Below are 72,089 nucleotides of genomic sequence, written 5' to 3' on the forward strand. Positions count from 1 at the left end.
TCCATAGGAATGGCAGGCTCAGGAGTCTCCTCAGATTCCTGTCTAGAAGTGCTTTGCATATCTCTCATAGGAAAAATATCCTCAAAGAATGTAGCATTCTTTAGACTCCATAATTGTACCGACCTTCTGGTTAGGTACCTCAGATTTCACTACTAGAAATCTATAGCCAACGCTGTTCTTAGCGTAGCCCAAATTAACACATTCCACAGTCTTGGGTCCAAGCTTACGCTTTTTGGGGATCGACACATTGACTTTCGCCAAACAGCCCCATGTACGCAAGTACGAAAGTGTTGTCCTTCTCTTCGCCCATTTCTCATAGGGAGTGATCTCATTATCCTTTGTCGGAACTTTATTCAATACATGACATGCCGTCAATATAGCCTCCCCCACCAATGCCTTGGATAAACCCGATGTATCTAACATGGCATTAACCAAATTAGTTAGAGTACGGTTTTTCCGCTCGGCAACCCCATTTGACTGAGGTGAATAGGGAGGCGTCCTCTCATGAATAATGTCGTTTTTCGCACAAAAGAATCAAACTCACTCGAGAAGTACTCTCCACCACAATCTGATCGGAGTCGTTTAATTTTCTTTTCAAGTTGATTCTCAACTTCTGCCTTATAGATTTTAAAGTAGTTTAGAGCCTCATCTATAGTATTTAACAAATACACATAGCAATATCTAGTGGAATCATCTATCAATGTCATGAAGTATTTCTTTCCACCTTTATTCAACACACCATTCATCTCACAAATATCAGAATGTATGAGTTCTAATGGCGCTAAGTGTCTCTCCTCCGCGGCCTTGTGAGGCTTGCGAGGTTTCTTAGCTTGCACACATGAAAGGCACTTAGAACCTTTGGCTAAGGTGAAACTCGGGGTTAAATCCAACTTGGATAGCCGTGTCATAACACCGAAACTAATGTGACAAAGACGTGAATGCCAAACTTCATATTCATTAACATTCGAATGAATATGGTTCACGACTTTATTACAAAAATCTGCGAGGGAAAGGCGGAACATCCCTCCGCTCTCATAACCTTTTCCAACAAAGAGTCCATATTTCGTAACAACTAATTTATTAGACCCGAAAACCAATTTAAACCCTTCTCTACATAGAAGGGAGCCACTAACGAGGTTCTTCTTGATGGCGGGGACAAGCTGCACGATCCTTCCCGAAGTAAACCTGAGATCGACCGTGCCAACACCATGAACAGAAGCACTTGCGCCATTCTCCATCAATACGGACCCGTGGCCTATGACCTGGTAAGAAGGAAACAATAAAATGTCAGCACACACATGAACACCTGCACCTGTGTCCACCCACCAATCGGTGGACTGAAACACTGAAAAAACAGTAAATAAATTACCGTACCCAGGTGCACCATTCTCATTTTTGCCCACAATCATGTTGACAGACTTGGAGTCCTGTCCTGGCTTCTTGTACTTGTTAGGGCACTTGTAGGCCCAGTGTTCAATCGAACCACAAGTAAAGCAGCCCTCATCCTTCTTGTTCTTCTGGAAGGTCTTCTTACCCTTCTTCTTAAAGTAGGTATTGTGTTGGACACCGTTCTTTCCCTTGGGCTTGTGGGAGTTATGGTTCCTCTGGTTAACCATGTTGGCAACAGAAGTTCTTTCGACCCCTTTTCCGTGTAAGTCCTTTGCCCTTGAATTCTGCGCAACACTTAGATGGCCAATGACATCCTCCACGGAGAATTCACGCCTCTGATGTTTCAGAGTGGTGGCAAAGTTCCTCCGGGAATTAGGGAGCTTAGCGATTATGCAGCCCACGATAAACTTGCCCAGTAACTCGTACTTAAGAAGCTCAAGCTCCTTAACAATGCATATTATCTCATGAGCCTGCTCCAATACAGGACGGTTTTCAACCATCTTGTAATCGTGGAACTGCTCTATAATATACATCTCACTCCCGGCATCAGCGGCCCCGAACTTAGATTCGAGCGCCTCCCACAAGTCCTTGGCGACATGCACATGTAAATATGCATCGTTCAGTTTATCTCTGATCACGCTAAGAACTTCTCCGAGAAACACAACGATGGCCTCCTTAAACGGCTTCTCCTGTTTAGAAGCAATCGTTCCCGTGGAGACACCGGTGACCCAGAACACGTTCATAGCCGTGAGCCATAAAGTGGTCTTAGTCTGCCAGCGCTTAAAATACGTACCGGTAAACTTATCCGGTTTCAGTGCAGCGGCAAAGCCACTTGCCAAAAAATTCCTACACATATTAGGTTTTTGGATTGCTGAGTAAATAGGAATTTTTTTGACAAATTTAATCCATAAATAAATTCCTAGTATGGCATTGACAGAATTAAGAACATGCTGATATTGGATCACGCAAGCATATGCTACGCTAATGGCAGATACATCTACGTTTAACGCTAGCATAGCTATAACAGAAAAACAGTAGGAGCGGGATAGACGAGTTATACCCTCCAGTAGGCCATGCAGAAGCCGCCGCGGCAGTGGCGGCAGCAGCGGTGTCCTCGGCGACCTTCTTGATGGCCTCGAGCTTTTCGACGGCGACACGTTCGGCGTCGGTGGACATGGTGATGATGAGGGCGATGCAGACGTAGAGGAAGTAGCAGATCAGAAGCGAGCAGTCGCGTAGTCACTGCCCAAAAACCTATTCGCCCCTCACCCGTACAGGAACCAGAAGGGCGTGCTTTCGGAGACCTGCTCTCCCGTCGACCGTGTACGCAGCAGACGGGATGGAATCACCGGCGGCAGCAGCAGCAAGGGAACGGCGGTGGGTGTGCGCATGAGCAGATGAGATCTGTTCGTGGCGGCTAGGGTTGGGAGACACCGCACACTTATATAGGCGCAGCCGCGTGGAGAGACGTGGGCTCGACCCACGTCCGAGTCCGTGACAGCCCACGACCCGACGTCTCAGATCGCGTCCCAGCTGTCAGAAACTCTCCGTTAGTGACTGACAAAAATAAGCGCGTAGGTGTGATCTCGGCTCAATCCCACAATCCGCGTCGCGGCGGGTGCGGCACGGCGGGCGGCAGAGGAGGAGCGCACGAAGGCCTCTTCTATTCTCAAGCTCCAATAGCATGTGAAAGAACATCCCTTATAAAGAGGTCCAACTCCTCTTCCACTTCCGGAGTGAGACTAAACTTCCCACCTCCACCTACCTAGTGCCAATAAACCCACATGAGCCCTTAGAGATTTTCATAAATTGTATATGGGCCTAAAGCCCATCTCAAATTTCAGCAACCTAGCCACACCCAATGACAAAAAAGAATCAGGTACACAGATACCAAAAGTCTCAGCAATAATTGACCAAAATAAGCATGAAAGGGCGAAATCACTAATTAAGAAGTACTTGTTGCAAAGAACACTCCACTTTTCAGGTCGTGACAAGTGGCGCACATGCAGTGCGCCACTTGTGGCACCCTGGGAGTTTTTCCGTTTTTCGTAGATCCATTTATTGAAAACGTTTTATCTTTTAAACCGTGCGTCCAAATCTCGAACCATTTTCACCATTGCATTCCTCGCGTCAAGATCTTCCAAACTAGATCCCATGTTGATAGATTTTGACGAACTATATTTTTCACGAAAAAACCGGACGAAAAAACCGAACCGGGAGCATGGATTTTTTCCTTTACCGAAAGAGGCACGCCCGTGCCTCTCGCGAAATCACAACCGTACCTCTCGTGGAAGCAAAACCGTGACTCTTGTGGAAGGAAAAAAAACAGCAAACGCGTTTTTTTCTGTTTCCGAGAGGCACGGCCGTGACTCTCGTGAAAGCACAACCGTGCCTCTTGTGAAAGCAAAACCGTAACTCTCGCAAAAGAAAAAAAACAGAAAACACGTATTTCTTTCTTTTTCTGAGAGGCACGGCTGTGACTCTCGCGAAAGCACAGCCGTGTCTCTCGTGGAAGCAAAACCGTGACTCTCGTGAAAGAAAAAAAAACAGAAAACGTGTTTTGTTTTTCCCTTTCCGAGAGGTACGGCCGTGGCTCTCGCGAAAGCACGACCGTGCCTCTCGCGGAAGCAAAACTGTGACTCTCGTGAAAGAAAAAAGAAGAAAACACGTTTTGTTTTTCCCTTTCCGAGAGGCACGGCCATGACTCTCGCGAAAGCACAATTGTGCCTCTTGCGGAAGAAAACCGTGACTTTCACAAAATAAATAAAAAAAGAAAATATGTTTTCTCGCGCAAAAAAAAAATTTCCAAAATTTTTTTTGATCGAAAAGCTAAGAATGATCGGGGAAAACCCAAAACGTTGAAAAAACCCGAAAAAAACCATTTAAAAAGCTGAAAACGCGTGCGAAAAAATTAAAAAAAAACAAAATCCGGAGGGAGCGTCCACAGCGCGACACGTGGCGAATGGCTGAGAGCACGCCAAGTGGCGCTGATCGTTGCGACGCAAAATAGAAGTTTTTAGAAACCCCCGCAAAAGAAAGTTTTTTAGAAACAATGTTGTGTTGTGGACGATTGGCCGTTGGATCTAACTTAGAGCATCTCCAACAGGTGCGGCAAAAGACGCGCCCGCGCGGTAAAATTTGGGTTTAGCGCGCGCCGGCTGGTTCCGCGCGCTCCTGCGGTGGCGGGAAGTTACCGCGCGCGGGAGAAAGCGGCGCGCGGCGCGGTAGATTTGGCGCGCCGCTTCGCGCGCGCCTATAAAATGCCGCGCTCGCCACACGCACAGTCACAGCCACGCGCCCTCCCCTCGCAACCTCGCCGCTTCGCCGCTTTCCGCGCCACCATGCCGCCGCGCCGCCGGGGTTCGTTGGGCTACCGCGGCATCCACGAGCGCCCAACGGCTGGTACTCCGCCGAGATCTGGTCCGGCGACGTATGGCTCGGCCTCGGGTCGTTCCGGAGCGCATATGAGGCGGCCCGCGCGTACAACGCGGCGGCGTGGCGGTTGGATAGGGCCCGGACGCAAATGAACTTCCGGGACGTCTTCACGCGCGAGCAGGCGCAGCGCGTCGCCCCTCCGCCGCATCTCATCACCGACATGGACCGTGCCGACCACGCTCGGCGCTGCCGCCGCCTCCTCATCGCCGAGGAGGATGAGCGAGCCATGGCGGAGTGGCGCTGTCGCCACCCGGATGACGTCGCCAACGAGCATGCCTACTGGGCGGAGAGGACGGCAAGGAGCCGCGCGGAGCGGGCGGGCCGGCGTCGGCGGAAGGCATTGGCGAATGCGCAGTCCGATATCGTTGTAGCAGGTGGGAGATCAATCTTCACGTCAGACGATGAACGTTGGGACGACATGTGGCTCGATACCTCGGACAACACCGACGAGGATGATGATGGTGATGATGGTGGTAGAGACTTGGAGTAGTTTCTATCTAGTATGCCGTAGTAGTTTCTATCTAGTTCCACCGTAGTTCTATCTATCTATGCTTTTGAGCTATCTATCTAGTTGCACCGATGTAAAATATCTTTATATCGTTTTTTATCTATGCAATTTATCGTTTTTTATCTTTTTTATGCTTCCGAAAATGTTGTGCGCGCTTTATTTCTGCGCGCTGCTGGAGCGGCGCGCGCGGCTGCATTTTAGCGCGGCTGCTGGAGCCAGCGCTGCACGCCGCGCCAAACCAGACGATGCGCGCGCGGCATATCTGTTTTTTACGCGCGGCGCGACCGGCGCCTGCTGGAGATGCTTTTAGCGCTGGGCTACAGCCCGCAAGCCCAAAAAAGGCTGAGCACACGGCAACGGCATCAGCCACCTTGAAATACTCTCGCTTTGGCGCCCAACGCAACCAACAGCTTTCGCTTGTCCTCGCCGGAGCCCCAGTAGGCCAAGAAATCAAGAATTCATCCTCCCCGCCTCCACCGCACCCCGCTCCTGCCCCCCGCTGGTACGCCGCCGGCGAGCGATGGACCAGTTCCAGGATGGCCACCACGTGCGGCTGCGAAGCCGCGTCCACGACACGTACCTGCACGCCGACAAGGACCGACATGGCGTCTCCCTAAACGGGCGCGGCGAGTCGATGAATGCGACGTGGGTCGTGCGCATCTACCGCGGCGGCGGCGGTGCCGTTTACTTGTTCCTCCACAGCGCCGCCTGAGGCCGCTACCTCACCGCCACGTACGCGCCGGCGTCGCACGGGCACTCAGCGCGACTACGACCGACGGGAGGTGAAGGCCATCATGCGGCAGGCCTTCGGGGCGAACGCCGGGAACAACGTCCTGCTCCGCAATGTCGCCGGCCGCTACCTCCACGCCAACGGGTCGGGGGGCTACCTTTGCTGGAACAACGGCGTCAGCATCGACGACTTCGACAACGTCAGCACGATGATGCACTGGGTCGTGGAGCCTATCCGAGGATCGCCTCACCTTCCACGTCTGACGGAGGTGAGTTCGTCATGCCCACTTCTCGATTCTTCAGACATGTTGAAAGTTGAGGTCACCCTCTGGATGTTGGCCACAAGAGTGGAGCGGTGAAAGTTGAGATTAGGAATTTAGGATTAGGATCAGTTCGTACTAGCCCTAGGGTGGATGCTTCCGTAAGTGTGTTGTTTCTCTTGTACGTAATACATGCACAGAACCCGTGTTTTTTACTCTCAAGTCTCAATCCTAATACAGAAGACGCACAGCTTGTGTGTTCCTGAAAAAAAAAGAAAAAAAAGAGCGAATTGGATTCTTGGTTGTCGTTAATTTGCGTTCGAATTCAACCGCGGTGGTTACATTTGGGTTAATTTCATCATCTAGGCACAATCATTAGTTATGTTCTGTAGGATGTCATGTTGGTTTTGATCTGACGGCTTAACATGCCAGTTAGATCTATTAGTCTAACAGAAAAAAAAGGGAAAGATAACGTTAAAGAAAAAAGCCCCACGTACCAACGTACGTGGGCTTTTTCTCCCAACTAAGGCGCCCTGATCGGGGGCACCCAAACCAACTGATGGTTTAGCTCCCCTGTCGCCAACGCTACATAAAAGGGGGTACGGGAGAGGGTTGGCAGCCTGCGCAATCACAATTTTCGTACGGTTTCACTCCCCTCCCGATATTCTTTCACCCCATCCGATCGAGGGGAGCGCTGCAGCGACGGGAAGACCTACTCCAGCTGCCGCTGTTGTCCCCGGGCAGTGCCGGTGGCGTCCTGAGGGCACCAAGACGTTGAGGAGGACTGCTACCTCGACTACATCACCCCTGCGTCACGCCTGCATCGAGCAGGCAATCATGTCCACTGCCGTGACATGTTGCGCTCCATTCCGGTCCGACACGATCGAACCACTTACGGGGAGTAACTTCCCTCGTTGGAAGTCCCAAGTCGAATTATGGTTGGGTTGTAATGAATTTTACTATGCCTTGAGGGAAGAAAAACCTGTGGCACCTGTTGCAGATGCTACAGGGTATGCAGAACTCAAGAAGAATTATGATGTTAAGATGGAAAAGTGGAACAAGTCCAACCATATTGCGCTTCTCATCATGAAAGCGACAATATCGCCAGACATTTCTGAAGCACTCCCTAAGAAAGACACTGCTAAAGAATTCCTCACTGAAATGGAGGAGCAATTTAAAGGCTCCGACAAAGTGTATGCTCATGAGCTTTTTGCTAAACTTCTTCAGAAATACACTATTGACGGAAACGTTAGGCAACACATATTGAGGGTGGTAAATGCTTACACCAAACTTAAGGCTTTGGAGTGTTCTTTAAGTGAAGCCCTTCTTGTCATAATTATTCTTAAGTCTCTTCCAGAAGAGTTTGAACAATTTAAGGTCAATTATAACTCTCTAAAGGAAAAATGGCCACTCTCTGAGATGACCGCAAGGATCGTCCAGGAGGAAGAGAGGATCATGAGGCAGAAGAAAGACCATGTTTTTCATGTTGGCTCTAACATGAGAAAGCATGACGGGCAAGGTTTTCCCAAGCCTCAGAAAAAGCAAGTCAAGAAAGAAGGCACTAAGCCATTCAACCCTAAGGCATTCAAGGGTAAAGAAGCCGGCAGTTCTTCTTCTGCTCCTAGCAGCTCCACTGCTGGAGAAAATGCTTGTAACTTCTGCAAAGAGGAGGGACACTATCAAAGGGATTGCCCAGGCTTTCTAAAATGGATGAACAAAAGAGGGATTCGTTATGGTCCAAACTATAAGAGGAGGAACAAGAAAGCTTAAGGTTGCGAACGGAGTTGAGGCCGATGTTGAAGCTGTGGGATCTCTCACGTTGGAGCTACACACTGGCCACACTCTTAGGTTGAATAATATTATTTATGTGCCTACCTTAAGTAGGAATTTGATTTCAGTTTCTCGTTTAGATGATGATATGTATGAGTGCCATTTTGGTAAGAAACAATTTGCTTTGATCAAATGTAATAAGAATGTAGGCATCGGTGTTAGACGAGGCCAACTATACATGTTATCTCTTAATAATGATTCAGTTATGCATGTGAGTGATGAAATTAATGTTGAGAAGAAATGGAAAGGAGTTAGTAATTCTTCGAAATTGTGGCATTGTCGTTTGGGCCACATTTCGAGGGGGAGAATGGAATGCTTAGTTAAAAATGAAATACTCCTCCCATTAGACTTCTCAGATGCAGACAAATGTGTCGACTGCATTAAAGGAAAATTTGCAAAAACAATTAAGAAAGGAGCAGTAAGAGCCACGGGGGTTTTAGAATTAATTCACACCGACATATGTGGACCCCTTAATGTTAAGTCTGTAGATGGTTTTGATTCATTCATTACATTCACAGACGACTTTTCCCGCTATGGATATATTTATCCCATACGTGACCGATCGGAAGCTTTGGAGAAATTCAAAGTCTATAAAGCGGAGGTTGAAAATCAACTGAACGTGAAAATCAAAGTTGTACGGTCTGATCGCGGGGGAGAGTATTATGGTAGGCATGCTCCTTATGGGCAGATTCCTGGACCTTTTGCCAAGTTCTTATCTGAAAATGGAATCATTGCTCAATACTCAATGCCTGGTGAACCACAACAAAATGGTGTGGTCGAGCATCGCAACCGCACCCTTATGGATATGGTGCAAAGCATGCTTAGTCACTCGAGTTTACCAGTAAGCCTTTGGATAGAGGCATTAAAGACAGCTGCATACATACTAAATCTTGCTCCAACTAAGTCAGCACCGAACACACCTTACGAGATGTGGGCGGGAAAGAAACCGAGCTTGAATTACTTACGAGTGTGGGGTTGCCCTGCTGAAGCTAAAGTTTTCAATCCACAACTTAAGAAATTGGATCCAAAAACAGTTAGTTGTTTCTTCGTTGGATACCCTCATAGGGGAAAGGGATATCGTTTTTATTGTCCAAGTCATACCACCAAGTTTGTGGAGACTAGACAAGCGGTATTTTTTGAGGATAATAAGGTCACTAAGTTAAGGGAGATCGATCTTGAGGAGAAGCGGGTTTGTGCACCATCCCCGATTATCCAAGAGATTGTTTTTCAATACGAAGAAATGTGACAACTGATGATCCTGAATCTCATGGTTTAGTTTCTCAGTCAAATGGTGATCCGGAGACTAATAATGAAAATCCAGACACAAATGAGGACCACCAGGAAAATAATGATTCACAAAATGATGATGTACCACCACCACCTCCTCCTGTGGGTAGACCACGGCGTGAGAGGAAGAAAGCCATATCAGACGACTATATCACTTTCATGATTGAGGAAAGGTGGAGGATCCAACCTCTTATAAGGAGGCCATTGAAAGCGAAAATTCGTCCAAATGGTTGGTTGCCATGGAAGACGAGTTGAAATCTATGGGCTCAAACGACGTATGGGACCTAGTAGAAGTTCCCGATGGAGCTAAGAAAGTAGGCTGCAAGTGGGTCTACAAAACCAAGTATGATTCCAAAGGGAATGTCAAACGGTTCAAAGCAAGGCTAGTGGCAAAAGGGTATACACAGAGAGAAGGCATTGATTATAAGCAAACCTTCTCTCCTGTGTCAACCAAGGATTCTTTCAGAATCATAATGGCATTAGTATCTCATTACGACCTAGAACTACACCAAATGGATGTTAAAACGGCATTTCTAAATGGTGGCTTAAAAGAAAACGTTTACATGGCTCAGCCAGAAGGCTTTGTTGTGGAAGGGAAGGAACATTTGGCATGTCGTCTAAAGAAATCGATTTATGGCTTGAAGCAAGCTTCAAGAGAGTGGTACCTCAAGTTTGATACAATTATCAAAACTTTTGGTTTCACCGAAAATGTTGTGGACAACTGCATATACGTTAAGTTTAAAGGCAGTAGGTTCACATTTTTAGTCCTATACGTTGATGACATATTGTTGGCATGTAGCGATAAGGAAATGCTGCATGAGACCAAGAATTTTCTGTCATCCAGTTTTGATATGAAAGATCTTGGTGAAGCCTCGTATGTCCTCGGCATCGAGATTCATCGAGATAGGTTCAGAGGAACGTTAGGACTATCTCAAAAGGCATACTTTGAGAGAGTACTGAAAAAAATTCAATATGCATAAGTGCTCATCCTCACCTGCTCCTATAGTTAAGGGCGATAAGTTTGGGACATTTCAATGTCCGAGGAACCAATGTGAAACTGATCAGATGAAGTCGGTTCCTTATGCTTCAGCTGTCGGAAACATCATGTATACTCAAGTGTGTACACGCCCAGATTTATGTTTTGTAACCGGGATGCTTGGCAGATACCAATCAAATCCAGGACCGGACCACTGGAAGGCCGCAAAGAAAGTCTTGCGTTATATGCAAGGAACTAAGGATTTCATGCTTACATATAAAAGAACTGATAACCTAGAAATTGTTGGTTATTCAGACTCTGATTTTGCCGGGTATGTGGATAGTAAGAGATCCATGTCAGGTTATATATTCACACTCGCGGGAGGAGCTATATCGTGGAAAAGCTCCAAACAAACCTTAACTGCTGGATCTACGATGCAAGCAGAATTTGTAGCATGTTATGAGGCCACCGGGCAGGCTGTATGGTTAAAGAATTTTATTCCCGGACTTAAAGTGGTTGACAGCATATCTAAACCAATTTTATTATACTGCGATAATGAACCCGCAGTTTTCTACACGAGTAACAACAGGTCAAGTGATGCTGCGAGACACATTGACATAAAGTATCGTGTTGTGAAAGATAGAATCCAGGATCAAACAGTTGATGTTAAACACATAAGAATGAAGCATATGCTTGCGGATCCGCTAACAAAAGACTTACCACCCAGTATTTTTCGTGAGCATGTTGCCGGCATGGGACTACTGGAAGCCTTATGATTCTGGAATAAGAGGACCATTAAAATGAACCACTCCCCAATTAGCAAAATATTTTCCATTTCGAAATAGGCGGGTGTGCTATAAGTGTTGAGGTTCCATGGCGTTTCGAGTTGTTGTAACACCTCACTTTGGTACATCATTCCTATGTAGAATGGGCGAATGAAGTTAAGCCTAACGATCAAGGGGGAGAATGTTGGTTTTGATCTGACGGCTTAACATGCCAGTTAGATCTATTAGTCTAACAGAAAAAAAGGAAAGATAACTTTAAAGAAAAAGGCCCCACGCACCAACGTACGTGGGCTTTTTCTCCCAACTAAGGCACCCTGATCGGGGGCACCCAAACCAACTGATGGTTTAGATCCCCTGTCGCCAGCGCTACATAAAAGGGGGTACGGGAGAGGGTTGGCAGCCTGCGCAATCACAATTTTCGTACGGTTTCACTCCCCTTCATCACCCCTGAGGGCACGGGAGAGGGTTGGCGTCCTGAGGGCATCAGAACGTTGAGGAGGACTGCTACCTCGACTACATCACCCCTGCATCACGCCTGCATCGACAGGCGATCATGTCCACTGCCGTGACATGTAAAGATTCCCTAAACCTTCTCTGTTCATACTTTTTAGGTGATCTAGATGCAATCAGTTCCTGCTAATGGTATCCCAGAGATGCATAATTAATCCAACATGTCAATCTTCCCTGTTTCTTTTGCTTTTCGATTATTGTTCCGCGTTCGATTGAGGAGTCCTTGCCATTTGTTCGTTTCTCAGGTTCAGGTTAAATGCGAATGGCCGCAAGCAAAGGTACCAGGGAACAGTGCTGCCCAGTCGTCAAGGTACAAATAAATCTTACACAGTTCCTCATACAATCGTTAGTCCGATAATATGGTGATAATGCCTCAGAATCTCTGATGAAAGTGAAACTTTATGTAGATTTTGCCACGAGCTTGTTTTTGGAAATATTCCAGTTTTTCATCTCAATTTGCCCTTTTTTTTCAGCTACCTGACCACTGATGGCACAGACTATGAAGGTCCTACATCTAGTAATTTGGCCAAGAGCGGGAAGGGAAGCCAGCAGTCGCCGAAAGGGAGTCCACTCTGTAACTGCCATTGCAGTGAATGCGCACTACAGAAGGTATGATCAAGGTTTCACTGCACCGTAGCGTAATATCTGTTGTGCTTGTGATGTATCGTAAAGTTCTAGAGCTGTGTTCTTCAGCAGGTGAAGGGCAGTGAGGGCAGCTGGGGCACTAAGAGCAAAACCTGCTCAAGTTCAGCAAGACGGTATTACTACCCTGAAACTCATTTTTAATTTCTTGTCTCTAGTGCTATAGTCTGCCTGTACAGACTGGAATTCTGAATACCAGTTTCTATTACTACTGGAAAATATCCCGACAGTCTCGCATTTTTGCGACTTTGCGTGCAAATCTTAGGGAAGATTTTGACTAATAGAGGGCCAAGAGTAAAACTCCCTCCGTTCTGATTTACTCGTCACGGTCTTAGTTCAAATTTGAACTAAAACCACGACGAGTAGATCAGAACGGAGGGAGTAGTATTTCTTGGTAAACAAATAGATACTAGGATATTTCTCATCAAATATCTAATAATAGTATTTTCGCTTGACCAATCCTAACATTTATTTCTGTACTATAAAGTTCAAGGTTAAATGAGTATGACTGAACGTTTCCACCAGTGTCATGTATTTCCAAAAGGGGGTCGTCAGGCATAGGCTAGAGACTTTTTTAATTCAATACTATTATTCTACTTTGCAGAAATCTGAAGAACAAGATGAATAGTTTTTTTTACAGTTGGTAGAAACTAATTAAGGATACAGCCTAAGAATTGAAATTTTGTAGGGAGAAAGAGGGTGTGACAGTCTCTTCACAGGAGGAGCAGAGAAGCCAAACTGAACTTGAAACTTCAAGAGGTATGATACCTAAAGAAGAGGCTAGTCTTCTGTTTTTCACTGTGTTGTCTATACTGCAAAGTTCAGGTAGCTTTCATGCCTGTAGATGGCTAATATAGCTGATGTGAAGCTTGGTAGCTTAGGAGCACTGTGAGGTGGTGTTGGAAACCTGTGCAATACACGCCTTAGAAAATAGCTGTCGAATTAGACGAATTATCTGCTCCAATTAGTCTATCCAGTTATCCTATGCCTTTCCATGATGTAGGGCAATGTAATTAAGGGGTTCTACAGGAGAGCAACATCTTTTATTTCGTGTTTGAGTTTTCTCTGTCATTCTATAGGAGACCTTGGACTTCACTAAAAAAGAATTTGGTTACACATTGTATATGCGATTAATTTCTCTGTCTACTTCTCTTGCACTTATCCAGTACTCAACCCTTTCGTGTATGCAATTCTTCTAGGATACAACATTTATCAGGAAAGAGCCTGTGGCTCGAGGTTCTGGGAGTTCAATAAGCCTCCTGAAGATGTTCCTGGCATAAATCCTCCTGGATTTTTTAGCCCTCATCCCGTTTGGGAAGGGTTCGCTGTGCCAATGGAAAGAGAAGGCCGTGTAGATTCTTTTTACTGTATGCACTGCAGGAAGGTGCTCCCGAGGAGGGCAGATGTTGCTGTAAAACACATGGCTATCAGGAAAGGCAGTAAGATTACCGAGAATGATAAATGGGAGCTGATAACGAGCCCCCTCCCCGCGAGTCCCAGCCCCCCTTCCCCCTCGCCGCTGCCGCCGGCGGGTGCGGCCGGGCGTTGCCCGCGCGGCGCCCCGCAGTCCGGCGGTGACGGCCCTCCTTCTTCCCCCGTCGCTGGACCCCGGCTCGGGCGAGCGGTCCTGGCGGCGGAGCCCTTCGGCCGGCGGCGTTCCGGCACGGATCTGGACGGCGACGGTGCGGAGGCGTTGCCCCTTGGCGGCGGTGACGGCCCATGGCTTGCAGCGGCCGGCGGCGCCCGGCTGGCCCAGATCTAGGCCCTACGGGCCTCATCTGGGTCGGGGCGGGCCTGCTGGGTGGCCGCAGTGGGTTGTTCTCCGGTGGTTCCGGCGAGCTCCTCGCGACAGGGACGGCGACTGTTGTGCCGCGACTGCTGCAGCACGGCGGCGGAGCTTCACGGGCCCACGGTGGGCCTGGCCGGACAGGGGATATGGTATGCCTCTGCTGCTATGCCTGGTCTGCTACCGCCTAAGCCGGTGGAGGTTGTTCCCTCCCTCGTGGCTGCGGTGCTACCAGTCCTTGTCTTCGGATGTCTCGTTTGGATCCGGCCGGCCTCGCTTCGTTGGCCGTGGTGAGACGACGGCGGTGTCTTCGTGACTGTTGGCGCATGTTGGTGGGTGGCGGGTGTGGTGGAGCCGAAGGTTGGTCCTGGGTGGTGGGCGCGAGAGGTCGGGAGAAATCCATGTCGGGTCTGGCCGGCACCAACGCGGTGACGTCTGCGGGTGCCGCCATCCTTCTTGAAGGGTGTCGGGTGACCCTCTCCCCCCTCTACCCTCCGTGTACCGGGAGAAATCCTAGGATTCGTCCGGGCAGCAGCGTCGTCATCGTCGCATTCCTTCTTGAAGGTGGTGCTTGGTTCACGGCAACTCGGTGGGTTTGGAGCGTGGTGGTTATCTTCGGTGGGCGCAGCGGTCGCGGTGTGCCCTAGCTTTTGTTGATCCGGCGTTGTTGGCATTTCTTCTCTTATTTTCTCTTGTTATTTCTTTTGGGCGTGTTTGTGCTGTTTGCCCCAGCGTTGATCGGAATATTGCATCGGGTGGTTGCTATATCAATATAGTGGGGCAGAAGCCTATTTCGGTACAAGGGTGAAAGCTTACAGAGAAAAGAGAGACAATTTGAAAGGAAAGCTAAGGCCAAGATGCGATAGTGTTAGAGGTATCCCTCAACCTGTCCATATTCCTATTATGTGTGGAATATTACCTTGTAAGACTCGTTTGCTCTTTTGTTCCCTTTTTTCACTCTTCTGCTCTGTACCTTTTTCATTCTCTGTAATACATTTTCGTCAAAAGAAATTAGATTACATTGTACTGACTGGAATACTTTCGACAGCTGTGCCAAGCTATGGGAGGGCAGATACAGAAAATGGTGCTGATCCACCCTCAGTTAGTTCTGTTCATGGAGATCCAGCTGAATCTTATCTTGGGTAAGTACTTCTTGTTGTTTAGCCATCAAGTACAAACCATTGGATGCAATGCCCAAAATGATAAATCATGAACATTAAAATGCATCGCCAATCTAATGTTATTTATATTGACTGCATAAGAAATGGTTAACTGAGACCAGATGGCAAACTAAAGTAACTTTGATACACATGTATGCATTCGAATACTGAAATTCACAATTCAAAGTATCATTGCGGACCGTAATTAGGTTTGCTTAAGATGTCAATTGCAAGGTTTAGATTTTCTATCAGCTATGTCCATCTTTGTTTGTGTGTATTGAAGATGCCATTTAGGTACTAAAATGAAGATTTTTATGCTTCAGTGATCATATTAGCAGTGGTGGAATTAAGAGGGACGAGCAAGCACTTAACAGTGAAACATGTACGGTTGTTGTATAAGAGCATCTATAACCGGACTCCTCAAATCCCCTGTACATTTGGACGAACAGCCCGGTCAGTGACCGGTCTCAAAATCGTGACCCAACCGGGTGCCTTAAACTCGCCCTATACATCCGGGCTGGCATCCCCCATATCCAGCCTAAATCTAGGGCGGATATGGGACCATTCGCAATGTCGGGTCCGGCTCACCTACTGCAGTCTCACATATATTTGTTCTCATCCGCATCTCGGTCCAAACCCTAGCCACTCCACTCCACTCGACCCCCCTCCCCCCCCCCCCACCCCAAACTCCCTTCCGGCGATCTCTGGTCTTCTCCGGCATGACGGGCAGCGGACCCAACTCTGAGATTCCCTGATCTGTGGACTGGGACCTCGTCCCATGCGAGCCTGAGGAGGAGATGGCCATCCACATGGCTCTCCGCCACTCCCAGGAGGAGCCCGCCCGACCACGATCAGACTCGATCTGGCGGGAATCCATTGTGTCCGCACAAATAACGTTTGGATCTGGATGCGGTGCGGTCCATCTAGCGCCCCAATGCTGGGGCGGCGGCGCAACCCCTCCAGTGGTGTGTCTTCCCCGTGGCGACGAGTTCCGAGTCGGAGGTAAATAGCGGCATGCTTGGTCCTGGCCCGTCCGCTGTTATGGCACGACGTGTCCACCGTGTTGGGTAGATGGCTCGGGAGGCAGCTGCAGCCCTCGCGGCCGAGGCTGCGGAGGCGGAGTCGCACGCCGCTGCAGAGCCACTACGGGTGACCAGCACCCACCAACGCTATCGGCAAGTCATAGAGTTGTCACGCTCCAGACATGACGAGTCTATCATGGACCTCACCTCGACCGGCGACGTCAAGGCCATGGGCTCTGACAAGTAAGAGTAGGGCATAGGAGACGTCGGTGCCTCGTGTCCCATGTGGGGTAGTTCAAGTTCCATGCCCGACCGTATCTCGCCAGCAATCGGACCTTCACTTCCCTGGTCTCACGACTGCCAGACATACACGGACGGGAACATGTGCTTGGAGGCGAACGAGTGCTAGCGAAGATTTATACTAGGTTTATGTACGGGCTTGGTACTCTCGCCTCAGTGATCGACTCCATCAGCTTGGGTTTCACACGTCCAAGGCTGACACCTCCTTCTTCATTTTTCGGCAAGGAGCCGTGCTCATTTACATGTTTTGTCTATGTCTTGGGAAAGTTGCATGGAAAACAAAAAAAATTCTATGCACACGCAAGATCTATCCATGGATATGCATAGCAACGAGAGGGGGAGAGCGTGTCTACGTACCTTCTTAGACCGTAAGCGGAAGCGTTTGACAACGTGGTTGATGTAGTCAAACTTCTTCGCGTTCCAACCGACCGAGCACCGAACGTAGGGCACCTCCGCGTTCAGCACACGTTCAGCTCGATGGCGTACTCCGCCTTCTTGATCTAGCAAGACGACGAGGTAGTGGATGAGTTCCGGCAGCACGACGGTGTGGTGACGGTGACGGTGAAGTAATCTCCGCAGGGGTTCGCCTAAGCACTACGAAAATATGACCGAGGGAGTAAACGGTGGACGGGGGCGCCGCACACGGCTAAGACAATGTTGTCTCATTGTGTGGCGCCCCCTCCCCATGTATATATAGGTGGGAGAGGAGAGGGGTCTGCCAGGGCAGCCAGAGCGCGCCCCTAGGGGCTGGCCGCCGGCCCTAGGGTCCTGCCCTCCCGCGCCCCCCTTTCCTTGTATGGACAAGGGGGGAAGGAAAGAGGGGGGAGAGGGAAGGAAGTGGGAGTCCAACTCCACACTTTCCTTTCCTCCTCCCATTTCCTTTCCCTTCCTTTAGGCCGGCCCTATAGAGGGCGCACTAGCCCCTTGTGGGCTGGTGTGTTCCCTCACTTGGCCCATAAGGCCCATATCTTTGTCGGGGATGCCCGAAACTCCTTCTGGTGACCCGATAAGTACCCGATACCCTCTGAAACACTTCTGGTGTCCGAATACCATCGTCCTGTATATCAATCTTGACCTCTCGACCATTTCGAGGCTCCTCGTCATGTCCGTGATCTCATCCGGGACTCCGGACAACATTCAGTCACCAAATCATATAACTCATATAACATTATATCGTCAACGAACGTTAAGCGTGTGGACCCTACGGGTTCGAGAACTATGTAGACATGACCGAGACATCTCTCCGGTCAATAAACAATAGCGGAACCTGGATGCCCATATTGGCTCCTACATATTCTATGAAGATCTTTATCGGTCGAACCGTTATGACAACATACATAATTTAGTTTGTCCATCGGTATGTTACTTGTTCGAGAGTCAATCGTCGGTATCTTCATACCTAGTTCAATCCCGTTACTGGCAAGTCTCCTTACTCGTTCTGTAATACATAACCTCGTGACCAACTCCTTAGTCATTTGCTTGCAAGCTTATGATGTGTATTACCGAGAGGGCCCAGAGATACCTCTCCGATACTCGGAGTAACAAATCCTAATCTCGATGTATGCCAACTCAAGAAACACCTTCGGAGATACCTGTAGAGCATCTTTATGATCACCCAGTTACATTGTGATGTTTGATAGCTCACAAGGTATTACTCTCGTATTCGGGAGTTGCATAATCTCATAGTCGAAGGAATATGTATTTGACATGTAGAAAGCAATAGCAATAAAATGAATGATCATTATGCTAAGCTAACGGATGGATCTTGTCCATCACATCATTCTCCTAATGATGTGATCTGTTATAAAATGACAACACATGTCTATGGTTAGGAAACCTTAACCATCTTTGATCAACAAGCTAGTCTAGTAGAGGCTCACTAGGGACACGGTATTTGTTCATGTATTCACACATGTATTTAAGTTTCCTATCAATACAATTCTACCATGAATAATAAATCTTTATCAAGAATAAGGAAATATAAAATAAGAACTTTATTGTTGCCTCTAGGGCATATTTATTTCAGTCTCCCACTTGCACTAGAGTCAATAATCTAGATTACATTGTGATGAATCTAACACCCATGGAGTCTTGGTGCTGATCATGTTTTTCTCGCGGAAGAGACTTAGTCAATGGGTCTGCTACATTCAGATCCGTATGCACTTTTCAAATTTCTACGTCTCCATCCTTAACCTTTTCATGAATGGAGTTGAAGCGTCTCTTGATGTGTTTGGTTCTCTTGTGAAACCTGGATTCCTTCGCCAAGGCAATTTCTCCAGTGTTGTCACAAAATATTTTCATTGGACCCGATGCACTAGGTATTACACCTAGATCGGATATGAACTCCTTCATCCAGACTCCTTCATGTGCTGCTTCCAAAGTAGCTATGTACTCCGCTTGACACGTAGATCCCGCCACAACGCTCTGCTTGGAACTACACCAACTGACAAATCCACCATTCAATATAAAAATGTATCCAATTTGTGACTTAGAGTCATCCGGATCAGTGTCGAAGCTAGCATCGACGTAACCATTTACGACGAGCTCTTCGTCACCTCCATAAACAAGAAACATATCCTTTGACTTTTCAAGTAATTCAGGATGTTCTTAACCACTGTCCAGTGATCCACTTCTAGATTATTTTGGTACATCCCCGCCAATCTTATGGCAAGGCACACATCAGGTCTGGTACACAACATATCATACATGATAGAACCTATGGCTGAGGCATAGGGAATGACTTTCATTTTCTCTCGATCTTCTGCAGTGGTCGGGCCTTGAGTCTGACTCAACTTCACACCTTGTAACACAGGCATGAACCCTTTCTTTGACTGATCCATTTTGAACTTCCTCAAAACTTTATCAAGGTATGTGCTTTGTGAAAGTCCTATTAAGCGCCTCGATCTATCCCTATAGATCTTGATGCCTACTATATAAATAGCTTCACCGAGCTCTTTCATTGAAAAATTCTTATTCAAGTATCCTTTTATGCTATCCAGAAATACTATATCATTTCCGACCAATAATATGTCATCCACATATAATATCAGAAATGCTACAGATCTCCCTCTCACTTTCTTGTAAATACATGCTTCACCATAAGTCTGTATAAAACCATATGCTCTGATCACCTCATCAAAGCGTATATTCCAACTCCGAGATGCTTGCACCAGTCCATAGATGGATTGCTGGAGCTTGCACACTTTGTTAGCACCTTTAGGATCGACATAACCTTCTGGTTCCATCATATACAACTCTTATTTAATAAATCCATTTAGGAATGCAGGTTTGACGTCCATTTGCTAGATTTCATAATTATAAAAAGTGACAATTGCTAACATGATTCAGACTGACTTAAGCATCGCTACGGGTGAGAAAGTCTCATCGTAGTCAACCCCTTAAACTTGTCGAAAACCTTTCGTGACCAGTCGAGCTTTGTAGATGGTGACATTACCATCAGCGTTTGTCTTCTTGAAGATCCATTTATTCTCAAAGTCTTGCTGATCATCGGGCAAGTCCACCAAAGTCCACACTTTGTTCTCATACATGGATCCTATCTCAGATTTCATGGCCTCAAGCCATTTATCAGAATCTGGGCTCATCATAGCTTCTTCATAGTTCGTAGGTTCGCCTTGGTCTAGTAACATGACTTCCAAAATAGGATTATCGTACCACTCTGGTGCGGATCGTGCTCTGGTTGACCTACGAGGTTCAGTAGTAACTAGATCTGAAGTTTCATGACCATCATCATTAGCTTCCTCTCTAGTTGCTGTAGGCATCACGGGAACGCTTTTCTGTGATGAGCTATTTTCCAATTTAAAAGAAGGTACAATTACCTCATCAAGTTCTACTTTCCTCCCACTCACTTCTTTCGAGAAAAACTCCTTCTCTAGAAAGGTTCCATTCTTGGCAACAAAGGTCTTGCCTTCGGATCTCTGGTAGAAGGTGTACCCAATTGTTTCCTTAGGGTATCCTATGAAGATGCACTTCTCAGATTTGGGTTCGAGCTTATTAAGCTGAAGCCTTTTGACATAAGTGTCGCAACCCCAAACTTTAAGAAACAACAACTTGGGTTTCTTGCCAAACAACAGTTCATACGGTGTCGTCTCAACGGATTTAGATGGTGCCCTATTTAACGTGAATGTGACTGTCTCTAATGCATAACCCCAAAGCGATAGTGGTAAATCGGTAAGGGACATCATAGATCGCACCATATCTGATAAAGTACGGTTACGATGTTCGGACACACCATTATGCTGTGGTGTTCTAGGTGGCGTGAGTTGTGAAACAATTCCACATTGTTTTAAATGAAGGCCAAACTCGTGACTCAAATATTCGCCTCCGTGATCAGATCATAGAAACTTTATTTTCTTGTTAGGATGATTCTCCACTTCACTATGAAATTCTTTGAACTTTCAAATGTTTGAGACTTGTGTTTCATCAAGTAGATATACCCATACCTACTCAAATCATCCGTGAAGGTCAGAAAATAACGATACCCGCCGCGTGCCTCAACACTCATTGGACCGCATACATCGGTATGTATTATTTCCATTAAGTCATTAGCTCGCTCCATTGTTCCAAAGAACGGAGTTTTAGTCATCTTGCCCATGAGGCATGGCTTGCAAGTATCAAATGATTCATAATCAAGTGATTCCAAAAGTCCATCCTTATGGAGTTTTTCATGCGCTTTACACCAATATGACCTAAACGACAGTGCCACAAAGATGTTACACTATCATTATCAACTTTGCATCTTTTGGCATCAATATTAAGAATATGTGTATCACTACAATCGAGATTCAACAAGAATAGAATACTCTTCAATGGTGCATGACCACAAAAAATATTATTCATATAAATAGAACAACCATTATTCTTTGATTTAAATGAATAACTGTCTCGAAATAAACAAGATCTAGATAAAATGTTCATGCTCAACGCAGGCACCAAATAACAATTATGCAGGTCTAAAACTAATCCCAAAGATAGATGTAGAGGTAGCGTGCCGACGGCGATCACATCGACCTTGGAACCATTTCCGATGTGCATCGTCACCTCGTCCATAGCCAATCTTCATTTATTTCACAGCTCATGTTTCAAGTTACAAATATGAGCAACCGAACTGGTATCAAATACCCATGCGCTACTACGAGCATTAGTAAGATACACATCAATAACATGTATATCAAATATACCTTTGTTCACTTTGCCATCCTTCTTATCCGCCAAGTATTCGGGGTAGTTCCACTTCTAGTGACCAGTCCCTTTGTAGTAGAAGCACTCAGTCTCAGGCTTGGGTCCAGCTTTGGGCTTCTTCCCGGGAGTGGAAACTTGCTTGCCATTCTTCTTGAAGTTCCCCTTCTTTCCCTTGCCTTTTTTCTTGAAACTAGTGGTCTTGTTAACCATCAACACTTGATGCTCCTTCTTGATTTATACCTCCGCGACCTTAAGCATAGAGAAGAGCTCGGGAATTGTTTTGTTCATCCCTTGCATATTATAGTTCATCAGGAAGCCTTTATAACTTGGTGACAGTGATTGAAGAACTCTGTCAATAACATAATCAACTGGGAGATCAACTCCCAGCTGAGTCAAGTGATTGTAACATCCATACATTTTGAGTATGTGTTCACTGACATAACTATTCTCCTCCATCTTGCAGCTATAGAACTTGTTGGAGACTTCATATCTCTCAACCCGGGCATTTTCTTGAAATATTAACTTCAACTCTTGGAACATCTCATATGCTCCATGACGTTCAAAACGTCTTTGAAGTACCGGTTCTAAGCCGTAAAGCATGGCACACTAAACTATCAAGTAGTCATCAGATCGGGCTTGCCAGACGTTCATAACATCAACTTCAGCTCCTGCAGCAGGCCTTTCACCTAGCGGTGCATCAAGGACATAATTCTTATGTGCAGCAATGAGGATAATCCTCAAGTTACGGAACCAGTCTGTGTAGTTGCTACCATCATCTTTGAACTTAGCTTTCTCTAGGAACGCATTAAAATTCAGGGGAACAGTCGGGCCATTGATCTACAACATAGATATGCAAAACTATAAGACTAAGTTCATGATAAATTAAGTTCAATTAATCAAATTACTAATGAACTCCCACTTAAATAAACATCCCTCAAGTTATCTAAGTGATACGTGATCCAAATCAACTAACCCATGTCTGATCATCACGTGAGATGGGGTAGTCATCAATGGTGAACATCTCTATGTTGATCATATCTACTATATGATTCACGTTCGACCTTTCGGTCTCCAGTGTTCCGAGACCATGTCTATACATGCTAGGCTCGTCAAGTTTAACCCAAGTATTCTGCATGTGCAAAACTGTCTTACACCCGTTGTATGTGAATGTAGAGTCTATCACACCCGATCATCACGTGGTGCTTCGAAACGACGAACTTTGGCAACAGTGCATACTCAGGAGAACACTTTTATCTTGAAATTTAGTGAAGGGATCATCTTATAATGCTACTGCCATTCTAAGCAAAATAAGATGCATAAAGGATAAACATCACATGCAATAAAAAATGTGACATGATATGGCCATCATCTTGTGCTTATGATCTCCATCTCCATAGCATCGTCATGATCTCCATCATCACCGGCTAGACACCTTGATCTCCATCATAGCGTCATTGTGTCGAGGTCGCCACGCCAACTATTTCTTCTACAACTATCGCTAACACATAGTGATAAATTAAAGCAATTACATTACGCTTGCACTTCTTACAATAAAGAGACAACCCTAAGGCTCCTGCCGGTTGTCGATATTACAAAACATGATCATCTCATACATCAACATATATCACATCATATCTTGGCCATATCACATAACAACATGCCCTGCAAAAAACAAGTTAGACGTCCTCTACTTTGTTATTACAAGTTTTATGTGGCTGCTACGGGCTTCCAGCAAGAACCGTTCTTACCTACGCAAAAACCACAATGGTGTTTCATCAAGTTTGTTGTTTTAACCTTCTTCAAGGACCAGCCGTAGTCAAATTCGATTCAACTAAAGTAGGAGAAACATACACCCGCCAGCCACCTTTATGCAAAACTAGTTGCATGTCTGTCGGTGGAACCGGTCTCATGTGTGTGGACATGTAAGGTTGGTTCGGGCCCCTTCATCCCACAATACCGCCAAATCAAAATAAGACATTGGTGGTAAGTAGTATGACTATCACCGCCTGCTACCTCTTAGGCACTGCGTTGGTTTTCCCTTGAAGAGGAAAGGGTGATGCAGTAAAGCAGCGTAAGTATTTCCCTCAGTTTTTGAGAACCAAGGTATCAATCCAGTAGGAGACCATGCGCGAGTCACCTCGTACCTACACACACAAATAAGAACCTCGCAACCAACGCAATAAAGGTGTTGTCAATCCCTTCACGGCCACTTGCAAGAGTGGGACCTGATAGAGATGATAATAATAAGATAAGTATTTTTGGTATTTTTCTGATATAGATTGAAAGTAAGGATTGCAAAATAAAGTAGATGGGAAACTTATATGATGGAGAATAGACCCAAGGGCCATAGGTTTCACTAGTGGCTTCTCTCAAGATAGCACAAGTATTACTGTGGGTGAACAAATTACTGTCGAGCAATTGATAGAAAAGCGAATAATTATGAGAATATCTAGGCATGATCATGTATATAGGCATCACGTCCATGACAAGTAGACCGCCTCCTGCCTGCATCTACTACTATTACTCCACACATCGACCACTATCCAGCATGCATCTAGAGTATTAAGTTCATAAGAACAGAGTAATGCCTTAAGCAAGATGACATGATGTAGAGGGATAAACTCATGCAATATGATGTAAACCCCATCTTTTTATCCTTGATGACAACAATACAATACGTGTGATTTCCCTTTCTGTCACTGGGATCGAGCACCGAAGATTGAACCCAAAGCTAAGCACTTCTCGCATTGCAAGAAAGATCAATCTAGTAGGCCAAACCAAACTGATAATTCAAAGAAACTTGCAAAGATAAACCAATCATACATAAAAGAATTCAGAGAAGATTCAAATATTGTTCATAGATAGACTTGATCATAAACCCACAATTCATCGGATCTCCATAAACACACCGCAAAAGAAGATTACATCGAATAGATCTCCAAGAGAATCGAGGAGAACTTTGTATTGAGATACAAAGAGAGAGAAGAAGCCATCTAGCTACTATCTATGGACCCGAAGGTCTGAAGTAAACTACTCACACATCATCGGAGGGGCCATGGAGTTGATGTAGAGGCCCTCCGTGATCAATGCCCTCTCCGGCGGAGCTCCGGAAAAGGCCCCAAGATGGGATCTCTTGGGTAAAGAAGGTTGTGACGGTGGAAATAGGGTTTCGTGGTGCTCCTGGATGTTTGCGGGGTATATGGATATATATAGGAGGAAGAAGTACATCGGTGGAGCAACGAGGGGCCCACGAGGGTGGAGGCCGCGCCCCATGCCTCGTGGCCTCCTTGATTGTTTCTTGACGTCCACTCCAAGTCTCCTGGATCACGTTTGTTCCAAAAATAACGCTCCCGGAGGTTTCATTCCATTTGGACTCCATTTGATATTCCTTTTCGCCGAAACACTAAAATAGGCAAAAAACAGCAATTTGGGCTGGGCCTCCGGTTAATAGGTTAGTCCCAAAAATAATATAAAAGTGTAAAAATAAGCCCAATAACATCCAAAATAGATAATATACTAGCATGGAGCAATCAAAAATTATAGATACGTTGGAGACGTATCAAGCATCCCCAAGCTTAATTCCTGCTCGTCCTCGAGTAGGTAAATGATAAAAACAGAATTTTTGATGTGGAATGCTTCCTAACATATTTCTCAATGTAATTTTTCTTTATTGTGGCATGAACGCTCAGATCCGAAAGATTCAAGATAAAAGTTTAATATTGACATAGAAATAATAATACTTCAAGCATACTAACTAAGCAATCATGTCTTCTCAAAATAACATGGCTAAAGAAAGTTATCCCTACAAAATCATATAGTTTGGCTATGCTCTATCTTCATCACACAAAATATTAAATCATGGACAACCCCGATGGCAAGCCAAGCAATTGTTTCATACTTTTGATGTTCTCAAACCTTTTTAATCTTCACGCAATATATGAGCGTGAGCCATGGATATAGCACTATGGTGGAATAGAATGGTGGTTGTGGAGAAGAAAAAAAGGAGAAGATAGTCTCACATCAACTAGGCGTATCAATAGGCTATGGAGATGCCCATTAATAGATATCAATGTGAGTGAGTAGGGATTGCCATGCAACAAATGCACTAGAGCTATAAGTGTATGAAAGCTCAACAAAAGAAACTAAGTGGGTGTGCATCCAACTTGCTTGCTCATGAAGACCTAGGGCAATTTGAGGAAGCCCATCATTGGAATATACAAGCCAAGTTCTATAATGTAAAATTCCCACTAGTTTATGAAAGTGACAACATATGAGACTCCCTATCATGAAGATCATGGTGCTACTTTGAAGCACAAGTGTGGAAAAAGGATAGTAACATTGTCCCTTCTCTCTTTTTCTCTCATTTTTTTATTTGGGCCTTCTTTCCCTTTTTTTTCTTTTCTTTTGGCCTCTTTTTTTATTTTATTTTAATTTTATTTTTCGTCCGGGGTCTCATCCCGACTTGTGGGGGAACCATAGTCTCCATCATCCTTTCCTCACTGGGACAATGCTCTAATAATGATGATCATCACACTTCTTTTTACTTACAACTCAAGAATTACAACTCAATACTCAGAACAAAATATGACTCTATGTGAATGCCTCCGGCGGTGTACCGGGATATGCAATGAATAAAGAGTGACATGTATGAAAAATTTATGAACGGTGGCTTTGCCACAAATACGATGTCAACTAAATGATCATGCAAATCAATATGACAATGATGAAGCGCGTCATAGCAAACAGAACGGTGGAAAGTTGCATGGCAATATATCTCGGAATGGATATGGAAATGCCATAATAGGTAGGTATGGTGGCTGTTTTGAGGAAGGTATATGGTGGGTTTATGGTACCGGCGAAAGTTGCACGGTACTAGAGAGGCTAGCAATGGTGGAAGGGTGAGGGTGCGTATAATACATGGACTCAACATTAGTCATAAAGAACTCACATACTTATTGCAAAAATCTACTAGTTATCAAAACAAAGTATTACACGCATGCTCCTAGGGGGATAGATTGGTAGTAAAAGACCATCGCTCGTCCCCGACCGCCACTCATAAGGAAGACAATCAATAAATAAATCATGCTCCGACTTCATCACATAACGGTTCACCATACGTGCATGCTACGAGAATCACAAACTTCAACACAAGTATTTATCAAATTCACAACTACTCAACTTAGCATGACTCTAATATCACCATCTCCATATCTCAAAACAATCATCAAGTATCAAACTTCTCTTAGTATTCAATGCACTTATATGAAAGTTTTTATTATGCCTAAAAGAAAATTGCCATGTTGTTCTAAAGGACTCTCAAAATAATATAAGTGAAGCATGAGAGATCAATTATTTCGATAAAATAGAACCACCGCCATGCTCTAAAAGATATAAGTGAAGGACTAGAGCAAAAACTATATAGCTCAAAAGATATAAGTGAAGCACATAGAGTATTCTAATAAATTCTAATTCATGTGCGTCTCTCTCAAAAGGTGTGTACAACAAGGATGATTGTGGTGAACTAAAAATCAAAGACTCAAATCATACAAGATGCTCCAAGCAAAGCACATATCATGTGGCGAATAAAAATATAGCTCCAAGTAAAGTTAACGATGAACGAAGACAAAAGAGGGGATGCCTTCCGGGGCATCCCCAAGCTTAGGCTTTTTGGTGTCCTTGTATTTTACCTTGGGGTGCCATGGGCATCCCCAAGCTTAGGCTCTTGCCACTCCTTGTTCCATAATCCATCAAATCTTTACCCAAAACTTGAAAACTTCACAACACAAAACTTAACAAGAAAATCTTGTGAGCTCCGTTAGCGAAGGAAAACAAAACACCACTTCAAGGTACTGTAATGAACTCATTCTTTATTTATATTGGTGTTAAACCTACTGTATTACAACTTCTCTATGGTTTGTAAACTCTTTTACTAGCCATAGATTCATCAAAATAAGCAAACAACACACGAAAAAACAGAATCTGTCAAAACAGAACAGTCTGTAGTAATCTGTAACTAACGCAAACTTCTGTAACCCCAAAAATTCTAAAATAAATTGCTGGACGTGAGGAATTTATCTATTAATCATCTGCAAAAAATAATTAACTAAATAGCACTCTCCAATAAAAAATGGCAGCAATTCTCGTGAGCGCTAAAGTTTCTGTTTTTTACAGCAAGATCAAAAAGACTTTCCCCAAGTCTTCCCAATGGTTCTACTTGGCACAAACACTAATTAAACACAAAAAACACAACCGAAATAGAGGCTAGATAAATTATTTATTATTAAACAGGAGCAAAAAGCAAGGAATAAAAATAAAATTGGGTTGCCTCCCAACAAGCGCTATCGTCTAACGCCCCTAGCTAGGCACAAAAGCGAAGATAGATCTAGGTATTGCCACGATAATGATAAGGTAAATCGCGAAAACTCATGTCATACTCCCTACGTTCAGCAGCAAGCTTTCTTTGTGGCAAACAAAAGTAATCAAAAGGGCTAAATTTGATGGGACAAAAGTCCCCAAGATCAAGCTCGGGAGGTATTGGTTCCTCCTTTGGCCCCTCATATTGCACAATCAATTCATCATTATAAGCATTCTTTTGGCAAAAAGTCATGAGTCTTTATTCAAGGGAAAAACCTAGCCCATTGTTCTGGACGGCGAAATTATCATTAAGTTCAGAGATCCTATTAACAAGAGCAACGGTAGGAACCTTTTTTCTAAGGTTTTCATTAAAAGCAGCATGATCTAAAGATCATAAATGCATAATGTCTTCTTGATAGAAAATGATTGCTTCTATGGGAGGACGGCCAACATCCCCTATAATGCGCAAAAATTTCATTGGCTTCTTTTATTATAAAGCTGAACTCATGGACTAAAAAGATGGTAGCAGCTCGCTTAACAGAAGAATGCTCAATATTAGAAAATTCTAGGAAAATCCTTTGTATGGAAGGATGCATATGTAAAAATTGTCTTTCAAGTTCAACTATGAGCAAAGATATAGCATCTGCGAGACTACTAGTTTTATGAAGGATAGATCCATTCATGGTGGGCAAAGCACCAGCACAAGTAAAGAAATCTTGAATAACCCCCTTCCCAATAATATTACCGCTACCAATCCGAAACTTTTTAGTGTGTAAAATAGTAGGATTTTCAAGAGGATCATCAATAGCATCAAAGTCTTGCATATTATTATCCTTATCAACGATAACCTCCCCAGTTTCCGACATGATGGCAACAGATTGCAAAAATAATGAACACACAGAAGGCAGGAGGGAAAAAGAGGCGAACGGAAAAGAGGGCGAATAAAACGGCAAGGGTGAAGTGGGGGAGAGGAAAACGAGAGGCAAATGGCAAATAATGTAATGCGGGAGATAGGGATTGTGATGGGTACTTGGTATGTCTTGACTTGGCGTAGATCTCCCCGGCAACGGTGCGAGAAATCCTTCTTGCTACCTCTTGAGCACTACATTGGTTTTCCCTTGAAGAGGAAAGGGTGATGCAGTAAAGCAGCGTAAGTATTTCCCTCAGTTTTTGAGAACCAAGGTATCAATCCAGTAGGAGACCACGCGCGAGTCACCTCGTACCTAAACACACAGATAAGAATCTTGCAACCAACGCGATAAAGGGGTTGTCAATCCCTTCACGGCCACTTGCAAGAGTGAGATCTGATAGAGATGATAATAATAAGATAAATATTTTTGGTATTTTTATGATATAGATTGAACGTAAAGATTCCAAAATAAAGTAGATGGGAAACTTATATGATGGAGAATAGACCCGGGGGCCATAGGTTTCACTAGTGGCTTCTCTCAAGATAGCATAAGTATTACGGTGGGTGAACAAATTATTGTCGAGCAATTGATAGAAAAGCGAATAATTATGAGAATATCTAGGAATGATCATGTATATAGGCATCACGTCCGTGACAAGTAGACCGACTCCTGTCTGCATCTACTACTATTACTCCACACATCGACCGCTATCCAGCATCCATTTAGAGTATTAAGTTTATAAGAAGAGAGTAACGCCTTAAGCAAGATGACATGATGTAGAGGGATAAACTCATGCAATATGATGTAAACCCCATCTTTTTATCCTTGATGGCAACAATACAATATGTGTCATTTCCCTTTCTGTCACTAGGATTGAGCACCGCAAGATTGAACCCAAAGCTAAGCACTTCTCCCATTGCAAGAAAGATCAATCTGGTAGGCCAAACCAAACTGATAATTCGAAGAGACTTGCAAAGATAAACCAATCATACATAAAAGAATTCAGAGAAGATTCAAATATTGTTCATAGATAGACTTGATCATAAACCCACAATTCATCGGATCTCGACAAACACACCGCAAAAGAAGATTACATCGAATAGATCTCCAAGAGAATCGAGGAGAACTTTGTATTGAGATCCGAAGAGAGAAGAAGCCATCTAGATTCTAGCTATGGACCCGAAAGTCTGAAGTAAACTACTCACACATCATCGGAGGGGCCATGGAGTTGATGTAGAGGCCCTCCGTGATCAATGCCCCCTCCGGCGGAGCTCCGGAAAAGGGCCCCAAGATGGTATCTCTTGGGTACAGAAGGTTGCGGCGGTGGAAATAGGGTTTCGTGGTTCTCCTGGATGTTTGCGGGGTATATGGATATATATAGGAGGAAGAAGTACGTCGGTGGAGCAACGAGGGGCCCACGAGGGTGGAGGGCGCGCCCAGGAGGGTGGGCGCGCCCCCTGCCTCGTGGCCTCCTCGATTATTTCTTGACGTCCACTCCAAGTCTCTTGGATCACGTTTGCTCCAAAAATAACGCTCCTAAAGGTTTCATTCTGTTTTGATATTCCTTTTCGATGAAACACTAAAATAGGCAAAAACACAGCAATTTGGGTTGGGCCTCCGGTTAATAGGTTAGTCCCCAAAATAATATAGAAGTGTAAAAATAAGCCCAATAACATACAAAATAGATAATATACTAAAATGGAGCAATCAAAACTTGTAGATACGTTGGAGACGTTTCACCGCCCACAGCTCTTTGTGTTCTACTCATGCATATCATCTATGCATTGACCTGCCTCAGATGCCACTGTTGGGAAACGTTGCATGGAAAACAAGTTTTTTCTACGCACACACAAGATCTATCCATGGAGATGCATAGCAACGAGAGGGGGGAGAGTGTGTCTACATACCCTCGTAGACCGTAAGCGGAAGCGTTTGACAAGGCGGTTGATGTAGTCGAACTTTTTTGTGTTCCAACCGATCGAGCACCGAACTTACGACAGCTCCACGTTCAGCACACGTTCAGCTCGATGACGTCCTCCGCCTTCTTGATCCAGTAAGACGGCAAGGTAGTGGATGATTTCTGGCAGCACGACGGCGTGGTGATGGTGATGGTGAAGTGATCTCCGCAGGGCTTCGCCTAAGCACTACGAAAATATGACCGAGGGAGTAAACGGTGGACGGGGGCGCCGAACATGGCTAAGACAATGTTCTGTCATTGTGTGGCGCCCCCTCCCCATGTATATATAGGTGGGAGGGGAGAGGGGGGCTTCCAGGTCAGCCAGGGTGCGCCCCTAGGGGCTGCCACCGGCCGTAGGGCTCCTGCCCTCCTGCGCACCTCCTTTCCATGTATGGACAAGGGGGAAAGGAAAGAGAGGGGAGACGGAAGGAAGTGGGAGTCCAACTGCACACTTTCCTTTCCTCCTCCCCTTTCCTTTCCCTTCCTTAGGCCGGGCCTATAGAGGGCACACCAGCCCCTTGTGGGCTGGTGTGTTCCCTCACTTGGCCCATAAGGCCCATATCTTTGTCGGGGATGCCCGAAACTCCTTCTGGTGACCCGATAGGTACCCGGTACCCCCCGAAACACTTCCAGTGTCCGAATACCATCATCCTATATATATTAATATTTACCTCTTGACCATTTTGAGACTCCTCGTCATGTCCGTGATCTCATCCGGGACTCCGAACAACATTCGGTCACCAAATCATATAACTCATATAACACTATATTGTCAACGAACGTTAAGCGTGCGGACCCTACGGGTTCGAGAACTATGTAGACATGACAGAGACACCTCTCCGGTCAATAACCAATAGTGGAACCTGGATGCCCATATTGGCTCCTACATATCCTACGAAGATCTTTATCGGTCGAACCGTTATGACAACATACGTAATGCCCTTTGTCCATCGGTATGTTACTTTTCCGAGATTCGATCGTCGGTATCTTCATACCTAGTTCAATCTCATTACCGGGAAGTCTCTTTACTCGTTCTGTAATACATCACCTCCTAACCAACTCCTTAGTCATTTGCTTGCAAGATTATGATGTGTATTACCGAGAGGGCCCAGAGATACCTCTCCGATACTCGGAGTGACAAATCCTAATCTCGATCTATGCCAACTCAACAAACACCTTCGGAAAAGCATGTAGAGCATCTTTATGATCACCCAGTTACATTGTGACATTTGATATCACACAAGGTATTACTCCGGTATCCGGGAGTTGCATAATCTCATAGTTGAGGGAATATGTATTTGACCTGAAGAAAGCAATAGCAATAAACTGAACGATCATTATGCTAAGCTAACGGATGGGTCTTGTCCATCACATCATTCTCCTAATGATGTGATCCCATTATCAAATGACAACACATTTCTATGGTTAGTAAACCTTAACCATCTTTGATCAACGAGCTAGTCTAGTAGAGGCTCACTAGGGACATGGTATTTGTTTATGTATTCACACATGTATTTAAGTTTCCGATCAATACAATTCTAGCATGAGTAATAAACCTTTATCATGAATAAGGAAATATAAAATAACAACTTTATTATTAGCTCTAGGGCATATTTCCTTCACTGTGTTGATGATATTGTCATTGCTGGCTCTTGCTCTCATGTAGTTGATGGTCTGCTTCGCACTTTGGCTGGGTCCTTTCCCATCAAAGACCTAGGGCCTCTTTCTTACTTCCTTGGGATTGAAGCCCCTTACAATTCAGGCGGAATGGTGTTGTCTCAGCGGAAGTATGCTGATGATCTTCTTCATCGTGCTCATATGGAGAATTGCAAGGAGGTCTCTACTCCCATGTGAGTCACCGATAAGTTGGCAGCAGATCTTGGTACTCCACTCACTGATGGCGATGCCTTCAGCTATCATAGCATGGTTGGAGGATTACAGTACCTTACTCTTACTCGTCTTGATATTTCATTTGATGTCAACAAGGTGTGCTAATATTTGGCCTAACCCACTGATGTGCACTGCGAAGCAGTCAACCGTATACTCAAGTATATCAAGGGTACTCTGACCACTGGACTCTCCATTTTCCGGTCTAGCTCCACACTTATTAGTGTATTTACTATTGCTGACTAGGCAGGGTGCATCGATGACAACCGCTCTACAGGTGGTTTTGTGGTTTTCCTTGGCCCTAACCTGATTTCATGGAGTGCTCGAAAACAACCCATAGTTTCACGGTCTAGTACTAAAGCAGACTACAAGGTGCTTGCAAATGGCACAACTGAAGTTACTTGGGTGCAGTCCGTGCTTAAAGAACTAGGGGTATTTCTGCCACGGCCACTAGTTTTATGGTGTGACAATTTGGGTGCTACCTATCTGAGTGCAAATCCAGTTTTTCATGCGAGAACTGAACACATGCATTGAGGTGGATTTTCACTTTGTGAGAGAAAGGGTGGCACAAGGAGCGTTGGATGTCCGGTTTGTGTCCTTCGGTGATCAAGTGGCAGACGCTTTCACTAAACCGGCTACTATGTTCATGTTGGAGAAATTACGACACAATCTTAACCTTGTGGCCGGATGAGATTGAGAGGGAATGTTAATGTATATACAGTATGTAATCTTTGTAATTATATTTGAAAAATTACCTAGGATAGTTTCTTTGTAAATCTGATCTTGTAATCTCTTGTACTTGGCAACCAAGCTTGCCGTATTATTTAATACTATGCAAGTCTGTAGCCACAGGCAAGGCAAAACCATTCCATCTATTTTGACTCCATCATCGCTCAAGGGCCGGACGACTTCCCGATGCATTTTTCAGGAGGCACTAGAATTTTGTGTGGTGATGACGTGACTGGAATCATCATTAGATTGTTTAACGGGGAGGATTTACTAGAGGAGATTAATCGCACGTTCATCATTATGATTCCCAAGATTGCAAGTCCAAAAAGATTAGGAAAGTTTTGGCCTATAAGCTTTTGCAATATGATTTATAAAATCACTTCAAAGGTCTTGGTAAAATAGGTTAAAATTAATTCTACTAGAGATGTTCTTAGAAGAACAGTCGGCGTTTGTCCCTGCACGTCTCATTATGGATAGATTTATAATAGCATATGAATGTTTGCACTACATGAAAATGAAAAGAGTGAAAAGCAATCGGTTTTCTGCACTCAAGTTAGATATGATGAAGGCTTGTGATCATCTAGAATGGCCCTGTTTAAAAGCGGTTATGCTTAAGTTGGGTATTATCCCAAAGTTCACGAAGATCGTCATGAGGTGTGTGTCTTTAGTTTCTTTTTCAATGTTTTTTAATGGTGGAAGTTTGGATTCTTTTAGACCATCTAGAGGTGTGTGGCAAGGGGTTCCTATCTCCCCATAACTCTTTCTTCTTGCGGCAGCGGGCCTTTCATGCTGTCAGGACCGGTTTTCCAATAAAACATTTATTGAAAAGCCGACCAGTATAGAAGAATTCTCCTTACTGGTAGATAAATCTGTGATACAGAAATCCAGAAGTACTAAATATTATACAAGGTTGAGCTGAGGCTGCTCAACAATTTATTACAAGCACGCCGATATTATACATAAAGGCGGATATGACACAAAGGGTATGGTGGCATAACTACTGACTCGTAAAAAAAGTGGTGGTGGATATGTCACCGTGAAGTGGGTGACATGACTCCAAAATCTTACAGCTCATCAAGCGCCGGAGTGAGGCTTGATGATTTTATTAGGGTAGCGCAAGCGTATATAATACAAGTGACCAACTCCAGGATCGCACGGGACTGACTGGGACTCCTCTAGGCGTCGGACTCGCTATCGTACTCTTCATCCATAAGATCGCCTTCGTCAACATCTGGCCAAATCAACAAGCAAGGGAGTACTTTGAATGTACTCGCAAGACAGTTTGGACATAAGATATAACAAATGAAAACATGATGCACATGAGCATACTAGTAATGCGCACACAGATAATAAATTTGCACTACACGTTAAATGAAAAGGAAGTCAGGCGATAGTCCTCGCGAAATCCCAATAAAATAGTTGAAGACCGATCGGGTGTCTGAAGCGACGCCTCGAAAGGTAAAATAACTTAACATGCCGCAGTCGGGCATCAGGGTGACACCACATAAAGGGCTTATATTGAAACGTAAATGACAGAACGTGCCACAGTCGGACGTCTAAGCGACATCTCGAAAAGGGCTTATAATGAAAGTAAATAACTCGGATGCCACAGTCGGACGTCTGAGCGACATCACATAAAGGGCTTATATTAAAAGTAAATAACAAGAATGCCTCAGTCGGACGTCTGGGCGACATCACATAAAGGGCTTATATCCAAAGGTAAATAACAAGAATGCCACAGTCGGACATCTGAGCGACATCACATAAAGGGCTTATATCCAAAAGTAAATAACAAGAATGCCACAGTCGGACGTCTGAGCGACATCACATAAAGGGCTTATATTTCCTCATTTGAATTCCAGTAGTTCATGAAGGTAAATCATCCCAAGGAATACTCAGCACATAATAATAAACCGGTTAGTCCATCCACAGGAATAACATTCAGCCGGGTTTACCACTCTCAGTTTCATGTTTATCCTCCGAAGACTGTCACTGAGACTGACACTGAGACTGACACTGAGACTGACACTGATATGTTGATCAAAGTCCTTGATCATGGACATGGTTACTCGAATGGTTTTGACTCTGCAGAGTTTGTACTCCTTGCCCACAGCCATCGGATTTCAGTAGTCACAAAGGACTAGTTCCGTTTATGGTATTTTAGAAGAAATACATCTAACCAGTACACACCCATTCCACATTTCGCTGCCAAGAATCACCCTAGGCAACATTCAAGAAAAACTCTAAGACGGGGAGGCTACAACCTCGAATAGCATGGGATCAAATTTATATCGTGCGCTCTAAGGGGTGCCCCCCTCTCGGTCCCAACTGGAAACACCGATGCCCCCTGACCGGATGACGGGCTTTAATCCAGGGCCATGGAACCCTCATCACGACCCCTCTATTTGGTGTGTACAAGGAAAGAGGTTTGCAACTTACTAAACTGTGTTCTTTGCAGAAAACATGTGGTAGCACGGAAGGGGACGAACGGGAACAAGACATGATCCACGTTAATACTGGAGTTAAACAGTTGATATAAACTGGCATGCTTCAACAATACTAGCTTGCAACCTATCATGCCACCACATGATCGGGTTATATCACCATCATAAGAACGCATCATTATTGAAGCTCACTCGCAGCTTACTTTGCATGAAATATAACCTTCACAAATTCTCATATAAACATGCCATGCGAAAACCACTCAAGCAAACATGAAAAACACTCATCATATCAAAGGTTCAAACATGCTTGCCTGGTTCGGAGTAGTCGGAGTCTAGCTCGGCGAAATTTGCGGCTCCGTCCCCTCCTTCGGTATCTATGTTGTTGTAAAAGAAATCGGATACTAACGTAAATACCGTGCATGCATAAAAATAGTTCCAAATAATTTTTAAATAAATATGATAAAAAACTAGATAGAAAAATAAAGGTGCTAGAAAAAGAATCAACTCAAAATCATCTTTTTTAAAAAGTTATAAAGGCTTTAGTCCAGGGCCTAATCTGTGATGAGACATAAACTTTCCAGGGGCTAGTTTAGAAAAACAGAAAACGATTCAGTTAGAAATACGCCAACCCAAAGGGAACACGTACTTTGGCCGAAGGCGCTTTCGGAAAACGTTTCGAATAAGAAGGGAGAGGCTGACGAGGGGGTCCCGCATGTCAGGTTTAAAAATCTCACCATCGACCGAAGCAAACGATGATCGCCGGTGATCCAGAGGAGGGCAAGGGTATGGTTGCACTCACGGGACAATTCCACGTCGGTGGGTGGTGGACTTGGTCGTCAGCGAGCACCACGTCGACGGCGGCCTCCACTCCGGTGGGCGGTGGTTCGACCGGGGATGGATCCCTGCGAAGAGAGCTGCAAACGCCAAATTGAAGCGCGGGTTAGGGGAGTGGGTTCACTAGGAGGCTACTGGCACAGTTTGGGAGGCGGGGGTGCTCTCACCAGAGAGAATCTTGCCGGAGCCCGAAGCGGATCGGGGCGGCCGGAGTTGGGGAAGAAGGCCTCCTCGAGGTCCTTCTAGCGGCTGGGCGTGGTTCTGGTGAGGTGGAGGAGTGGTGCTGGGTCGAAGGCGAGCTCGGAGCCTCCATTTATAGCCGGCCCGAGGCGGTTGCCGAGAACGGGATTTCTCCGGCGAGTAATTATGGCGAGGTGGTGGTCGAGCTGACGGATTAGGTGACTGGGCAGCTGCGGATTGGTTCACTGGTTCCATTCAATGACTAATCTTGGTACAACTTGCGCGATACTCCAGGCCTTCGACGGAACGGCCTCGCGGGCTCGTCGGCGGCAGAGAGCGGCTCTACGCCTCTCAGGCCACGGCGACGGTTCTGCAGTGTGCACAGAGAAGAGGACGGCCACGCGATGGCTCCTGGTAGTGTGGGCGGTGCTGGACGGTGCCGTACTGCAGGGCTGGCCCCTGCTGGCCGCCACGGGCGGTTCTGCCACCGCGGGAGGCGCCGGAGTTGACGTGACATGTCGCCACCGACGCTCGCAACCGACCAAGCAACCATGCGGCACACTGGATAAGAAGGAGGAGCAGTGAGCAACGAGCGAACGAGAGCACTGGCGAGATTGACGCTGCCGACTCACGAAAATGACACTGTCTCTAAACTGAAACACTGAAGTCTGAATTTGAACAGAAACATGCACACCAGCTGTTCGACGAAATGTTTTAAGCACGTGGAAAAATTTTCTTGAGCTGAGACTTGGTGAGGTGGTCTCTTGATGCATGTGGAGACTGCCTGAATTATCTCAGAATTTTTGGAAAAGAAAAAGAATGAAATTCACCAAAAATGGCAAATCTGGTCCAAACTTGCAGCAACTAATTTTGAAAAAATTGAACTGTGGACTGGCAGATCTTGATGGATCCAGGTTGAGGGTACTAAGGACTAGACAGAGGAATTTATTTGGAACCAAAACTCAAAGGAAATCTAGTAGTTCCTTTATAAATCACTAAGGTCCAAATTAAATTACAGAAAAAGTTTTGAGGATAAAATAAATAGAAATAAAATCTAAAAGAGGTTGAAACTTGCTGGTATTGGATGCTTGGCTTGACCCAAAGTAGGGAGGTTGGTTTTGGAAGAAAGTTTTCTACATAGGCCATGGCAAGAGAGTACTTTTGAATAGGGAAGGATAAAATCCAAAATTATATGGATTCTTTTTTAAAAGGAAGAATTTGTAAAACCACCCAAAAGTATTTGTGTTGAGCCAACCCAAGATGAAAACCCTCAAGACCAAAATCAAGGTTGGGAAGAACACATAAAATTTTTGTCTTAAAAGAAATTTTTTGAGAAGGAGAGTCTTTTAGAAAAAAATTTAAATAACTTCCTTCCAGTTAATTAAAGAATTTGATAAAACCAAATCAAAAATTTTGGAGCATTACAACACCTACCCCCTTAGGAAAAATCTCGTCCCTGAGATTTCAGCTGATCCTCAAATAGGTGTGGGTACTCTGTCCAAAGAAAATCCTCTCTTTCCCATGTTGCTTCATCCTCGGTGTGATTACTCCACTGGACCTTGAAAAACTTAATTGTTTTCTGACGGGTCCTTCTTTCAGACTCCTCCAATATTTTTATTGGACGTTCCATGTAGGTGAGTCTGGTTGTACGTCAATTCTCTCATGAGAGACATGCTTCTCTGGGTTGCTTACACATTTCCTCAACTGTGAGACGTGGAACACGTCGTGGACGTCTGACAACTCTTCGGGTAGGTCTAGCTGGTAGGCCACTGTGCCTCTTCGTGCAATCACACAGAAGGGTCCAATAAACCGTGGTGCTAGCTTTCCTTTAACTTTGAATCGTTACAGGCCCGTCATAGGAGATACTCGTAGATAGACATATTCATCGGGTTCAAAGCTGAATTCACGATGTTTTTGATTGTAATAACTCTTTTGTCGGCTCTGGGCTGTCTTGAGTCGATCCCTGATTAGTCTAACTTTCTCCTCAGCTTCCTTGAGCATGTCTGGGACGAAGATACGACTGTCTCCTATTTCTGACCAATTTAATGGGGTACGGCATCTTCGCCCGTACAAGGCTTCAAAAGGTGCCATTTGTAGACTGGCTTGGTAACTGTTGTTGTATGCGAATTCGGCATACGGCAAGCTTTCTTCGGTGAGAACACATGCTCTTAGCATGTCCTCTAGAATTTGGTTCACACGTTCAGTTTGTCCTCCAGTCTGGGGGTGGTATGCTGTAATGAATACTAGTTGAGTTCTCAGAGCTTGTTGTAAATGATCCCAAAATCTAGAGACGAATTGAGTGCCTCTGTCGGATATTATAGTCTTTGGAATTCCATGCAGACAAACTATACGGGAGAGATAAATTTTGGCAAGCTTCTGAGTGGTGTGGGTTGTCTTTACTGGGATGAAATGTGCTACCTTAGTTAATCTATCTGTGACGACCCATGTGGCATCATTTCCGTGTCGTGACCGAGGTAGTCCGACAATAAAATCCATTCCAATTTCGTCCCATTTCCACTCAGGTATCCTGTTTGGCTATAATAGTCCGGCTGGTTTTTGGTGCTCGGCTTTAATGCGCTGACATGAATCACAACATGCAATGAATGTGGCTATATCCCCCTTCATACCGTGCCACCAAAAATTTTCCTGAATGTCCTTGTACATTTTGGTTCCTCCAGGGTGGATTGAATATGGAGCGGTGTGGCCTTTGGCTAGAATTTGCTGTTTGAGGTCCTCTATATTTGGTACGCAGAGTCTATCTCTGTACCATAATATTCCCTTATTGTCTATGACGAATTCTGAAGCCTTGCCCAGACTCACTTTTCTTTTTATGCCTTCGATGCTGGGGTGTCCATGCTGAGCCTTCTTAATCTGTTCCATTAGGGTGGGCTGTATTTCCAAATTTGACACATTGCCTTCAGTGACCATCACCAAGTTGAGTTTGGCGAACTCCTGTTGAAATTCAGGTCTCAAGTTCTGTAGACTGTCGTTGCCCGAGCTGGGGTTTCGACTAAGAGCATCTGCCACTACATCCGCCTTTCCTGGATGGTAGTGAATGCCAACATCATAATCTTTCACTAATTCTAACCAGCGCCGTTGTCGTAAATTGAGTTCTGGTTGTGTGAAAATATATTTGAGGCTTTTATGGTCCGTATATATTTCACAACGATTTCCAAGCAAAAAGTGCCTCCATTCCTTGAGTGCATGAATGACTGCTGCTAATTCCAAGTCATGAGTAGGATAATTTTCTTCATGCTTTCGTAGTTGCCGGGAAGCATATGCAACTACCTTGCCTTCTTGCATTAGTACGCATCTGAGGCCCTTCCGGGATGCGTCACAATATACTTCAAAACTTTTGTGTATGTCTGGTAGAACCAATACTGGTGCTGTTGTTAATTTCCTTTTGAGTTCTTGGAAACTTTTCTCGCAAGCTTCAGTCCATACAAATTTCTTATCCTTCTTGAGTAACTGCGTCATTGGTTTTGCTATGGTGGAGAACCCCTCAATAAACCTTCGGTAATATCCAGCCATCCCCAGGAAACTTCGTACATCTGTTACATTGGCTGGTGGTTTCCAGCCAAGTATGGCCTTGACTTTTTCTGGGTCCACGGCAACACCTTCTTGGGTCAATACGTGGCCTAGAAAACCAACCTGTCTTAACCAAAATTCACATTTGCTGAATTTGGCGTATAATTGATGCTTCCTTAATTCTCCCAGTACAATTCTGAGATGTTCAGCATGTTCTTCTGGTGTCTTAGAGTATACCAGAATATCATCAATGAACACCACAACAAATTTGTCCATAAATTTCATAAACACTTTGTTCATGAGGTGGACAAAAATATGCAGGGGCGTTTGTCAGTCCAAACGGCATTACTATAAATTCATATAATCCGTATCTGGAGGTGAATGCTGTCTTAGGGATATCTTCTGTCCGTACTTTTAATTGATGATACCCTGACCTTAAATCAATTTTTGAGAAAACCTTGGCTTGTGCGAGTTGGTCAAATAAATCATTTATCTGTGGCATCGGATATTTGTTTTTGATGGTGACCATGTTGAGTGCACGATAGTCTATACATAAGCTCAGTGTCCCGTCTTTTTTCTTGGCAAATAATACTGGTGAGCCCCAAGGAGAGGAGCTGGCTCGTATAAATCCTTTATCCAATAATTCTTTTATTTGCTTCTTTAATTCAACCAACTCGGAGGGTGCCATTCTATAGGGTTTCTTGTAAATGGGGGTGGTTCCAGGTGCTAGTTCAATGATGAACTCTATTTCCCGGTCTGGTGGCATGCCTTGTAGCTCTTCGGGAAATACGTCAGGGAACTCACACACCACTGGAACTTTTCTTAACTCTGAAATGTCCACCTTGTTCAACCTTGGTTGCCGTGATATTGGTTTTTCTTGAGCTGCAACTTTTATCGTCTTCCCGTGATGATGAGTAAGAATTACAGTCCGATTGAAGCAGTCGATAAATCCCTTGTTGGTGGTTAACCAGTCCATTCCTAGGATAACATCCAGTCCCTTATTTTCCAATACAATGAGGTTTGCCTGAAACTTTAGTCCCTCAATCTCAATAACCACACCTTGGCAGTAACTCTGAGTGATTTGCTTAATCCCGGGGGACTTGATGGTCATGGATTTTTCCAAGGGAAGCATCGAAAAATCATGTTGCAAAGCAAATTTCTTTGAAATGAACGAGTGAGAAGCTCCAGAATCAAACAAAACCGTGGCAGGTATTGTGTTGACAGGAAACGTACCGAGTACGATATCCGGAGCATTCTGTGCTTCCTCCTTGGTCACATGGTTCAAGTGGCCCTTCTTGTGATTGTTATTGGGGTTGAAGTTGTTACGCTTGGGTGTTGAATTATTTCCACTGTTATTTGGCTTTGGGGCCGAGTTTCTTGGCTTTGGGCACTGTTTGGCATAGTGTCCTTCGTCTCCACAAGCGTAGCAAGTAACACCTGGGCGATATGTAAAATCCTTGTCTCTTGCATGAAATTTTTTGTTTGGGCATGGAACAATAGTTGTGGATTTGTTCGCTCCAATTTTCTGAAAATCAGTCTTGTTCTAATTGTTGCGAGCATGAGTAGTCTTGTCCCTTTTGCGCTTGCGAAAATCCTCCAAGCTGCGGCGCTCATTTTCCAATGTAATAGCTTTGTCCACAAGTGTTTTGAAATCTGGAAAGGTATGTACGACCAGATGGCATTTAAGTGCTGGTGCCAGACCGTCCAGAAATTTTTCCATCTTTTTATTTTCAGTCATATGCTCTTCGTTGGCATAATGAGATAATTGAGTAAACTGACTATTGTACTCAGTCACTGTCATTCTTCTCTGCTTGAGGTCATCAAACTCCCTTTTCTTGATCCTCATAGTGCTTCTGGGAATGTGCGCCCCACGAAAACCTTCTTTAAATTCTTCCCAGGTGATGTTATTTTCATTGGGGTGCATGTGTAGGAAATTTTCCCACCATGATGCAGCTGCTCCCGTGAGGTAGTGAGGTGCATAAAGTACCTTCTCACGGTCCAAACATTGTGCAATAATTAACTTCCTTTCAATGTCTCAAAGCCAATCATCGGCCTCAAGAGGTCTATCAGTGTGAGAGAACGTTGGGGGACGTGTCTTTTGTAGTTCAGGCAATTTGGAATGCTACTGATATGGTTCACGATGATTTCCCATATTGATAACATGGTTCATCATTTCTTGATGTTGCTGCTGGCTTTGCTCATAAAGGCGGCATACTTGAAAAAATGTTGTTTCACTGCCTTGCTGACTTGACTGCCCCTGTGTGAAATTGTCACTTGTCTGGGTACCATAATTTTCTTCTGGCAGAATTGGCATGGAACGAGTCTAGGGACGAGGCATTTTCCACTCTGGGGTATTTTTGCAGAATTCATGAGAAAAACTGAGTGGCAAAAATAAATAATTTTGCAAAGGTGGAAATTTTAAGAACTCCAATTTTTTTTCAAGAAAATACTTGATTGCGCATGGAGAAGGACCGCTCAGTACATATCTTACACGCAAGCCGTAATTATACAATACATCACTCAGGATGTGCGTACACATTCCTGACATGTTATTTAGGCTAGTGCACTTCTCCGAGTTCCTACATGATGCGCACACAAACTACTTCTCACCAAACCTATATACATATAAACATATCATACAAGCTGGTACATCGCACGGCTGCTAGGCGCACTCAGTCGGAGATGGTAAAAACTTCCCTCGGCCTGCCGAGTGTAAGACCTAGGGATGCTGGAGACTCAACCTCCTCCTCACTAATAGGCTCCAGACGTGAAGTACTGGGTTGAGGAGCTGGTGCGGGCGCGGCAGGTGGTGCAGCACTGACTGGAGTAGGAGCAATGACTTGGTCAAACTCCTCAGTGGTAGGCAGGCGGCGAGCGGTGGCTAAGATGGCAGGTGTATAGGATGCTGAGGATGAGACGTAACTCAGTGGTGGTGCTGTATGGAGGAGCTCCCTCCTGTTGGAGGAACAGCCCTGAACGAAGTCCATACGAGCCTCCACAAAGTCGCCCACGAGGTTATCAAAATCTGCCTCAAGAGCTTTGAGATACTCAACCAACATTTCAATAGCCTCATCTCTCTCCCCCCTAGCGCAAGTGAACGCACAGTGACATGTGTATGGCACGTGGCATGGGAGGTAGCGGTAGCGACGAGCCTTCATCGAAGGAAGAGCATCCCGGAGACGAGCTATCGCCTCACGGGTAGCCATCTGCATGGCATGCCTCTCCGTAGGCATGGCCCGTCCCACAAATCGGAAGCGGCGTGACTCAGAACGTCCTCCCTTGAATTGCATTGCGGCCTGGTGCATAGACACGCTGTCGCTGATCTTGTGCTGGTAGAGTGTGAACTCCGGACGAGCCGATGGCCCGATCGCGACCTTGGTGATGGAGACGAGAAGCTTGATAAACCCCTCAGGTACATTGGCGAACACCTGTGACTCACAGTCGCTCCAGCCATCTACAAAAGTAGACAAAAATTCCAGATAGTCAATTCATAAATTTATGATGACTAACAGAAAATTGCTACAATTGCAAAATGTTAAAATAGCACTTATTACGCTAATAACCGATTAGCGATCGTACCTAGTGGCTTCCTACAGTCAGCCTGGCTCTGATACCAAGGTTGTCAGGACTGGTTTTCCAATAAAACATTTATTGAAAAAGCGACCATTATATCAGACCAGTATAGAAGAATCCTCCTTACTGGTAGACAAATCCTTGATACAGAAATCTAGAAGTACTAAATATTATACAAGGTTGAGCTGAGGCTGCTCAACAATTTATTACAAGCACGCCGATATTATACATAAAGGCGGATATGACACAAAGGGTATGGTGGCATAACTACTGACTCGTAAAAAAAGTGGTGGTGGATATGTCACCGTGAAGTGGGTGACATGACTCCAAAATCTTACAGCTCATCAAGCGCCGGAGTGAGGCTTGATGATTTTATTAGGGTAGCGGAAGTGTATATAATACAAGTGACCAACTCCAGGATCGCACGGGACTGACTGGGACTCCTCTAGGCGTCAGTCTCGCTATCGTACTCTTCATCCATAAGATCGCCTTCGTCAATATCTGGCCAAATCAACAAGCCAGGTGAGTACTTTGAATGTACTCGCAAGACAGTTTGGACATAAGATATAAAAAATGCAAACATGATGCACATGAGCAGACTAGTAATGCGCACAGATAATGAATTTGCACTACACGTTAAATGAAAAGGAAGTCAGGCGATAGTCCTCCCGAAATCCCAATAAAATAGTTGAAGACCGATCGAGTGTCTGAAGCGACGCCTCAAAAGGTAAAATAACTTAACATGCCGCAGTCGGGCGTCAGGGAGACACCACATAAAGGGCTTATATTGAAACGTAAATGACAGAACGTGCCACAGTTGGACATCTAAGCGACATCTCGAAAAGGGCTTATAATGAAAGTAAATAACTCGGCTGCCATAGTCGGAAGTCTGAGCGACATCACATAAAGGGCTTATATTAAAAGTAAATAACAAGAATGCCTTAGTCGGATGTTTGAGCGACATCACATAAAGGGCTTATATCCAAAGGTATAACAAGAATGCCACGGTCGGACATCTGAGCGACATCACATAAAGGGCTTATATCCAAAAGTAAATAACAGGAATACCACAGTCGGACGTCTGAGCGACATCACATAAAGGGCTTATATTTCGTCATTCGAATTCAAGTAGTTCGTGAAGGTAAATCATCCCAAGGAATACTCAGCACATAATAATAAACCGGTTAGTCCATCCACAAGAATAACATTCAGCCGGGTTTACCACTCTCAGTTTCATGTTTATCCTCCGGAGACTGTCATTGAAACTGACACTGAGACTGACACTGAGACTGACACTGATATGTTGATCAAAGTCCTTGATCATGGACATGGTTACTCGAATGGTTTTGACTCTGCAGAGTTTGTACTCCTTACCCACAGCCATCGTATTTCAGTAGTCACAAAGGACTAGTTCCGTTTACGGTATTTTAGAAGAAACACATCTAACCAATACACACCCATTCCACATTCCGCTGCCTGGAATCGCCCTAGGCAACGTTCAAGAAAAACTCTAAGATGGGGAGGCTACAACCTCGAATATCATGGGATCAAATTTATATCACGCGCTCTAAGGGGTGCCCCCCTCTCGGTCCCAACCAGAAACACCCATGCCCCTTGACTGGATGACGGGCTTTAATCCAAGGCCATGGAACCCTCATCACGGCCCCTCTATTTGGTGTGTACAAGGAAAGAGGTTTGCAACTTACTAAGCCGTATTCTTTGCAGAAAACATGTGGTAGCACGAAAGGGGGAGAACGGGAACAAGACTTGATCCACGTTAATACTGGAGTTAAATAGTTGATATAAACTAGCATGCTTCAACAATACCAGCTTGCAACCTATCATGCCACCACATGATCAGGTTATATCACCATCATAAGAACGCATCATTATTGAAGCTCAGTCGCAGCTTACTTTGCATGAAATATAACTTTCACAAATGATTATATAAACATGCCATGCGAAAACCACTCAAGAAAACATGAAAAACACTCATCATATCAAAGGTTCAAACATGCTTTCCTGGTTCGGAGTAGTTGGAGTCTAGCTCGGCGAAGTTTGCGGCTCCATCACCTCCTTCGGTATCTATGTTCTAAAAGAAATCGGATACTCACGTAAATACCGTGCGTGCATAAAAATTGTTCCAAATAATTTTCAAATAAATATGATAAAAAACTAGATAGAAAAATAAAGGTGCGAAAAAAGAATCAACTCAAAATCATGTTTTGTTTAAAAGTTATAAAGGTTTTAGTCCAGGGGCTAATCTGTGATGAGACATAAACTTTCCAGGGGCTAGTTTAGAAAAACAGAAAACGCTTCAGTTAGAAATACGCCAACCCAAAGGGAACATGTACTTTGGCCGAAGGCGCTTTCGGAAAACGTTTTGAATAAGAAGGGAGAGGCTGACGAGGGGGTCCCGCATGTCAGGTTTAAAAATCTCACCGTCGACCGAAGCAAACGATGATCGCCGGCGATGATCGACGGCGATCCAGAGGAGGGCAAGGGTATGGTTGCACTCACGGGACAATTCCGTGTCGGTGCATGGTGGACTTGGTCGTCGGCGAGCACCATGTCGACGGCGGCCTCCACTCCGGCGGGCGGTGGTTCGGTCGGGGATGGATCCCTCCGAAGAGAGCCGCAAACGCCAAATTGAAGCGCGGGTTAGGGGAGTGGGTGCACTAGGAGGCTACTGGCATAGTTTGGGAGGCGGGGGTGCTCTCACCAGAGAGAATCTTGCCGGAGCCCGAAGCGGATCGGGGCGGCCGGAGTTGGGGAAGAAGGCCTCCTCGAGGTCCTTCTAGCGTCTGGGCGTGGTTCTTGTGAGGTGGAGGAGTGGTGCTGGGTCGAAGGCGAACTCGGGGCCTTCATTTATAGCCGGCCCGAGGCGGTTGCCTAGAACGGGATTTCTCCGGCGAGTAATTATGGCGAGGTGGTGGTCGAGCTGACGGCTTAGGTGACTGGGTAGCTGCGGATTGGTTCACTGGTTCCATTCAACGGCTAATCTTGGTACAACTTGGGCAATACTCTAGGCCTTCGACGGAACGGCCTCACGGGCTCGTCGGCGGCAGAGAGCGCGCTCTGCACCTCTCAGGCCACGGCCACGGTTCTGCAGTGCGCACAGAGAAGAGGACGGCCACGCGGTGGCTCCTGGTGGTGTGGGCGGTGCTGGACGGTGCCGTACTGCAAGGCTGACCCCTACTGGCCGCCACGGGCGGTTCTCCCACCGCGGGAGGCGCCGGAGTTGACGCGACACATCGCCACCGACGCACGCAACCGGCCAACCAACTGTGCGGCGCACTGGATAAGGAGGAGCAGTGAGCAACGAGCCAATGAAAGCACTGGCGAGATTGACGCTGCCGACTGACGAAAACGACACTGTCTCTGAACTGAAACACTGAATTCTAAATTTGAGCAGAAACAATGCACACCAGCTATTTGACGAAATGTTTTAAGCATGTGGAAAATTTTTCTTGAGCTGAGACTTGGTGAGGTGGTCTCTTGATGCATCTGGAGACTGCCTGAATTATCTCAGAATTTTTGGAAAAGAAAAAGAATGAAATTCACCAAAAATGGCAAATCTGGTCCAAACTTGCAACAAGCAAATTTTGAAAAATTTGAACTGTGGACTGGCAGATCTTGATGGATCTAGGTTGAGGGTACTAAGGACTAGCCAGAGGAATTTATTTGGAACCAAAACTCAAAGTAAATCTAGTGGTTCCTTTATAAATCACTAAGGTCCTAATTAAATTACAGAAAAAGGTTTGAGGATAAAATAAATAGAAATAAAATCTAAAAGAGGTTGAAACTTGCTCGTATTGGATGCTTGGCTTGACCCAAAGTAGGGAGGTGGGTTTTGGAAGAAAGCTTTCTACATAGGCCATGGCAAGAGAGTACTTTTGAATAGGGAAGGATAAAATCCAAAATTATAGGGATTCTTTTAAAAAGGAAGAATTTGTAAAACCACCCAAAAGTATTTGTGTTGAGCCAACCCAAGATGAAAACCCTCAAGACCAAAATCAAGGTTGGGAAGAACACATAAAATTTTTGTCTTAAAAGAATTTTTTTGAGAAGGAGAGTCTTTTAGAAAAAAAATTTAAATAACCTCCTTCCAATTAATTAAAGAATTTGATAAAACCAAATCAAAATTTTTGGAGTGTTACACATGCCTTTTAAAAAATCATGATGGTGGAGCCCGAGGTATTAAGGTGGCACCTAATGCACCAGAAATGAACCACATTTTGTTTGTTGATGACAACTTTTTGTTCTTTGAATCCAATACTAATAGTGCGGTTCACGTCAGTGGTCTCTTGAAAATATATTGTGATGCCTCTGGCCAAAGAATAAATGTGGAAAAATCATCTATATATGTCAGCAAAGGAGTTTCAGGAAACTTGAGGGGTGATGTCAAAAATATATTGGAGGTGTAGAATGAATCATTGTCAGAAAAAAATACCTAGGTAGTCCCACAGATGTGGGGAAATCCAAAAAGGGCTGCTTTAGATATATGAAAGATAGGGTTTGGAATCATGTGCAGGGGTGGATGGAAAAGATCTTATCATCAGGAGGGAATGAAGTGATAATTAAATCAGGTGCTCAGGCGATACCAACATATTCAATGTCATGTTTTTAGCTCGCCCATGGTCTATGCAAGCATATCAATGGACTGCTTCAGAAATTTTGGTGGGGAAGCCGAAGGGGAGAAAGGAAGCCCGCATGGGTTTCCTAGAAAACTATGTCCAAGCCAAAATTCATGGGCGACATGGGATTCCGAGACATTGAAATTTTTAACCTAGCGCTCTTGGCACGACAAAGCTTGGAGGCTTACACAGGACCCCAGCTCGCTGAGTGCTCGAGTTCTTAACGCACATTACAATCCATATTGGCAATCTGTTAGAAGCACCGATGGGCTCAAACCCCTTGCAGGTATGGAGATCCATAAGGGAAGGAAGGGAGGTCCTATCTTTGGGACTGATTAAGCAGATTGGAACTAGAACAGAAACACACATTTGGCATGGCAATTGGTTCCCTAGATACTACAAACTTTAGTTAATATGTGCTCCTTCGTATCCCCCCAACTTAGTTTCAAAGATTATAGATGAAGCGACCAGAACATGGAACCGACAAATTCTCTTGGAACATTTTATTTCTCCTGACATTAATGTTATCATGAACAATCTACTTAATTCAAGAGTACGAGGAGTTATTTTGGCATGTCACTATGATAAAAGAGGTGTTTTTCAGTCTGTCCCGCGTATAGGATGATCACTAGCTAGAATCAAAACTCAGAGAGAGTATTGGCTTGAGAATAGGCCAAGTCATTTGAATCAAGCTGAAGAGAAGAAAGGCTAGACTAGTTTGTGGAAAGAAAAATGTGCCATCAATGGTTGGTGTATTCGTTTGGAGGATAGCCCATATTTCCCTTATGATAGGCATAACCAATTTAGAAAGAAACATGGCTACCTCCTCGGTGTGCTCTATTTGTAATGCTACAGAAGATACATGGTGATACTCTTTGTTTGAATGTCGCATGGCCAGATGTGTATGGGCCTAGGGACATGAAGAGATCTTGGAGAATGTGGTATCAAATCAATCTTAGGATGCCTGGGTATGGCTCTTTTGGCTATTTGGTTCCATGAACAAGCAAGACCTATCCCAGGTTCTAGTCACCCTTTGGCCGATCTGTTGGGCCAGGGGACGTGAATTCATGACAACGAGCTACAAAGACCCCTAACGACGACGTGTTTTAGCGCAAGATGCCCGTAGGACCTCGACATCATTGTTGTTCGTGCTATTGGGGAACGTAGCATGCAATTTCAAAAAAAATTCTATGATCATGCAAGATCTATCTAGGAGATGCATAGCAAGGAGAGGGGGGAGAGTTTGTCCACGTGCTTAACGCAGTTGATATAGTCGAACGTCTTCTCGATTCAACCGATCAAGCACCAAACATACGACACCTCCGAGTTCTGCACATGTTCAGCACCGAACATATGACAACTCTTGATCCAGCAAATTGTCGAGGGAGTGTTTCGTTAGCACGACGGCGTGATGACGGTGATGATGTGATCTGCGCAGGGCTTCGCCTAAGCACTACGGCAATATGACCGGAGGAGTAAATAGCAGAGGGGGCACCGCACACGGCTAAGAACAATTGATGTGTCTTAGAGGTGCCCCCGCCCCCGTATATAAAGGAGGGAAAGGGGAGGAGGCCGGCCTAGGGGCGCGCCAAGTGGGAGGAGTCCCACTTGGACTCCTAGTCCAGTTCGGCCCCCTTCCTTTTATCGGAGGGGGAAAGGGGGAAGGAGAGGGAGAAGGAGAAGGAAAGGGGGCCGCGCCCCCTCTCCTAGTCCAATTCGGACTCCCCATTGGGGGGCGCCACCCCTTGTGGGCTGCCTGGCATCCCTCCTATGGCCCATATCTTCCCCCGGGGGGTTCCGGTAACCCCCTCGGTACTCCGATATGTACCTGATACATTCCGAAACACTTCCGGTGTCCGAATACTATCACCCAATATATCAATCTTTACCTCTCGACCATTTCGAGACTCCTCGTCATGTCTGTGATCTCATCCGGAACTCCGAACAGTCTTGCGTAACCAAAACACATAACTCATAATTCAAATCGTCATCGAACATTAAGCGTGCGGACCCTACAGGTTCGAGAACTATGTAGACATGACCGAGACACATATCTGACCAATAACCAACAGCGGAACCTGGATGCTCATATTGGTTCCTACATATTCTACAAAGATCTTTATCGGTCAAATTGCAATGAAAATATATGTCATTCCCTTTGTCATCGGTATGTTACTTGCCCGAGATTCGATCGTCGGTATCTTAATACCTAGTTCAATCTCATTACCGGCAAGTCTCTTTACTCGTTTTGTAATACATCCTCCCACAACTAACTCATTAGTCACATTGCTTGCAAGGATTATCATGATGTGTATTACCAAGAGGGCCCAGAGATACCTCTCCAATACTCGGAGTGACAAATCCTAATCTTGACCCACTACTGCAGGATGCTGCTAACGCGACACTACGATCAGAGACCCTTTGATGAAACTGTGTGCGATGCATTAATCACAAACGGGGATGTAAAAAACCCGTGAAAAGGTGCAAAATGTTTGTGATGGCGGAGCCATCAAATACGGTTCAGATTTTAGTTGCGTGTACGATTTAGGGCACACGGTTAACCCGTTCGAACTATTTGCGATGAGGCAGAACAACGAAAATGGGCAGCCATATCAATGTGTGTGCGATATATGGCATACAGTTTGCTCCGATGAACTGTTTGCTATTAGGGAGTGCAACAGAAACGGTTAGCCAGATCAAGTTGTGTGTGATATAGGGCATACGGTTCACTCGGATGAACTGTTTTCGATTAGCAAACACAACAGAAATGGTTCAACTTAACAAGATGTGTGTGATACATGGCAAACAACCAACTCGGAGGAACTGTTTGCGACGAGAAATTACAACACAGACGGTTAATACAGTTAGTTCGTGTGTGATTCTATGTGTACAAAAAACTTTGCAAAATGCAAAACTAGTTGCTTGCGATGGCTAGGAGTGTCGGCGTCCTGGGAACGAGGGTACCTAGACTTGCCTGCCTGCAGCCCAAGGTGTGGCTCCACCAGCGGCCTGGTACGGCCCAGTTTCAGCAGCATGACTCAAGACTCCCACGAGGGGCCAAGCCTCGCGAGTCGGACGACACCAAGACCTCCCCAGGGGGCGGCCTCACTAGGCTGGCTCCCGATGAGCGGAGATATCAAGGCAAGATGCACCTCGCGAGGTTCACATGACGTGAGCCATGACGACCAAGGCCAGGCGGGCGCCAGCGGGCGCAGTGCACCTGTTTCCCCTTTGGTGCTAAGGGGGCAGGCGCAGGTGTAGAGTCCTGAGGAATCAAGCAAAGGTTTCCATATTGGTGCAACAAGACCAAGACCACCAGGACGACGGGACGGAGGTCATCGCGGAGCCCACTACAGCGTCACCACACCAGTCTTTGCGGGCGAGGACTACTTTTGTCAGGATAACTTGTACTACTTGTCCCCCTTTGAATTTGGCTGTTGTGGGATCCCTTCCCGCCTACATTTGGGAAGAGGACCAAGGCCACTATAACTAGGACTTAGCCACTACCGTAGCAGGCATCGTGAGATCAAGACAGAGAGAGAGATCGGATCCATCCCACCCTGACCAACTCACCAGATCATCGAGCTCAAGAACACCTCACCTCCTGAGGCTGTTCAACCACTGTACTAGTTCATCCTCAGCCCCTTGAGGCAATTCACCAGAAAGCTGGAGTAGGGTATTACACCGCAAGGTGGCCCAAACCAGGATAAACCATTGTGTCTCTTGTCCCTTGGGTTCGTCGAGCTAGGTTGTGGGATCGTCGGGTCGGCAGGTCAGGGAGAAGGAGTTCTTCGCACGCACCCCAGTGCTCGAACCTCTCAAGGGTCTGTAGAGCCCTGAATCCGACAAAGAGTATCGCACACGATGCGTCTGCAAGTACTCGTGTGCGATGATTTGTAAGTTACACATACGTTTCCTTGTGTTAACACTTGTGTGATAAATAACACGTGGCACCGGATATGGTATTCGGGTTGTGTGTGTGCTCCACTTAGTCTTCCCACGCTCCAGCGTATGCTTCCCGCGCTCCACATGGGTGAATTGTAAATTCCATGCCTCTTCCCTCACCAGTTTCCCACCACCAGCTAACGGCTAGCTGCATATAACCTAGGCGGCCACACACCACCGCGACACTCTACGCAGATCTAGTCCTCACCCATCGACCATTAGTTATTCCAAGCATGCCAGGCAACAACCAAAGCTTCGACGTCGACGCCTACCTGCGCTACATCTTCGGTGAGGAGAATGAGACGGAGTAGGTCGGGGAGCAAGAGCTTCATCGGCCGGTGCAGGCACCATGGCCTATCAGCAGCGATATCGGCGTGACAGTCCTTGGGAGCACAATTGACATATTGCAGAGGAGGTGTGATGAGCAGTTTGCCATCCACCATGCAAAAGATCCAGAGCTGCTCGGCGGCATGATCGACGACCCACCCGACGAGCCGCCGTCACCAGTGCTCATCGAGAGCCTAATACCCCGCAAGGAATGGGCAGAGGACCTCTCCGATTCAGTCAAGACACAGGCAGCCTGCGGCTTCATCATTGCTCGCGGCGGCCGTGTCAATCTCGATCCCGATGATGTGGTGGCCAGGCTCGAGCGCATCCTTGGTGGAGTTGACATCCCCGACGAAGTAGAACATCGCCAACGTGATATCTTGAGGATGTAGGTGATGGACGGAATTTGCTACCAGGCCAGAGACATGGAAATGGAGAGGTTCTGCGGAGTTGTCACGTGCGCAATTGCTTGCTGTCAAGCTCTTCTGAAAGAGGCCCAGTAGCCCCAAGAGCCTCCCAGCGCTAGCAGCTCCGTAGGCGGAGGCGGGTCGGGACACTTGGAGTGAACGACCGCAAGGGTGCTATGCTGATCATGGAGTGCGAGAAGACCATCATCGGAAGGCCGCTAGCTCAGCCTTTTAGCTTATATTTTATTATAATTGTATGCATATGTAGGTCGTGAGTGTTCTAGGCCTTGCCGCATGTGGCATTTTAAATTATCCTGAATTTGCAAGACAATTATTAAGGATTATTAACTGTTGCCATTGTAAATTTGCCTCAACAGTGAGCAGAGCGTGCGCAGGGACGCCAGAGCGGAGCGCGCCACGGCCACCTCAATGGCGAGCAACCACGTGGTCAACCTTCTACCATAAATAAATTTTGACCTTGTTTCTTGTCACATTGCATATTACAACGCAATAAGTAATTGCAAATCTGTTCACACCTATCAAACTAATATGTGTTCACACTTAGCACCGGGCTATAAAAACTACCCACTCGAAAATTACTTCACGGTTGCTCTCCTCATTACCCACAAAACTGGTCTTTCCTGCCAAGTCATTTCGCCATGACCGGTAGGAGGAGTTTAGGGTGGACATATAACCAGGCAGCAAAGACCAAGGCCGCAGAAGCACTAGAGAGGTCCTGCCGTGAAACCACAGCCGCAGCGGAGATGTCCCGGCGCGCCGCAGAGCCCTCGAACAAGCTCTCACGGGCATGCAAGTGCTCTCACAAGCGCATTCACGACGTCGGGCATCGCGACGAGCCGGCGTTCCTAAAGTCCTCTGCCGGCGAAGATGACATTCTCGCCGGCGTCACTATGCAGCAGGAGCTGGTCGACCGCTTGATGAAGCTGCTCAAGATCAGCGATGCCTCGGTTGACAAGGCGACCGGCCTCATCGAGCAACTCATGGGTGACAATGCGAAGCTCCTCAAGTTGCTCGCCGAGAAGGAGGAGGAGCCCGCCGTCTAGAAGATGCTGCATGAGCAGAGCAGTGCCTCGGAGATGACGCTGAAAGCGGTCGTGGAGGAACTGATGGGTGGCTTGAGGAAGCTCCGGATCAGCGCGAGCAGGAGGTGGAGGAATCTGTGGCTGCTTTCAAGCAAAGTCGTGAGGAATTGAAGAGGGAACTAGAGGATTTCGTCGCCCGGTGATCCATCGACGAGTAGAGACAGTAGCGACCCAGATCGTTGTCTGCAATTTCCTTCTTCTCTTGCCCCGTGTCTTCCGGGCTTTGCCTTATGTGGCATTTTAAATTATCCAGAATATGTAAGACAATTATTATCTGCGCCATTGTAAATTTGTCGTCGTATTATCCGTTGCCATTTTATTTGTCGTCGTATTATCCGTTTCTATGTGGAAATTTAAATTAGGGTGGAATGCGAGTTGAAAACACGAACAAAGCAAATGTTGCCATGGGATCACAAGCAAACACCCTCCGTCCATGTGCTTTAATTAACCCATTAATGGAGAAGTTGTGAGCAAGGTGGGCGGCGGCTGGTGCATGGAGGTCAAAGAGCCCGCTTCCAGGTGAGCATTGATAACCCACAAGCATAGGGGATCAATTGTAGCCTCGTTAGATAAGTAAGAGTGTCGAACCCAATGAGGAGCTAAGGGTAGAACAAATATTCCCTCAAGTTCTATCGACCACCGATACAACTCTGCGCACGCTTAACGTTCGCTTTACCTAGAACAAGTATGAAACTAGAAGTACTTTGTAGGTGTAATGGGATAGGTTTGCAAGAATATAAAGAGCATGTAAATAAAAACTAGGGGCTGTTTTAGGTGAAGAAGCAATAAAGTTAGTATAGCGAGTGTGGAAAAGTGGTGGTAGGAGTTGCGAAATTGTCCCTAAGCAATTGACTACTTTACTAGACCGATAGAAAGTTTTATGTGGGAGAGGCCACTGCTAGCATGTCATCCCTGACTTGGAATTCTATGCACTTATGATTGGAACTATTAGCAAGCATCCGCAACTACTAACGTTCATTAAGGTAAAACCCAACCATAGCATTAAGATATATTGGTCCCCTTCAATCTCGTATGCATCAATTTCTATGCTAGGCTGAAGCTTCTATCACTCTTGCTCTCCAATACATAGTACTATCAACATACAACTAACCCTATGGTGTGATCCACGCGCGCGCTCATATGATGGGCACCAAAGGACAACAACATAACCACAAGCAAATTAAACCAATCATAGCAATTCACCAATTACCGATAGGACAACGAAAATCTACTCAGTCATCATAGGATGGCAACAGATCATTGGATAATAATATGAAGCATAAAGCACCATGTTCAAGTAGAGGGTACAACGGGTTGCGGGAGAGTGGACCGTTGTAGGTAGATGGGGGAAGGTGATGAAGATGTTGGTGAAGATGACGGAGGTGTTGGTGTAGATTGCGGTGATGATGATGGCCCCGACGGCGTTCCAGTGCCACCAGAAGAAAGGGGGATAGGCCCCCCTTCTTCTTCTTCTTCCTTGACCTTCTCCCTAGATGGGAGAAGGGTTTCCCCTCCGGTCCTTGGCTTCCGTGGCATGGGAGGGGCGAGAGCCCCTTCGAGATTGGACCTGTCTCTCTCCCTCTCTCTGTTTCTGCGTTTCAGATTCTGGCTTTTCACCGTTTCTTATATTCCCAGAGACCCGTAACTCTGATTGGGCTGAAATTTTAAAATGATTTCTATCCGGATATTGGCTTTCTTGCGGCGAAAGAAGGGCACCAACTGCCTTATGGGGTGGCCACGAGGGCCCAGGGAGCGCCTGACCCCCTGGGGCGCGTCCCCCTGCCTCGTGACCCCCCTTGGGCATCGTCTCGCGTTGATTCTTCTTCCCAAAAATCACATATATTCCAAAAAAAAATCTCCGTCAGTTTTTATCCCGTTTGGACTCCGTTTGATATGGATTTTCTGCGAAACAAAAAACATGCAACAAACAGGAATTGGCACTGGGCACTGGATCAATATGTTAGTCCCAAGAATCATATAAAAATTTGCCAAAAGTATATGAAAGTTGTATAATATTGTCATGGAACAATCAAAAATTATAGATACGACGAAGACGTATCAGCATCCCCAAGCTTAATTCCTGCTCATCCTCGAGTAGGTAAATGATAAAAAAAGATATTTTTTTATGTGGAGTGCTACCTAGCATAATCTTGATCATGTAATCTAATCATGGCATGAATATTAAGACACAAGTGATTCAAAGCAATAGTCTATCATTTGACATTAATACAATAATACTTCAAGCATACTGTTGGGGATATTACTACTGGAGGTAAACCGGCCATATGTAGCCGGGTTGACTCTTTGAAGATTAGAAGCCCATGAAGATGCAAGGATGATGGCGCTTTATGGAAGGCCCAAGGACCGAAGGCGGGTTACAGCCTGTAAATGTAAACCGACCTAGTCATGTAACTTGTATTGTAAGATAGAAAGAGTAGAGACCGAACCGGACACGTTTATGATCCGGCTTCGGGACTTTGTAGCCCGGCGGGCATCAACCTATGAGTATAAAGGGATGACCCGGCCACGGTTTAGGGACAGACAACAACTCGAGAGCCAGACAAAGCGGATTCGCTCCCTGTCCTTCGAAACCCTAGCAATACCAATCACAACTAGACGTAGGCTTTTACCTTCTTCGAAGGGGCCGAACTAGTATAAAACTCCCCGTGTCCCCTTGCCCGGTTTAACCCCTTTAAGCTAACCCGTAGCGATGGCTCCACAACTAAGTCCTTTCACAAGGACATCTGCCGTGACAAACCCACGACAGTTGGCGCCCACCGTGGGGCTATCACATGATGGTTTTGAGTTCTTGAAGGGCGGCTTTGATGGACTTAAGGGATACGCTGTGGGCCGGATGACGAAGAGTCGTCGCGGCAAGCTCTACATCGACAACGCAGGATGGGGTCCCGAGGCCGATTCAATCGAATACGGGTACCGGGTCCCCTTTGGTGGGATTCACGTCTTCATCGGCAAGATCGGCGAACCGGCCGCTGAGCCGGACATCTGCACCGACATCATCGAAATGGCTCGGCGTGCAAGTTCTTCACCGGTTTAGCCCGAGGCAAGGCATGTTTTCATAGGTGTCATCCATGGATCGAGGTACGAGGACGGGCCGGTGTCCGATGGAGAGACCATGGTCTGTTCTAATGACGAGTCTTCTGGAGAGACCGAATCACTTTACCAGTTGCAGGACGGCCGGATTGATGGAGGATCCGAGGGCAACAGTATTCCGGATTCCCCTGATCTGCCAAACCGGGCCGCCATCTTCATGGCCGGCACACAATCGGCGCCTCATTCATCTACCGCCGCAGCAATGCTCTCCGGTTCAACAACGGCCGCACCAGCAGGGGCAGGAAGCTCAGCGCCGCCTCCAGCCCAAGTCCTGTCTGATTTGTTCGACACTTTGGCAACGTTGATGGCCGCAGAGGTGGATGCAGCAGCCAGGGATCAGCACATTGCGGAGATTGCAAAGGTAAAAGATCAGATAGCCCAGGCTAAAGCGGACCTGGCAACAGATAATGCTAGGATGGCTACAGAGCGGGCTGAATTGGAAGCACAGGCCTACCGGATTAGGGTGGATAAGAATGCTTCAGAGGAAGTCATGAGAAGAAGGTACCGATCGCATCTTTCGTCGGTTTATGAGCCGCAGAATCTCTTCAACACACCAGGAGCAGGAGCTGGTAAGCAACCCATACTAAACCGAGCGGAGGCACCGGGAACAGGAGCGCCGGTTCAACCACGCATGATGGACCCGCCTCGCCAGAACAACACTGTGCCATAGTATGTACCAACACCTCCTAGGAATTATTTCAACCCGTTGGACAACATTGTGGCCGCCGCTTCACGCCTAGCGGCCCTCCCGACCGACGGCGAGTCACTAGTTGCGGTGGAAGCACGTCGGGCCAGGGATCTCCTTCAAACAGCGCTAAATCAACAGTAGGCGTATTCACACAGTCGTGAGAGGATTCATTCCACTCCCCGTCCAAGCCGGAGCTATAGCATACACGTGGAGGACGAACCGGCCGTGTCCAGTAGTGCACGTCGCCGAAATTCACCACGAGGAAACAACCCGGCAGGGGGAGGCGCTAATGCGCAGGATGTTGTGGACCATGGCCGGCACGTCGGGAGGCCGAGTTGGCAGCTCGACACGGAGCACAACAACATACTCCGGTTCACCCTACGGCCTGAGTAGAGCCAGGTGTGGTGTTCAGTTCCTTAGGGGTGCCGTGTCTTACCCCCGCTTTGCGTAATGTGAGACTGCCCAAGGATTTCAAGGGACCTCGTAAGGTACCAAATTACACCGCCGATTTGCAACTAGAGGCGTGGGTGGAGAGCTATGAGATGGCAATGGATATGTTAGATGTGGATGAAGCAGTGTGTGCTAAATATTTCACCATGATGTTGGAAGGAACAACTCGCACTTGGTTGAAGAGCTTACCAACCAACTCTGTCGGATCATGGGCTGAGTTAAAACACCGGTTTATCCAGAACTTCAAAGATACTTGTAAGCAGCCGATGTCAAATCGTGGATCTGGCCGCTTGTGTCCAAGAGGAAGGGGAATCCACGACCCATTGGGTCAAACGCGTCTCAACGATTTTGCATTCATCAGATCGTATCAATGCAGACACTGTAGTGTTAACATTAGAGGGCAATTGCCATTTCTTACCACTCAAACAGAAGTTGGGAAGACTCAAACGTCACTGCAATGATATGTCAACGCTCATGGCCGCTTTGGTTAAATACGCTGATTCAGATAATACCAAGGACCCGGACTCAGAGGACGATAAACCGGGGAAAGGTAAGAAGAACAGCAATGCCAAAGGTCAGCAGCATAATCCGGCAGGCTATGGAAACGGTGGTAAGCACAAGGCCGACAGCAGCTTGGACTTTGTTGCTAACACCAATGCACAGGAGAATGGCTAGCGCCGTAAGGGCAAGCAGCCCCAGAGGGGCGGAGGTTCAGGCCCCAATTTGGAGCGCCTCTTGAATCAGCCCTATCCAAAGCATGGATCAAAGGAGAAGACGGCATCACATCTTTGGAAGGACTATTATATCATGCGGGATTTCAAGAATTCCAATATGTTCTAGTTTGATAACGGCCCGCCCGGCGGTTCAGGAGGAGGTTTCCATGGGCCGGGTTACGGAGGTGGCGGTTCCGGTTTAGGATTTCAATGCAACCAAACCAGACACATCAATCAAGGGCACCAAGGTAACCAGGGAGGTTACAACCATCAGGGGAATCAGCAGCAGCAGCAGTCGGGTTATCAGAGCAATCCCAAGCAGCTAAATAGCAGGCAATATCATGTCTTCACTACTAGTTTGTGTAAGCGTGATCAGAAGCTTCACAAAAGGGCAGTAAACTCTGTTGAACCGGCAGTACCTCAGTATTTACGCTAGTCTGAGCAACCTATTCTGTGGAAAATAGAGGATCACCCACCCTGGGTTGATAATCCAGGTCACTTGGCCCGGGTGGTAGCCCCTCAAGTTGGGGGATACAAGTTTACCAAAGTACTCATGGATGGGGGAAGTAGTATCAACATTTTATATTATGATACATTCCGCCGTATGGGATTGACAGATAAGAATCTTAAACCGTCGAATACGGCCTTTCATGTTGGCAAGCTAGCTTTGGAGGTAGCTTTTGGAGATGACTATGATTCAAGGTCAGAAACATTGACATTTGAGGTGGTAAAGATCAAAAGTCCGTACCACGCCTTGTTTGGGCGGCCGGCCTATGCTAAATTCATGGTGAGGCAGTGTTTTGTTTATCTGCAGCTTAAAATGCTAGGTCATAAGGGGACTATCACAGTACATGGAAGCAGAAAGATTGCTTTGGAGTGTGAAGAAGGTGATGCGGCTTATGCTGAGTCGGTTTGTGCCACGGAGGAGTTGAAATTCTATAAGGAGCAAGTTGATCCGGCAGACATGACCTCTTTGAAAAAGCCAACTACGGAACATGATCCGGCGCTGAAGTTCAAATCGGCTACAGACACTAAGATGGTTGACTTTGTTCCTGGCGATTCATCCAAACAGTTCAGCATCAGCGCTAACCTGGATCCCAAATAGGAAAGTGCGCTCATCGAGTTCATCCGTGAGAATCGGGACATCTTTGCATGGAAACCTTCTGACATGCCAGGTGTGCCGAGGGAACTCGCTGAGCACACACTCAACATTGATCCTAAGTTTAAACCGGTCCGGCAGTTCCTCCACCGCTTCAATGAAGAGACGTAAGGCTATCGGTGAAGAGGTAGCCCGTCTATTGGCCGCAGGGTTTATTGTCGAGGTTTTTCATCCAGAGTGGTTGGCTAATCCGGTGCTGGTTCTTAAGAAAAATGACACTTGGCGCATGTGTGTGGATTACACAGATTTAAACAAGGCTTGCCCTGCAGACCCCTTTGCTCTCCCTCGCATTGATCAGATAATTGATGCTACGACAGGTTGTGACCATTTGTGTTTTCTAGATGCTTACTCTGGTTATCATCAGATCAAAATGGCGGTTAAGGACCAGGAGAAAACAGCTTTCATAACTCCCTTTGGAGCCTTCTGCTATGTTTCCATGCCTTTTGGACTCAAGAGTGCCCAGGCAACTTACCAGCGATGTGTTCAGAATTGCCTTCATAAACAAATTGGGCGCAATGTTCATGCATATGTGGATGATATTGTGGTAAAATCCAGAAAGGAGGAGACATTGATAGATGATTTAAGAGAAACCTTTGACAATCTCCGGATTTACAAGATGATGCTCAATCCGGAGAAGTGTGTCTTTGGTGTCCCGGCAGGCAAGCTCTTAGGTTTTCTGGTGTCAAACAGAGGCATTGAGGCTAATCCAGAAAAAAAAATGCAGCAATTACGTCCTTGGCTAAACCGGCGTGTATCAACGATGTTCAACGTCTGGTCGGCCGGATTACAGCCTTGAGCCGGTTTATCAGTCGCCTTGGAGAGAAGGCCATCTCCTTATATCAGATGCTCAAGAAAACAGATAACTTTGTCTGGAGTGAGGCAGCTGATAAAGCGTTTGAGGATCTGAAGAGGCAGGTAGCTGAACCGCCCGTGCTCGCAGCACCAATCTATAAAGAGCCATTATTATTATATGTGGCTGCTAATGCCCGGGCTCTTAGTGTAGCCATTGTAGTAGAGCGCAAGGAGCTTGGCAAGGAATATGCGGTTCAACGGCCGGTTTATTATATCAGCGAGGTGCTCATTGAGTCAAAGCAGAGGTATCCGCATTGGCAAAAGCTGGTGTATGGAGTATTTATGGCAAGCTGGAAGCTTAAACATTATTTTTAGGGCCATCCCATCACGATGGTCAGCTCAGCTCCTCTGGGCGATATCATTCAAAACAGAGAAGCAACTGGCCGGATTGCCAAGTGGGCTATTGAGCTTGGACCTCATGGGCTCAAATATATACCCCGCACAGCGATCAAATCCCAGGCACTCGTGGACTTCATCAATGATTGGACGGAGTTACAGGCACCTAAAGAGAAACCAGATAATACATATTGGACTATTCATTTTGATGGATCCAGGCAGTTGGAGGGCTCGGGGGCTGGAGTCATACTAACTTCCCCACGAGGTGACAAGTTTTGTTATGTCCTCCATTTAATGTTCCCTTGTACTAACAATGTAGCTGAATATGAGGCTTTGCTCCACGGTCTTCGGATGGCTAAGGAGATGAATTTGAGCCGGGTTAAGTGCTTCGGCGATTCAGATCTAGTGGCTCAGCAGGTGTCTGGCACTTGGGACTCTAAGGACCCACTCATGGCTGCATATCGGCGAGAGGTGGACGCAGTGGCTGGTCACTTTAAGGGTTATCAGGTGGACCATATAGACCGGCGAAAGAATGAAGCGGCGGATGCTTTAAGTCGTCTTGGTTCCCAGCATAAACCGGTCCCGCCCAATGTCTTTCTTGATGTGTTGCATAATCCGTCAGTCAAGGTGCCAACCAAAGAAGATTTGGCTATTCCTGACCGGAGGCTCAGTTGGTGGTAGCTCTGCATGCCATACCGGATTGGACGATCCCATATCTGGCTTACATGAACCGGGGCGAGTTACCAGACGATGAAACATTGGCTCGACAGATAATCCGGTGTTCAAAGTCCATGACCATACTCAACGGGGAGTTACATCGTTATTGTGTTTCAGGAGCAATTCAGCGCTGTGTTTCTCCTCAAGAAGGTTGTGAGGTTTTGCGAGAAATCCATGAAGAGGATTGCGGTCACCATGCCGGTTCAAAGTCTTTGGTTGCCAAAGCTTTTCACCACGGTTTTTACTGGTTGACAGCGCATGCTGATGCGGAGGATTTAGTCAAGAGATGTGATGGATGTCAAAATTTTGCCCGCCGTGCGCACGTTCCGGCTCAAGAGTTGCGGATGATTCCAATTACGTGGCCGTTTGCAACTTGGGGGCTTGATATGGTTGGACCCTTCAAGCGCTCTAAGGACAAAAAGACCCACCTGTTAGTAGCAGTTGATAAATTCACTAAATGGGTGGAGGCAGAGCCAGTCAGCAAGTGTGATGCAGCCACGGCGGTTCAATTCATCAAGAAGGTGATATTCCGGTTTGGCTTTCCACACAGCATTAGAACAGATAATGGTACTAACTTGTCAAAAGGGGAGATGGAAGAATTTTGTCAACGTGAGCACATCCGGCTCGATCTAGCGTCGATGGCTCACCCCCAATCTAATGGCCAAGCAGAAAGGGAAAATCAAGAAATTCTACGGGGTATCAAACCCAGGCTTATGGTTCCCTTAAAGCGGACGCCGGGTTGTTGGGTTGAGGAGCTACCTTCTGTGTTATGGAGCATCAACACCACACCCAATAGGTCTACGGGTTACACACCTTTCTTCATGGTCTATGGAGCGGAGGCCGTTCTTCCTAGTGACATCCGTCACGATTCGCCCTGTGTGACAGCGTATGTTGAAGCTGATAATGAGAAGGCACGTCAGGATTCTCTGGACCTGTTGGATGAAGAGCGTGATCTTGCAGCAGAACGATCGGCGATTTATCAACAAGATCTCCGGCGTTATCACAGCTGCCAGGTTAAAACAAGAACCTTTCAAGAAGGCGATTTGGTGCTCCGGCTCATCCAGGATCAGACTGATATACACAAGTTATCCCCACCTTGGGAAGGACCCTTTGTGGTCAGCAAAAATCTGCACAACGGGTCTTACTACCTCATTCATGTTCGAGAGCATAAAGACTCACATCAATCAGAGGAGGAGACCAAGCAGCCATGGAACATAGCTCTTCTTCGGCCTTACTATACTTGAGCCATAGGCTCTTCCTATGTACATATTTATGATAATGTATATATTATATAATAAACCGGAGCCTCCATTAAAGCGGGGTCTCTGTTCTTTTTACATCATGTGTGTGCTCACAAGAGTTTCTACTGACAAAGTGTAGTTTTTTTGTTAAACCGGTCTCTACAGCCGCACGGATATAAAGAATATCACTAGGGGGCTTGGTCATATCTGAACCATAGCTACACCTCTTGATCGGTTTGAAACGACAAAGGGATATCACTAGGGGGCTTGGTTGTTATCACACCACAGCTACACCTCTTGATAGGCCTTTAGCCAGAAAGGAAATTATGTGGGGCCAAAGAGAGTGTTGCACAAAGCACAAACTCAAACATGGGCACCCATGGAGCACAGCTCACAAAGTTACTTGGGGGCTCTTTGTGCAAGCAACAAAGAGTTTGAAAGGACCCTCATAATTGCCTATCAAGCCACAGCTTGGAAGCCTAGTGTATTCACCTAAAAACCCGAGTTAACCTGCCTTCATCAAGTAAGCCACTCCTGTCCAGGTAATCCTGGTATGACCCATCAAATGTTTGACATGTCAATCTTTTATAGACCCTGAACTTGTTAAAGTTAAAACGATGATTGGTTAATTGGAGGCCCATCTTAAAAGGCTTTGTTAAATGGTTTAACTCAGAGGCCTGGCAGCCCATCAAAAGCCTCGATTTGGATCCTGGCAGCTCGTAAAATGCCTTGCATATTTTCCTGTTTGAGTTTTGTTTGTTGAAATTCATAAGTATTTTTTGATAAACCGGTGTCCTTGACCCGACTTGCTTCTCAACTACAAGTTGTTGACACATGATCAGTTATAAACCGGTGTTTATTGACCCGGTCTGGTTTGACTAAATCACTAGTGTTATAAAGAAAACCCGGTAGTTATCCCGGTCCGGTTTAATATATAAACCGGCAGTATAGAGATGAGGTTATCAACGCTCCGGATTGGTATTAACACCTTTGCCGTATACACCGTTGGTCAACCAATGAGGTATGTTATGTATACTGCTTTTTGTACAAACACTTTGATTATTTCATCTATGTCCTGTACACTTCCTGGATATATTGACCAGTCTAGCGGTAAACCGCTAGACACTTTTAAGTTGTTAAACCCAGGAACACAATTCATCATGGGTTATGCATAAATATATCCCAAAGGGTGGCACAAGTTGTCATGAGGCATTACAAAACATGCTCGATGGCATGGCAAATAAAGGAGTTTTTAGCAATCCTATTACAAGAAGCCTTCAAAACGGCTCCAATGGCATAATTGTTTTTCACAAGATCGGCACACGGTGGACAGTAAACCGGTGACCGGTTTAGGATGCTTCGTCTGGACGATTTGATGGTTGAGGGTCAGTTGGTGTGGGCACTTCTTCATCCCTCCCCAGACGCTGGAAATCAACCGTTGACCAATCGATTCCAGTTAAAGCTTGAAACATGGCTTCTTCATGGATAAGACTGGAGGGGTTAATATCAGGAGCATAAGTTTGCTTACGAATCGGAGGCACAAGTTCTTCAACTTCATGGATGTCGGCCGGCTGCCTCTTCCCCTCCACATTGTAAAACGGTTGAAAATGGGACAAATATGTATCATCGGCCAACTTGCTGCCTTCTGGCCGCATCTGTTTGGTCAGCCGCCGGAGATCATCATTGTCAAAGTTGGAATCATCTTATTTAACACCTGGGTATCCTTTGATGATGTCTTCCGCTTCAAGATCTGGAATCCAGGCTTTTGCTCGAATAAGTGCAGTTAAAGCTCCGGCTCTGGCAGCTGCTTTCTTCAACTCGGCGATGCGGGCTGGTAACATGGCCAACTTCTCAAGAGTTTCTTTAATCAAAGTGGGAGCCGGTTTGTTATAAGCTGCCGTGCAAATAGCCCGCTGAGACCCAGAGTACAGTTGTTCAATCAATGTGTATGCCACTTTGAGTTTCATCCGCATATCTGTGCCAAGATGAGCGATCCGGGTACCTGTCAAAGATTTTGTCAACATTTTGGTCAGTTATAAGGTTCATCAACTTATGCAACACACATAAAGCAGGTACTTACCAAAGATAGCAGAGGTCATAGCATTGATTTGGTGTTTCAAACCGGGTAGTTCATCTACCACTGGCTTCAGGCCTGCCTCGGCGTCTATAGCTCTTTTGGTTAAACCGGATTTCTTGGTTTCCCAGTCAGCACGATCTTTGTTGAAAGATTCTTTCAACTTTTCCATCACGGCCAGGGCCTGGGTCAGCTCCTCTTTGGCTTTTTCAGCCTCGGCTTGTTGTGACTTCACATTCTCTTGCAAGTCAGAAATTCGGGCATCTTTGCTTCTCAGTTCAGCCTGCCACATTGAAGGTATGTTAAACAAACAACATATATATGTGCTAAGTACAAAGCATATAACAAAGTTATGCACTTCATACTTGGGGGCTAATGCCTATTTGCTCTCAAGTACTACACTTTATACAAGTCTCCAGAACAATGCAAGCATTATCCTTGACACTTGGGGGCTAATGTGCGTCTGTTCTAAAACGGATGTGTGGATTAAAAATCGGATTAACTTGCCAAGTTAAACCGGCCTTTGGGGGCTATGCTGCAGAAAGTTATCTAATAATTTCAAGATGAGTCTTATCTATTATTAGAGACCTGCCATTGCAAGGATCAATGATGAGATGCTTAAAGTGTTACAAAGACCCGGTTTATGATTAACAATCATAAAACGACCCTTGGGGGCTACTTGGCATAGTATTTCAGCTATAAATCAATAAACAAAGGGAGAGGAATTTACCTCATATCGCTCTTTCATCAAGTTCACCAAACTGGCTTCATAATCCCGGTTTGAGTGCAGACGGTTCAAGAAGCTAGAATGGAGCTCATCAGCATTAAGATGAGCATAGCTTGATAAATCGCTGCTCCATTTACCTTTCTCCCTGGCAGCTTGCTCTTCTTTGGCACTGTGTTGAGCCAAAATGACGGGATGGCTAGGAGAGCTGTGGCCCATTCCAGTAATAATAACGTCATCACCTTGGCCTTCAGGGTTTTTGGTTGATGATATCGGAATTTCAGCATCTTTCACCGGACTAGCCCGGTTTGGTTCTGCCAATTCAGCATCAGGCGCGGCAGGATCAGCGTCTGCTGGTTCATCAGTATTTTGTCCTTCAAGGGGCAGGTTATCAGAAGCAGCTCCAGGATGAGGGCTTTCCGGTTCAAGAGTTTGTTCCAGTTCACCTCTTGGTTCTTCTTCTTCGGCGACCGGATCTTCGAGCGGATTGGTGGTCCGAGCTTTCTTACTGGGTCTGGCTTTGGGCCTACAAACAGAATAAAAGATGATTAACATCCTATTCAAAGGATTTATGGCGCATTGAAAAGAAAGGTTTTTACAACTTACCCGGCCATAGTTTTCAAAGGGGGGAGTTGAGTTGCTGTCGATTCACCAGAAGATGAAGGAGGTGTCACCTGATAATTTGAATCGGACGGATTAAGAGGTTGTCTGAAATAACCTGCCTCGGGGTAAGGATGGTCAAAAGTAGGAGAGACCTCAGACCGGCACTTCCGAACCGGAGTATCAGGTAAACCGGCTGAAGTGACCTGTTGGCCACTGTGTTGGGTTGTCCGGCGAGCTTCATGCTGCTGAGTCTTCAAAATAAATGTTGGATCCAAATGAGCAAGAGCATGAGAAAAGCTTACTTTCCGGACTGCTTGGCGAGTTTTTTGTGTTGGCATAGAGTCTGAACCGGAGGAAAGGGTAATTACCTCTACATCATCAGCTTGACTAGCTTCTGCGTCCTCCCGAGGAAGATCATTGTTAATGACATGCATGAAAAGAGAGCCAAGTGAGTCAAGTTCTACCTCAACTTCTGGATCATCAGTATCATCATCAAGCTCCATATTAATCCAGTCAGCCGTTTTCCGTTTTGACGTCTGTTTTACGACTTTGGTCTTTGGGCGGGATGGCTTGACCGCTTTGTCTCCAGTCGGCTTTGCCGCTTTCTCTACGGTTTTCCGTTTCCAGAAGGGGTCATCTCCCTATATACAAAAGAAGAAGGATTACAGGTTGCATAAGCTAAAAATATTAGAGATGAGGGGGAAATATAATGCTTACAGCAGGCGGTTTGTTCTTGACATAGAAGGGACTCAGACCGGTTTGACTACAGATCAGTTCCTATTCATTTAGGATCTTCTTTACACCTTCAGTGACTTCTTCCTCAGATAATTGGATGTTGCAATGGCATTGAGGGTCATCAACCTCACCGGTATATTCACACATTAAACCAGGACGCTGGCTTAGCGGCAAGATACTCCAGGATATCCAACAGCGCACAAAGTCCACGCCTGTTAAACCGTTCGCCATAAAGGCCCGGAGTTTGGCGAGTTGAGGAGCGTATTTTGCCCTTTCTGAAGAGCTCAGGCGTTGTCGCATTGGGTGGGTGTTGGATAGTCTGTGATCACGAAAGCCGGGGAGGGGATTTTCATCTTCAGGCGAAGTCTCTCTGCAATAAAACCAAGTTTGGTTCCATTCCTTTGGGTGGCTATGATGTTTGGCATGAGGAAATTCAACTTCTTTCCGCTTTTGAATTGAAACACCACCAAGTTCTATGTTCGGTCCATTTACAAACTCTGTGCACCGGTTTAAGTGGAAGAAATCCCGAAACAGTTCTGCAGTTGGTTCTTCTTGTAAATATACTTCACAGAAGACCTGGAAGTTGCATAAACTGGAGACCGAGTTGGGACCAATATCTTGCGGATGAAGTTGGAAGCTGGCAAGCACATCTCGGTAAAACTTTGACCCTAGTGGTTTGAAGCCATGGCCTATGTGATCAACAAAGACCACCACCTCGCCCTGCCTTGGGGTCGGAGGATTTTCTGTTCCGGGAACTCGCGATTTGATTTCAGTTTTCTTAGGTAGGGAGCCGATGCTGACCATCTCATTCAATTGAGTCTCAGTAACCCGGGAACGAGCCCAGTTGCAGGCAGTGAATTGTTTGGCCATTGCGAAACAAACAAGCTGAAAATGAAAGGCCGGTTTATAAATCACGCATGATTATATGCACGATACAATGGAGTAAGAGACATACTGATAGAGGACATGGCATAAACCGGAGATCAATGCAATAATGCATAAAAGGTAATACCACGACACGGGTACTCAGACACTGTTAAACCGGAATATGATTATGGAGACAAAAGGCTCTTCCGGTTTATCAGAGGGCTAATGGTACAGATTGATTATGCAAAGTTAAACCGCCTATAATGGTGTGAGGAGAAACAAATTTCACAGAGATGTATAAAACTTTTGGATCTAAGGTAAGACAGAAAAGCAAAATATTTCGACCTAAAAAGGCTAAGACCCGAAACAGTTTATGAAGGATTGCAGCAGTTTTTGTATAAGGATTTGTGAGGATAACAGAAGATTCATCACGGCAAGAGATATGATAAGTACAAAGCATTCATCTACGGGCCAAAGGAAGACCAGTGCTATAAGCTCTGATGAACCTCAAGAACAGCGAGGAAACCCTAATGGATCTAGGAAAGAAGGGGGAAAGGACTTACTGCGACCACGGAAGCAGCGGAAAGGGCGCTGTGGAACTCTGGTGCGAACAGGTTGATGCAGCGGCCGACGACGAAGCAGAGGCGAGGTTCGAAGATGACAGCGTGCTCGAGTGTGGGGTCGTCGAGAGGAAGAAGAAGAGATGAATGGGTAGCGGAAAGAAAAAAGGGGTCCTCTTCCCCTATTTATAAGGCGAAGCGGTAAAACGGCAAGTGTGGGAATCGAGGAGCCCAAAAAATGGATAAGTTAATAAAGGTGTCACCTCGGTGACTGAATACACATTAAATGAAGGTAATCTCCAACATCGACGGATGGATGGCGTCAGGGCGGTTTATCATAATTTGGAAGTATGACGTCACGGCGGTTTACAAGATCAAGGTGAAGATATGAGAGAAGATTTTTTCTAAGTGTAGCAGATTGACATGAACAAGTTCAAACCAATCTGGGGCCTAATGTTGGGGATATTACTACTGGAGGTAAACCGGCCTTATGTAGCCGGGTTGACTCTTTGAAGATTAGAAGCCCATGAAGATGCAAGGATGATGGCGCTTTACGGAAGGCCCAAGGCCCGAAGGCGGGTTACAGCCTGTAAATGTAAACCGACCTAGTCATGTAACTTGTATTGTAAGATAGGAAGAGTAGAGACCGAACCAGACACGTTTATGATCCGGCTTCGGGACTCTGTAGCCCGGCGGGCGTCAACCTATGAGTATAAAGGGATGACCCGGCCGCGGTTTAGGGACAGACAACAACTTGAGAGCCAGACAAAGTGGATTCACTCCCTGGCCTTCGAAACCCTAGCAATACCAATCACAACTAGACGTAGGCTTTTACCTTCTTCGAAGGGGCCGAACTAGTATAAAACTCCCCGTGTCCCCTTTTCTGGTTTAACCCCTTTAAGCTAACCCATAGCGATGGCTCCACAACTAAGTCCTTTCACAAGGACATCTGCCGTGACAAACCCACGACACATACTAATAAAGCAATCATGTCTTTTCAAAATAACATGGCCAAAGAAAGTTATCCCTACAAAATCATATGGTCTGGCTATGCTCCATCTACCACCCAAAATATTCAAATCATGCACAACACCGATGACAAGCCAAGCAATTGTTTCATACTTTTGATGTTCTCAAACCTTTTCAACTTTCACGCAATACATGAGCTTGAGCCATGGATATAGCACTATAGGTGGAATATAATATGATGATGGACGTTGTGTGGAGAAGACAAAAAAGGGAGAAAGTCCCACATCGACGCGGCTAATCAACGGGCTATGGAGATGACCATCAATTTATGTCAATGTGAGGAGTAGGGATTGCCATGCAACAGATGCACTAGAGCTATAAGTGTATGAAAGCTCAAACTGAAAACTAAGTGGGTGTGCATCCAACTTGCTTGCTCATGAAGACCTCGGGAATTTGAGGAAGCCCATCATCGGAATATACACGCCAAGTTCTATAATGAAAAATTCCCAATAGTATAAGAAAGTGATAACTCAAGAGACTCTCTATATGAAGAACATGGTGCTACTCTGAAGCACAAGTGCGGTAAAAGGATAGTAACATTGCCCCTTCTCTCTTTTTCTCTCATTTTTTTGTTTTGTTTTTTTGGTGGGCTTCTTTGGCCTCTCTTTTTTATTTGGGCTTATTTGGCCTCTTTTATTTTGATAACCTCACATGGGACAATGTTCTAATAATGATTATCATCACACTTTTATTTACTTACAAATCGATACTAGAACAAAATATGACTCTATATGAATGCCTCCGGCGGTGTACCGGGATGTGCAATGATCTAGCGTAGCAATGACATCAAAAAACGGACAAGCCATGAAAACATCATGCTAGCTATCTTACGATCATGCAAAGCAATATGACAATGATGCTCAAGTCATGTATATGAAGATGATGGAAGTTGCATGACAATATATCTCGGAATGGCTATGGAAATGTCATGATAGGTAGGTATGGTGGCTGTTTTGAGGAAGATATAAGGAGGCTTATGTGTGATAGAGCGTATCATATCACGGGGTTTGGATGCACCGGTGAAGTTTGCACCGACTCTCGAGATGAGAAAGGGCAATGCATGGTACTGAAGAGGCTAGCAATGATGGAAGGGTGAGAGTGCGCATAATCCATGGACTCAACATTAGTCATAAAGAACTCACATACTTATTGCAAAAATCTATTAGTCATCGAAACAAAGTACTATGCGCATGCACCTAGGGGGATAGATTGGTAGGAAAAGACCATCGCTCGTCCCCGACGGCCACTCATCAGGAAGACAATCAATAAATACCTCATGCTCCAACTTCGTTACATAACGGTTCACCATACATGCATGCTACGGGAATCACAAACTTCAACACAAGTATTTCTACAATCCACAACTACCCACTAGCATGACTCTAATATCACCGTCTTTACATCACAAAACTATTGCAAGGAATCAAACATATCATATTCAGTGATCTACAAGTTTTATGTAGGATTTAATGACTAACCATGTGAATGACCAATTCATGTCAACTCTCTAAATAGATATAAGTGAAGCAAGAGAGTTTAATTCTTTCTACAAAAGATATGCCCACGCTCTAACAAATATAAGTGAAGCAAAAGAGA

The 72,089-nt window shown here is 45.6% G+C and overlaps 1 protein-coding gene across 1 annotated transcript; it reads left to right on the plus strand.

Annotated features, from left to right (window-relative positions):
• The first annotated feature begins 7,158 nt into the window (after positions 1-7,158).
• On the plus strand, positions 7,159-8,091 carry LOC147960348 (uncharacterized). The gene has a single exon (XM_087536978.1). The coding sequence runs from the start codon at positions 7,159-7,161 to the stop codon at positions 8,089-8,091; it is 933 nt and encodes a 310-aa protein (XP_087393104.1).
• The last annotated feature ends 63,998 nt before the right edge of the window (positions 8,092-72,089 follow it).

This window comes from Triticum urartu, chromosome 7A (genome assembly GCF_056163025.1).
Source record: "Triticum urartu cultivar PI428250 chromosome 7A, HENAU_Tu73, whole genome shotgun sequence".
Taxonomy (NCBI): domain Eukaryota; kingdom Viridiplantae; phylum Streptophyta; class Magnoliopsida; order Poales; family Poaceae; genus Triticum; species Triticum urartu.

Excerpts from the sequence above, each read along its gene's own strand:
- LOC147960348 (XM_087536978.1), top strand. The coding sequence starts at position 7,159 with ATGTCCACTGCCGTGACATGTTGCGCTCCATTCCGGTCCGACACGATC.